A 72,089-nucleotide genomic window follows, 5' to 3' on the forward strand; every position below is an offset into this window, starting at 1 on the left:
AACAAGATGTTATGAACGCTTGGCAGGCACGTTCCGATGACTACTCCCTCGTTCAGTGCGGCATGCTTTACAGCCTAGAGCCGGGGCTCCAAAAGCGTTTTGAGAGACATGGAGCATATGAGATGTTCGAAGAGCTGAAAATGGTTTTCCAAGCTCATGCCCGGGTCGAGAGATATGAAGTCTCCGACAAATTCTTCAGCTGTAAGATGGAGGAAAACAGTTCTGTCAGTGAGCACATACTCACTATGTCTGGGTTGCATAACCGCTTGACTCAGCTGGGAGTTAATCTCCCGGATGATGCGGTCATTGACAGAATCCTCCAGTCGCTTCCACCAAGCTACAAGAGCTTTGTGATGAACTTCAATATGCAGGGGATGGAAAAGACCATTCCTGAAGTATTTGCTATGCTGAAATCAGCAGAGGTAGAAGTCAGGAAGGAACATCAAGTGTTGATGGTCAATAAAACCACTAAGTTCAAGAAAGGCAAGGGTAAAAAGAACTTCAAGAAGGACGGCAAGGAGGTTGCCGCGCCCGGTAAGCAAGCTGCCGGGAAGAAGCCAAAGAATGGACCCAAGCCCGAGACTGAGTGCTTTTATTGCAAGGGAAGCGGTCACTGGAAGCGGAACTGCCCTAAGTACTTAGCGGATAAGAAGGCCGGCAAAACAAAAGGTATATGTGATATACATGTAATTGATGTGTACCTTACTAGTGCCCGTAGTAGCTCCTGGGTATTTGATACCGGTGCAGTTGCTCACATTTGTAACTCAAAGCAGGGGCTGCGGAATAAGCGGAAACTGGCAAAGGACGAGGTGACGATGCGCGTCGGGAATGGTTCCAAGGTCAATGTGATCGCCGTCGGCACGCTACCTCTGCATCTCCCTTCGGGATTAGTTTTAAACCTTAATAATTGTTATTTAGTGCCAGCTTTGAGCATGAACATTGTATCGGGATCTCGTTTAATTCGAGATGGCTACTCTTTTAAATCTGAGAATAATGGTTGTTCCATTTTTATGAGAGATATGTTTTATGGTCATGCTCCTATGGTGAATGGTTTATTCTTAATGAATCTCGAACGTGATGCTACACATGTTCATAATGTGAGTACCAAAAGAAGCAAGGTTGATAATGATAGTCCCACATACCTGTGGCACTGCCGCCTTGGTCACATAGGTGTCAAACGCATGAAGAAGCTCCATGCTGATGGAATTTTAGAGTCTCTTGATTATGAATCATTTGACACATGCGAACCATGCTTTATGGGTAAAATGACCAAGACTCCGTTCTCAGGAACAATGGAGCGAGCAACCGACTTATTGGAAATCATACATACTGATGTGTGCGGTCCAATGAGTGTTGAGGCTCGCGGTGGCTATCGTTATGTTCTCACCCTCACTGATGATTTAAGTAGGTATGGGTATATCTACTTAATGAAACACAAGTCTGAAACCTTTGAAAAGTTCAAGGAATTTCAGAGTGAGGTTGAAAATCAACGTGACAGGAAAATCAAGTTTCTACGATCAGATCGTGGAGGAGAATACTTGAGTCACGAGTTTGGCACACACTTAAGAAAATGTGGAATAGTTTCACAACTCACGCCGCCTGGAACACCTCAGCGTAATGGTGTGTCTAAACGTCGTAATCGCACTCTGTTAGATATGGTGCGATCTATGATGTCTCTTACCGATTTACCGCTTTCTTTTTGGGGCTATGCTTTAGAGACTGCCGCATTCACTTTAAATAGGGCTCCGTCGAAATCCGTTGAGACGACACCGTATGAATTGTGGTTTGGGAAGAAACCTAAGCTGTCATTTCTAAAAGTTTGGGGATGCGATGCTTATGTCAAGAAACTTCAACCTGAAAAGCTCGAACCCAAGTCGGAAAAATGCGTCTTCATAGGGTACCCAAAAGAAACTATTGGGTACACCTTCTACCTCAGATCCGAAGGCAAGATCTTTGTTGCCAAGAATGGGTCCTTTCTGGAGAAAGAGTTTCTCTCGAAAGAAGTAAGTGGGAGGAAAGTAGAGCTTGATGAAGTATTACCTCTTGAACCGGAAAATGGCGCAACTCAAGAAAATGTTCCTGAGGTGCCTGCACCGACTAGAGAGGACGTTAATGATGATGATCAAGATATTTCTGATCAAGCTCCTACTGAAATTCGAATGTCCACAAGGACACGTTCCGCACCAGAGTGGTACGGCAACCCTGTCATGGAAATCATGTTGTTAGACAACGGTGAACCTTCGAACTATGAAGAAGCGATGGCGGGCCCGGATTCCGACAAAATGGCTAGAAGCCATGAAATCCGAGATAGGATCCATGTATGAAAATGAAGTATGGACTTTGACTGACTTGCCCGTTGAGCGGCGAGCCATAGAAAATAAATGGATCTTTAAGAAGAAGACAGACACGGATGGTAATGTGACCATCTATAAAGCTCGCCTTGTCGCTAAGGGTTATCGACAAGTTCAAGGGGTTGACTATGATGAGACTTTCTCACCGGTAGCGAAGCTGAAGTCCGTCCGAATCATGTTAGCAATTGCCGCATTCTATGATTACGAAATATGGCAAATGGACGTCAAAACGGCATTCCTTAATGGTTTCCTTAAGGAAGAATTGTATATGATGCAGCCGGAAGGTTTTGTCGATCCTAAGAATGTTGACAAAGTATGCAAGCTCCAACGCTCGATTTATGGGCTGGTGCAAGCATCTCGGAGTTGGAACATTCGCTTTGATGAGATGATCAAAGCGTTTGGGTTTACACAGACTTATGGAGAAGCCTGCGTTTACAAGAAAGTGAGTGGGAGCTCTGTAGCATTTCTCATATTATATGTAGATGACATACTGTTGATGGGAAATGATATAGAACTCTTGGACAGCATCAAGGCCTACTTGAATAAAAGTTTTTCAATGAAGGACCTTGGAGAAGCTGCTTATATATTAGGCATCAAAATCTATAGAGATAGATCGAGACGCCTCATAGGTCTTTCACAAAGCACATACCTTGATAAGATATTGAAGAAGTTCAATATGGATCAGTCTAAGAAGGGGTTCTTGCCTGTGTTACAAGGTGTGAAATTGAGCTTGGCTCAATGTCCGACCACGACAGAAGATATAGAAGAGATGAGTGTCATCCCCTATGCCTCAGCCATAGGTTCTATTATGTATGCCATGCTGTGTACCAGACCTGATGTAAACCTTGCCGTAAGTTTGGTAGGAAGGTACCAAAGTAATCCCGGCAAGGAACACTGGACAGCGGTCAAGAATATCCTGAAGTACCTGAAAAGGACTAAGGAAATGTTTCTCGTTTATGGAGGTGACGAAGAGCTCGTCGTAAAGGGTTACGTCGACGCTAGCTTCGACACAGATCTGGATGACTCTAAGTCACAAACCGGATACGTGTATATTTTGAATGGTGGGCAGTAAGCTGGTGCAGTTGCAAGCAAAGCGTCGTGGCGGGATCTACATGTGAAGCGGAGTACATGGCAGCCTCAGAGGCAGCACATGAAGCAATATGGGTGAAGGAGTTCATCACCGACCTAGGAGTCATACCCAATGCGTCGGGGCCGATCAAGCTCTTCTGTGACAACACTGGAGCTATTGCACTTGCCAAGGAGCCCAGGTTTCACAAGAAGACAAGGCACATCAAGCGTCGCTTCAACTCCATTCGTGAAAATGTTCAAGATGGAGACATAGAGATTTGTAAAGTACATACGGACCTGAATGTAGCAGATCCGTTGACTAAACCTCTCCCTAGAGCAAAACATGATCAACACCAGAATTCCATGGGTGTTCGATTCATCACAATGTAACTAGATTATTGACTCTAGTGCAAGCGGGAGACTGTTGGAAATATGCCCTAGAGGCAATAATAAAAGCATTATTATTATATTTCCTTGTTCATGATAATTGTCTTTATTCATGCTATAATTGTGTTATCCGGAAATCGTAATACATGTGTGAATAACAGACACCGACATGTCCCTAGTGAGCCTCTAGTTGACTAGCTCGTTGATCAACAGATAGTCATGGTTTCCTGACTATGGACACTGGATGTCATTGATAACGAGATCACATCATTAGGAGAATGATGTGATGGACAAGACCCAATCCTAAACATAGCACAAGATCGTATAGTTCGTTTGCTAGAGTTTTCCAATGTCAAAGTATCTTTTCCTTAGACCATGAGATCGTGTAACTCCCGGATACCGTAGGAGTGCTTTGGGTGTGCCAAACATCACAACGTAACTGGGTGACTATAAAGGTAGACTACGGGTATCTCCGAAAGTGTCTGTTGGGTGACATGGATCAAGACTGGGATTTGTCACTCCGTATGACGGAGAGGTATCACTGGGCCCACTCGGTAATGCATCATCATAATGAGCTCAGAGTGACCAAGTGTCTGGTCACGGGATCATGCATTACGGTACGAGTAAAGTGACTTGCCGGTAACGAGATTGAACGAGGTATTGGGATACCGACGATTGAATCTCGGGCAAGTAACATATCGATAGACAAAGGGAATAGCGTACGGGATTGATTGAATCCTCGACATCGTGGTTCATCCGATGAGATCATCGTGGAGCATGTGGGAGCCAACATGGGTATCCAGATCCCGGTGTTGGTTATTGACCGGAGAGTCGTCTCGGTCATGTCTGCTTGTCTCCCGAACCCGTAGGGTCTACACACTTAAGGTTCGGTGACACTAGGGTTATGAAGATATGTATATGCAGAAACCCGAATGTTGTTCGAAGTCCCGGATGAGATCCCGGACGTCACGAGGAGTTCCGGAATGGTCCGGAGGTAAAGAATTATATATAGGAAGTGCTATTTCGGGCATCGGGACAAGTTTCGGGGTTATCGGTATTGTACCGGGACCACCGGAAGGGTCCCGGCGGTCCACCGGGTGGGGCCACCTGTCCCGGAGGGCCACATGGGCTGTAGGGGGTGCGCCTTGGCCTAGATGGGCCAAGGGCACCAGCCCCTATAGGCCCATGCGCCTAGGGTTTCCACCAAGGAGGAGTCCAAGTGGTGGAAGGCACCCCGAGGTGCCTTGGGGGGGAGGGAAACCCTCCCCTGGCCGCCGCACCTAGGAGATCAGATCTCCTAGGCTGCGCACCAGCCCCCCCTGGCACCCCTATATATAGTGGGGGGAGAGGAGGGATTTTACACCAGCCCCTGGCGCCTCCACCTCCCCCCGTTACGTCTCTCCCTCGTAGTCTCGGCGAAGCCCTGCTGCTGTGACACCCTGCATCCACCACCACGCCGTCGTGCTGCTGGATCTTCATCAACCTCTCATTCCCCCTTGCTGGATCAAGAAGGAGGAGACGTTTCCCGTCCCGTACGTGTGTTGAACACGGAGGTGCCGTCCGTTCGGCGCTGGTCATCGGTGATTTGGATCACGTCGAGTACGACTACATCATCACCGTTCTTTTGAACGCTTCCGCTCGCGATCTACAAAGGTATGTAGATGCATCCAATGACTCGTTGCTAGATGAACTCCTAGATGATCTTGGTGAAACGAGTAGGAAAATTTTTGTTTTCTGCAACGTTCCCCAACAAGAACTAGTTCCTGCCGGAACCCAGACAGCCTTACGGCTCTACGGAACTCTTTTCGTGGGAGGGAGAGAAGAAGCCAGATAATGCATGGCATGTGTATGAGAGCAAGGGGATCAGCTTTGGGCTGCCCACTCCTCCTCTATTTATAGGAAAGCCAAGGGGTAGGGATGGCCCACAAAAACCCAAAATGCCCATGCAAATGTCACACATGAAGGGCATAATGGGGAGGGAAGTGGAGCTCCATGGAGCCCCACACATGTGGCCGACCAACCCCCTTGGGGGGCCCCCATGAGGAGCATGCTTGGCCCCCAAGCCCTTCTAGAAGCCTTTTGGAAATATCCCAAAAGGTGACTCACCATAAAATATCCCAAAAAGCACTTTCACTATTCACGACGACATTTTTCAGCGTCCGTTCGAACTGAAAATATTTATGTGGGCTTAGAACATTTCCAGTACCCACCATAATAATTTTCAACGCGTTCCGAAACAATTCCGGTTTTAGTGATTTTCATCTGCGAAACGCATCTGAAGTGGCTCCGGCAGCTCCGGAACATTTCTGGTTTTTATCTCAGAAAATTCCAAAAAGCTTCCAGAATGATTCTGGCACCCTCCAAGAATTATCAGGCATTTTCCGAAACCAATTTGACTTAATGGTATATCCTGAAACAACTTTTCGGTATCATTGAAACTCATCCGATGACCTCTCTCTGCGGTACGATTCCGCTGTCCGAAACTTTTCCGGTGTCCGAAACTTTTTCGATGATTTTCTCTCAGACTCCCTGTCTAGTATTCAGCAGATAGATGACCCTTAAGCGTGTGACCCTATAGGTTCGGTGAAGTATAGACATGACCTGGAACCTCTTCCGATCAATGATCAACATCGGAGCCGTGGACACCCGTATTGACCCCTATACCCACACGAATGAATATTCGAGTGAACCTCCAATTGCCTTGAGCTATTCCTGTTGCTTCGCGATATGTCACAAACACCCGAGGTGAGATTTATTGCATTCCTGTGGATCAACAATTTGTCCACCATGCAAGTTACCTCATTACCAGTTTTGTTCTCTTTTCTCGTTTCCGTGTTCCAGCATCCCAGTGATCAAATCACAATGTGTCTGGCCAGACGATGATGGATACCGTTACACCGATAGGGCCCGAGTATATCTCTCCATCATCGGAGGAGCAAATCCCAATCTTGAGCTATCTCGTTACTTGCCATACTTTTCCGTGAACCCGTAAGCCGCCGTAATAGCCACCCAGTTACGGATGACGTTTAACATACCCCAAAGTTCGCGAAGCAAGTATGAAGGAACTCGATACTCTCATGGTCTAAGGAATTATGCAAACATTGACTTCTCTGTGTTATTAACCATTAATTTGTGACGAATGTATCTCATAGCATAACATCAAATTGGGTCGATACAACACAAGTGTTCTACTAATAATTGTGCCCTCAAAATTGCCGGCATAGTCATGCCCATGACCAGGAAAACAGGATCATCATGCAATACTTGAGCCAGTCATAGAGGCTTGACTAGGAATACATTTTACCGTTTATTATCCCACACGTGCACATGAGTTTCCCTCCAAGCCTCATTTTATTTGCAGACACGAGAATCATTGCAGTTATAGCATGGAACATAAACCTTCATTACAAACCAGGAGATACAAAATAACTGATATTACTGCCTCTAGGGCATATCTCCTATAGACTCCCACTTGCACTAGAGTCATAATCCAGTTACGTGGCTTCCCTAACACCAATGGCTATCCGGTGTTGCTCATGCTTTGCTCGTGGTAGAGGCTTTGTCATCGGGTCTGACACATTCAGATCCGTGTGAACTTTGCGTACTTTCACTAAACCCTCTTCGACATGATGTCGAATGAGTTTATATTTGCGTTGAATATGTCTTGTCTTATGGTGCGAACTTGGCTCCCTTGCCTGAGCCACGGCGCCACTATTATCACAATAGATCTCCACCGGGTCCTGGGCACTAGGAACCACACCAAGGTCTTCAAGAAATTGCTTGATCCATACCGCCTCCTTGGAGGCTTCTGAAGCAGCAACATATTCCGCCTCCGTCGTAGAATCCGCCATAGTCTTTTGTTTGGAACTTTTCCAATCTACCGCGCCACCGTTCAGAATGAAAACATAGCCTGATTGAGATTTGAAGTCATCTGGGTCAGTCATGAAGCCTGCATCAGTGTAACCACTTACAATGAGCTCTTCATCACCTCCGTACACAAGGAGTAAATCCTTGGTCCTTCTGAGGTACTTAAGAATACCCTTGACTGCGGCCCAGTGTTCCAATCCTGGATCACTTTGGTACCGACTGCTAACACTTAGTGCATAGGAAACATCCGGTCTTGTACATAGCATGGCATACATAATAGAACCAACTGCCGAGGCATATGGAACATCATTCATTTGCACTCGCTCATCGAGAGTCCGAGGACACTGATTCTTGCAAAGCACTGTGCCAGGTGACATGGGGAGAAGGCCCTTCTTGGAGTTCTCCATGTTGAACCTTTTCAACACCTTGTCAATGTACGTGCTTTGGCTAAGCGCTATCAGGCGTTTTGATCTATCTCTATAGATTCTGATGCCCAATACATATGCCGCTTCGCCTAAGTCTTTCATTGAAAACCTCTTTTGCAATGAGTCTTTTATTTCGCTAAGAAAATTCACGTCATTTCCAATCAACAATATGTCATCCACATACAAGATTAGAAATGCTTTTGCGCTCCCACTAAACTTCTTGTAAACACAAGATTCTTCGTCATTCCTGATGAAGCCAAACTCTTTGACCACTTCATCAAAACGAATGTTCCAGCTCCTTGATGCTTGCTTCAGACCATAAATGGCTTTCTGAAGTTTGCATACCTTTCCAGCATCCTCATGAATGACAAAACCTTCTGGCTGTATCATGTATACATCCTCTTTGAGGTTTCCATTTAGGAAAGCCGTTTTGACATCCATCTGCCATATTTCATAGTCGAAATAAGCAGCAATTGCTAGCAATATCCGAACAGACCTAAGCATAGCTACGGGCGAGAAAGTCTCGTCGTAGTCCACTCCTGGAACTTGCGTGAACCCTTTCGCGACAAGTCTAGCTTTGTGGATAGTAAGGTTACCATCCGCGTCCGTCTTTCTTTTGAAAATCCATTTACAACCAATCGGCTTTACGCCTTCTGGAAGTTCCTCCAAGTTCCAAACTTGGTTTTCGTACATGGATTCCATTTCAGATCTCATGGCTTTGTGCCATTCTTTTGAGCTGGGCCCCGCCATCGCTTCCTTGTAGTGCGCAGGTTCATCGTCTTCAAGAATGAAGATATTGTTATGAAACCACTCAGGTGGCTGGATAGCCCTACCTGATCTGCGCGGTTCAGTTACAACATTGTCTGAAGTCTCCGCATCACATGCGACAATTTCCGGATCGGTTGTAGGGATAATTAGCGGAATTTCTTCCGGTTCCTTAGCCATATCAACGGTTGCCGAAGATTCACTAATCTCATTAAGTTGTACTGTCCTCCCACTCACTTCTTTAGTGAGAAACTCTTTCTCAAGAAAGACTCCATGTTTTGCAACAAACACTTTGTTCTCGGAGGCGTGGTAAAAAGAATACCCGACTGTCTCCTTGGGATAACCTACAAAGTAACATTTGTCTGATCTGGGATCAAGTTTGCTTGGCTGTAAACGCTTTACATAAGCTTCACAACCCCAAATTTTGAAAAACGACAGGTCGGGTTTCTTCCCGTGCCACATCTCATGTGGTGTCGTCTCAACAGATTTAGACGGTGCTTTGTTTAGTGTGTGAGCAGCAGTAAGTAGTGCGTGACCCCAAAAAGATATCGGAAGATTTGTAAGAGACATCATCGACCTTACCATGTCCAACAAGGTTCGGTTACGTCGTTCCGATACTCCGTTTCTCTGTGGAGTTCCGGGAGGCGTAAGTTGTGAAACGATTCCACGGTCACTCAGATGTTGGCCAAACTCATGACTAAGATACTCGCCTCCGCGATCAGACCGCAGAAACTTAATCTTTTTGTCACGATGATTTTCTACCTCATTCTGAATTCTTTAAACTTTTCAAAGGTTTCTGACTTATGCTTCATTAAGTAGATATATCCATACCGACTTAAATCATCAGTAAAAGTCACGAAGTAGAAATACCCACCCCGTGCGGCTGTGTTCATTGGACCACATACATCACTATGTATTATTCCCAATAATTCATCCGCCCGTTCAGGATGACCCGTGAACGGCGTCTTGGTCATTTTCCCCATCAAGCAAGCTTTACATGTGTCAAATGATTCAAAATCAAAGGACGGTAAAACTCCATTTTTATGGAGTCTTTGCATGCGTTTCTTTCCGATGTGGCCAAGCCGACAGTGCCACAAGAAAGTGGTGGTGGTATCAGCCTTCTTAAGGCGTTTAGCATTCACGTTAAAGACATCATTTCCACATTCAAGATTTAGTATGAAAAGGCCCCCAACAATGGGTGCAAATCCATAAAACATATCCTTACAATAAAGTGAACAACCATTGTTCTCAGACTTGTACGAATACCCATCGTGTACTAAACATGATCCGGAGATAATGTTTCTACACAACAGTGGAACAAAATAACAGTTACTTAGTTCTAAGATAAATCCTGAAGGGAGACGTAGAGGCATAGTGCCGACGGCTTGAGCGGCGATCCCAGCGCCGTTCCCGACGCGCATCACGACTTCATTCTTTGCCAGCTTGCGCACCTTCTGAAGCCCCTGTATCGAGTTGCAAATGTGAGCAACCGATCCGGTATCAAATACCCAAGACTTAGAATTTTCGCTAGCAAGCAAAACGTCAATGACATTAACTTGTATAACAATTATACCTTTTCCGGTTTTCCCGGTCTTCTTATCTTCCAGATACTTCTTGCAGTTTCTCTTCCAGTGTCCTGTGCCCTTGCAGTAGAAGCACTCAGTTTCATTCTTGGCTCCGCCCTTAGAGTTGCTTTGGGAGCCGGTCTTACCGGCGCCCTTGCCCTTCTTTGGCTTGCCTTTCTTTTTGAAACTGGCGGTTTTATTCACAAGCAACACTTGCTTGCGATTTTTCCGCAGTCCTCCTTCTGTAGTTTTCAGCATGGCGAGCACCTCTTCCGGTGTCTTCTCCATCCCTGTCATGTTGTAGTTCATGACAAAACCGTCGTAAGACGGGGGGAGTGAAGAAAGCAACATGTCCATCATATGGCCAGGTGGAAGTGGAAATTCCAGGGCTTTAAGCCTTTCAGAATAGCCAATCATTTTGACCACGTGTTCGCCAACTGAACTACCCTCAGCCATCTTGCATTCCATCAAAGCCTTCATGATATCAAATCGTTCAGACTTTGCGGTTTCCTTGTACAGAGCATCCAATTCCCGGATCATATCACGGGGTTTATGGAATTCAAAACGTTTTTGAAGCCCTGGACTCATGCAAGCTAGCATGAGGCACTGCACTAAGTTGTGATCATCATCCTTAGTGGCCCAGACATTTTGTTCATCTTCCGGGGCCTCTGCCGCCGGTTTAGCTGGAAGAGCAGTTTCAAGCACGTACAATTTCTTAGCGCTCCTGAGGACAATCCTCAGGTTACGGACCCAGTCCGCATAGTTGTTTCCAGTCGTAGCTAACTTCTCTTTCTCTAACATCGAGCCTAAGTTGAACGCGGTGTTGCGAGCCATTTGATCTACAACGGAAAACACAAGTTTCACTTAGACTTTGTTTATAATGAAATTTGCACTAGTGAATAAACATTTTTATTCTAAAATGCACTCCCACTCAAATCAATATCTCTCAAAATTGATTATGAGTGATTCAAGATCCATGTCTTGATTGTTCGCCATTGGTGTAACACCACTGATGACAAAAATCTTAACCGGTAGGACAACTTGCCAATCACATCACTATATGACTCTTGTTCATCTTTCGATGCGTGTGTTCCGAGCTCATGACGGTCATGCCTGAACGTCAAGACAACCAAGTGATCTTGCTGCAAGGTCTCAACTCACCCGCCTCACACTTCTCTAATCGTTCGTGCCCGTGTGACACGGCGCACCCCAAAAAGGTAGGTGCCGTGACGGTGCTACACTTGGGAGAACACTATCTACTTGATATCTTTAAGTGAGAGATCACCCTAATAAAAGCGACTACCGCACAATTAAGAAGGGTGCATCATAGGGGATAAACATCTCAGGCAATTCATAATTAGCATGATATGGTATAGCCCTTTCTGACGGAGAAGTCTTTCAATTCTTCATCTTCGACATTTGCGTCGGTGTTCACCTTCGCGAAGATTGCCACCACCTTGTCGATGCACCAGATAATATTGCTATCTCTATAGCTAATAAAATAAGTGCATTACTAAAGGTTGACACGCAGGTCATTAAAGTGCAATCATATGGCTCCAGCCATCATGCCGAATCATGACACGCAGGTCATGTTAATTACATCATATAGTCATCTCATACATAATCAAATTGAATATGAGCATTGCTATACCACATCATATGCACATCCTGCAAAACCAAGTTAGACGCCTCTAATCGGTTTATGCAAAATTTTATTTTACGTGGCTTCTAAGGTTTTGACTTAAACCGCAGCTACCAACGTTTTATCATCAAGTATGATTATTCAAGTTGCTATATTAACATCTCGGGGTGTATGAAACACGAGATAATTAAATCTCGAGCCCCATACTAAACTTCGTCATACGCATGACCCCCATGCAGATCATATCTGCAATGCCCTTTCATCTGCGAATTTCATCTTTCTTTTGACTATGGCAGAACCCAAAGAACTGATAGCACTTCCATGATCAATCAGGATCACGGATTGCCAGAACTTTGTCAAATTCTACCATGCTGTCTCGAGATTGAGCAAACGCAAATTCTAGGGAAGCAACAAGAACTCGGGTAACTGATTTCATCTGTCACCTGCATAAATAATTTTCGGCAATAGATCTCATCTATTCCAAAATTATATTATGCAATACCCATACATCTCCATGTATTCTAGATCGTAACCTGCATCTATGCATAGCATGGCTCTGATACCACTGTTGGGGAACGCGACAGAAAACGAATTTTTTTGGTATAGCGAGCACGCTCAGGACCACTATGGAGACTGCATACAAGGTTTGATCTATTCCGTACCGACTCGAAACGCAGCGGAAGAAGAGTCGGTGGAGATCGTTGGTGCAGATCCCCGCAGCTAGGATTTACAACCTCCCAACCGCAAGGATGTACTCCCTCACCGAACAGCCCTTCGGGAGGCGGTCGGACAGTCCCCCGGACGATGTCGCGGACAGCCCTTCGGGAGGACCCTCGAAACTCGAAGGGAGACTCGGACAGCCCTTCGGGAGGACACTCGAACAGCCCCTCGGGCAAAAGACCGAAACTACGACCTCTCTACGGTGTTGCACACATACGGTGCCAGCTATCCGGCAGGGCTTCGCCGTCCAGAACTAGTTCCTCCCAGAACCCAGACAGCCTTACGGCTCTACGAAACTCTTTTCGTGGGAGGGAGAGAAGAAGCCAGATAATGCATGGCATGTGTATGAGAGCAAGGGGATCAGCTTTGGGCTTCCCACTCCTCCTCTATTTATAGGAAAGCCAAGGGGTAGGGATGGCCCATAAAAACCCAAAATGCCCATGCAAATGTCACACATGAAGGGAATAATGGGGAGGGAAGTGGAGCTCCATGGAGCCCCACACATGTGGCCGGCCAACCCCCTTGGGGGGCCCCCATGAGGAGCATGCTTGGCCCCCAAGCCCTTCTAGAAGCCTTTTGGAAATATCCCAAAAGGTGACTCACCATAAAATATCCCAAAAAGCACTTTCACTATTCACGACGACATTTTTCAGCGTCCGTTCGAACTGAAAATATTTATGTGGGCTTAGAACATTTCCAGTACCCACCATCATAATTTTCAACGCGTTCTGAAACAATTCCGATTTTAGTGATTTTCATCTGCGAAACGCATCTGAAGTGGCTCCGGCAGCTCCGGAACATTTCCGGTTTTTATCTCAGAAAATTCCAAAAAGCTTCCAGAATGATTTTGGCACCCTCCAAGAATTATCAGGCATTTGCCGAAACCAATTTGACTTAATGGTATATCCCGAAACAACTTTTCGGTATCATTGAAACTCATCCAATGACCTCTCTCTGCGGTACGATTCCGCTGTCCGAAACTTTTCCGGTGTCCGAAACTTTTTCGGTGATTTTCTCTCAGACTCCCTGTCTAGTATTCAGCAGATAGATGACCCTTAAGCATGTGACCCTATAGGTTCGGTGAAGTATAGACATGACCTGGAACCTCTTCCGATCAATGATCAACATCAGAGCCGTGGACACCCGTATTGACCCCTATACCCACACGAATGAATATTCGAGTGAACCTCAAGTTGCCTTGAGCTATTCCTGTTGCTTCGCGATATGTCACAAACACCCGAGGTGAGATTTATTGCATTCCTGTGGATCAACAATTTGTCCACCATGCGAGTTACCTCGTTACCGGTTTTGTTCTCTTTTCTCATTTCCGTGTTCCGGCATCCCAGTGATCAAATCACAATGTGTCTGGCCAGATGATGATGGATACCGTTACACCAAGAGGGCCCGAGTATATCTCTCCATCATCGGAGGAGCAAATCCCAATCTTGAGCTATCTCGTTACTTGCCATACTTTTCCTTGAACCCGTAAGCTGTCGTAATAGCCACCCAGTTACGGATGATGTTTAACATACCCCAAAGTTCACGAAGCAAGTATGAAGGAACTCGATACTCTCATGGTCTAAGGAATTATGCAAACATTGACTTCTCTGTGTTATTAACCATTAACTTGTGACGAATGTATCTCATAGCATAACATCAAATTGGGTCGATACAACACAAGTGTTCTACTAATAATTGTGCCCTCAAAATTGCCGGCATAGTCATGCCCATGACCAGGAAAACAGGATCATCATGCAATACTTGAGCCAGTCATAGAGGCTTGACTAGGAATACATTTTACCGTTTATTATCCCACACGTGCACATGAGTTTCCCTCCAAGCCTCATTTTATTTGCAGACACGAGAATCATTGCAGTTATAGCATGGAACATAAACCTTCATTACAAACCAGGAGATACAAAATAACTGATATTACTGCCTCTAGGGCATATCTCCTACACCCAGTGGGTGCAATCAGCGTGCCCCCACTAGTCCAAAACTTCAATCAACGCACCCAGTGGGTGTACACATGCAAAGATTTACGGAAAGAATCTTCAGATAGCCGACTAACCTGAACGTTGCTCTGGAGAGCTGAGCTGGCATCATAGGCGGCTTGGCTGGCGTCCCGCACCATCTTCATCTTCTCCATCATAATGCCCGCCTGGCGTATGGCTTCTCTAGCAGCATTCACCTCGTCCTTTGGGACATGATGGGTCGCAAAAATTGAAGGCGGGTCGACAGGGGCCTGAGCAGTCGAAGAAGAAGGCAAGGCACTCGACAGGGGCTCCGCGAAGGTAACAGAACCCTGATTGACGTCACCAGTGTCCTGAACGACTAGTTCCGCCCTTGGCGTCGACTGTAGCGCCTCACTTACAGGAGCTCGCCTACTCTTCCTCGTCAAAGGCCTCTCGGGATCTTCATCATCATCAGGGAGGTCAATAATGTTGGGAGCTGCGCAAAGTTCAAATTGCCAAAATCACGTCACCCAATGATGCACGATGCAGTTGAATCGACCGAAGAAAGATAGTATGGCAGAAATCATACCCGGATTAGAAGTGACTGCATCCTCCATCACCTCATCATCATCCCTGTAAGCTGAGGTCCCGGAAGTGGCAGCGCTGACAATTCCAAAGTTCGTCCAGTTAAAACAAGAAAAACAAACAGCGCGGAGCGTCGACTGAATACAAGGAGAGACACTCACGCGGAGGCGACAGGGATATCGATCTTGATTTTTGGCAGCGCCTTACGAGTCTTCAGCTCTGCAACTTTGGGGTGCTTTGGCGCCTTCTCAGTCGGGGTTGGTGAAGAGATCTGAGGATGCTTCGAAGACTGACCAGCCTGAGCAATCGCGGGCACTTGGCCGTTCTTGGTCAAGCTTGGATCGCCTATCTATGCGAGGAGGCGACTCGACTTCTTCCCCATCACTTGAGTCGTCGCTTCCTCCATCCCCTTCACCATCGGAAGTCCACTCGCCACTTTCGCCACCACTCGCCTCGCCTTCCAGAGCTTGCTCTTGCTCCCCGTTGGGCATCAAATACATTTCAATAATGGCCTGAAAGAAAGCAGGGAGAACAAAGTCAGTCGACGCAATACAGACAACTGCGCAAGTGAATTCAGATTACAAGCAAAAACTCAGAATCAGACCTGCTCTGGTGCACGCGACTAGTCGAATGGGGGAACTCTCCTAGCTCCTCTGGGATTGTCCTTGTTCCCGGTAATGCTCAACAGCCACTTCTCCAGCGTGTCATCATCGACCTCCTCCGGGTGGATCCGAGTGGAATCTTCTAGACCCGAATACATCCACATCGGGTGGTCTCGGGCTTGGAGAGGCTGGATGCGCCGCTGAAGGAAGACCTCCAAGAGATCCATACCAGTGACCCCGTCGCGAATGAGCTGGACCACTCGGTTGACCAACACCTTCACGTGCACCTTCTCCTCCGGGAGCACCTTCAAAGGGGAGGGTTTTTCCACTCGGTCCATGGTAAAGGGAGGGAGACCAGTCGATTGCCCTAGTGTCGACTGGTCTTTGCAGTAGAACCAGGTCGACTGCCATCGGCGAACCGAGTCAGGAAGAATCATGGCCGGAAAGGAGCTTTTTCCCCTCGTCTGGATACCAAGACCCCCACACATCTGGATCACTTGGGTCCTCTCGTCACTCGGATTAGCCTTTTTCACTGTCCGGGAGCGACAAGTGAAAATATGCTTGAAAAGACCCCAGTGAGGTCGACAACCCAAGAAGTTCTCACACAAGGAAATGAACGCGGCAAGATAAACGATTGAGTTGGGGGTAAAATGGTGGAGTTGAGCCCCAAAGAAGTTCAGAAACCCTCGGAAGAAAGGATGAGGAGGCAAGGAAAACCCACGGTCGACGTGGGTGGCAAGAAGAACGCGCTCACCCTCCCGGGGTTGCGGCTCGGATTCCTTCCCCGGAAGCCGCGCCGAGTCGTAGGGGATCAGCCCTTCCTCGGCCAGGTCGTCGAGGTCTTCTTGGGAGATCCTCGAGTGGATCCAGTCGCCCTGGATCCAACCCTTCGGCAGGCCAGTCCGCGAGGAAGATCCGCCCCGGCTCGTCGCCTTCCCCTTTGACCTCGCCGTCGCCTTCTTTGCCCGCTCCAGAGTCGCTGTCTTCTCGTTCACCATTGTCGCCGACGGGGCGCGTGTGGCACGGTGGCGCTGGAGTGAGAGCGAGCGCAGAGGAGAGGCGTGAGGAGGAGAAGAGATAATGGGGCGCACTGTTCGGGAGACTCCAGTCCAACGCCTCCGAGTGGCTGACAGGTAGGCCCAGATGGCTCTGTCAAATCCCGTAACGACCACATGAGTGATACGTGGCGAAAAAGGTGGCGCGGGGATCGAGGCGGCTCCGCTCTACCTCGTCCGATTACTGCGGCCTCCCCCATCCCGCGCACTTCCCAAAATTCGGATCCCACTAAATCCGCGGGCAGCAAATAACTTGTCAGACCAAAGATCTCCTCCGCACTATCACTCGAAGCCTTACAAGTAAAGAAACTCACTCGGTGAAGAATTAAGAATGGATCAAGGCGACTGAAAAGGGAGTTGATGTCATCACTCAGGTCCGTTGATCCGAAACAACATATGCTCACGGCATAGAAAACGAGTCGGAGAAGTCCTCAACTCCTTCCCCACTCAAACCTCAATCCATTCGGGGGCTAATGATGAAGGAATGTACCTAGGGTAGGGTCACGGACCTGTCCTAACTGCCCTACCCAAGGACACCTTTAGAATAAATCACCTTTCAATCGACTTGGAGGTGTTCCACTCGACAGACTCGAAGACATTCGACCAAGAAGCAATTACTCGACCAAGATCCAACCACTCGATGGCCAGGGGACCTAAAGTCACTCCGCACGCTAACGGTCGGTCATTAAGTAGCCTTTATGGTCATCATAGCAGTTTATTACTAGCGTTATCAGTAACGCCCTGCCTTAATGTACATTGAACCCTTCGTAACGTGGGCTGGCCGGGGTCCTGGCGCACTCTATATAAGCCACCCCCCTCCTCCGGGACAAGGGTTCACACCTCTGTAACTCATACACACATAATCCTGTCGACCGCCTCCGGGCTCCGAGACGTAGGGCTTTTACTTCCTCCGAGAAGGGCCTGAACTCGTAAACCTTGCGTCCTTACAACCTCTCCATAGCTAAGACCTCGCCTCTCCATACTTACCCCCCTACATTACTGTCAGACTTAGAACCACGACAGCCGTCACTGCAACAACTTGCCATCGAAGCCTCCCTCACTGCCAAGGGAACACGCCTAAAGCCATCACCTTCAACATCGATTAGGAGCCGCAGCAACCACCGAGCGGTGCAAAGCCAGTTCCACCACGGTGGCCTTCACCCGCACCAGGGGACTGCCACCAAAATGGATCCGACCCGCACCTCCGACCACACTCCAGCACCCACACCGCCGAGGCATCGCCGCACGCCTCACACGGCAGCAACCGAACGCTCGTTGCTAGCCAAGACCCTTCCTGGCAAGGCCTCGCACCGCCGCCACCGCCAATGCCGGTGCACCACCTACACCCTCCATCCTGCTACGCTCCATGCAAGGATCCAGAGATAACCGCCACACTCCCTGCCGTGAGCACCCCAAGGACGCTGGCCAGCGGCGAAGACGCACCAGATCCGGGCCGAGATCCTCGGATCCACGCTCCGGGCGCCGCCAGCTAGCACCACCGACCCGCCGCTAGCCATCCACTAGGAGCGAGTCACCGCGACACCACCAGCCCCTGCTCCGCCAGCTCCTGGAGGATAGCGTCTCGCCGCCGTCCAGCCAGGAGAGCGCCGCCCCGTGCCGCCCATCAACCAGCGAGTGCCGCCAGCCGTGGGGCACCAGATCCGACAGCAGCCCGTTGGCCCATGCCAGGCCACGCATCCCCCGAGCAGCGCCCAGCACCAACACCTCCGAGCGCCGCGATCGTGGGCGCCAGATCCAGTCGGACCACGCCAGGTCGCGCCATCCCAAAGCAGCGCCCCGCTTCATCCAGCACTGCCAGGCCACACCGACACTGTCCTGAAGCGCACCACTGCCGAGTCGCCTGACACCAAGAGGAAGGGCGTCCCGCGCTGCCAGCGTGCCTCGAGGAAAGGGGGACTGTCGGTGTCAAAACTGGTGGATCTCGGGTAGGGGGTCTCGAACTATGCGTCTAGGCGGATGATAACAGGAGACAAGGGACACGATGTTTTTACCCAGGTTCAGGCCCTCTCGATGGAGGTAAAACCCTACTTCTGCTTGATTAATATTGATGATATGGGTAGTACAAGAGTAGATCTACCACGAGATCAAGGAGGCTAAACCCTAGAAGCTAGCCTATGGTATGATTGTTGTTCCTATGGACTAAAACCCTCCGGTTTATATAGACACCTGAGAGGGCTAGGGTTACACAGAGTCGGTTACAATGGTAGGATATCTACATATCCGTATCGCCAAGCTTGCCTTCCACGCCGAGGGAAGTCCCTAACGAACACGGGACGAAGTCTTCAATCTTGTATCTTCATAGTCCAGGAGTCCGGTCGAAGGTATAGTCCGGCTATCCGGACACCCCCTAATCCAGGACTCCCTTAGTAGCCCCTGAACCAGGCTTCAATGACGACGAGTCCGACGCGCAGATTGTCTTCGGCATTGCAAGGCGGGTTCCTCCTCCAAGTACTTCATAGAAGATTTTGAACACAAAGGTAGTGTCCGGCTCTGCAAAATAAGTTTCCACATATTGCCATAGAGAGAATAATATTTACACAAATCTAATCTGCTGACGTATTCCGTAGCGTGACATCACACCACGGCCAAGTCTTTATTCGAATCGTTTTACTGTTCCACCTCAGCGTGTTTAGCGAGGCGGTTTCCTTGGCTTGTCTTTTCAAAGCAGAGATCGTGTCCCCTTATTCCGGGATTCTCATCAATACGGGCGTGGGTAACCCAACCATAGCCGTTGGTATATTTTCTCGATCAAAGGCGAGTCCCAAACGGTCACGGGGAGGGCCCTTGGTATTCAACCTCTTATAAAGAGACCAAGGCCTTACTCCTTTCTTTCAATCTCAAACGAGTTCGCCCTTCGCCTCGAGTTCCAACACCCAAGGCTCCAGATTTCAGGCGCTTCGGACCTTCGACAATGTCCGGTTCCGACCTTCGAGGCCGATGGATGCCCTCCTCCGTCATGGAGGAGGACGTGCTGAAGTTGAGAGAGGCCAGGTTCTTGACCGGCGAAATCTGGCATAGGCTGCCTGCTCAAGGGCAGGTCATTCCCACTCCCAAGCCTGGTGAGAGTGTGGTGTTCATGTCTCACTTCCTTCAGGGGCTAGGCTTCCCGACGGATCCCTTCGTGAGGGGGCTCATGTTTTATTATGGGCTGGAATTTCACGACTTAGCTCCGGAGTCCATCCTCCATATTTCCTCATTCATCGTCGTGTGTGAAGCCTTCCTCCGTATTACTCCTCACTTCGGACTATGGCTCAAGACCTTCAAAGTAGAGCCGAAGATGATCGAGGGACGGCACGCGGAGTGCGGAGGTGCTTTTATAAGCAAGAATGCTGGTGCTCCATGGCCCGAGGGCTCTTTTCAAGAGGAGTCCAGCTTATGGCAACGAGAGTGGTTTTACATCACCGTTCCCAGGGGCACCAAGTGGGTGGCGCCACCTGCCTTTCGCTCGGGTCCCCCACCACAGCTAGTGTCATGGGTCAATAAAGGACTGGACTGGGGGCCATCCAAGGACGTGCCCTTGTTGCAGGGCCGCATTCGAGATCTCTTAGAAAGAGACATTAGCCTGGTCGTGGTGACGCAGGTCATGTTGATCCGCCGAGCCTTGCCCGGCAAACGTCGCCCCCTTCGCCTGTGGGAGTTCAATCCGGAGGGACCACGAGCTCTCCAGCATTTCATGGGCGCAACGCCCGTGGAGAAGTACAAATTGTTCTTCGGATCATAAGCAATGTGTCCGGACTTGACCGAGGACGCAGGCCTGAGCTGCAATCGCCCGGATACTCAAGTAAGTAGCCTTGTGCCCGGACTCGCTATCCGTATATTTATCATAAAATTGCCCCTAAAAGAGTTGTCCTTTAAACAGGAGTGGATAGCGAAAGCAAAGCTAATCAGGTGTCCGGCCCCCCTCCCCGAGACCACGCCGGATCCCGTGCTAGTCATGATGTTGGAGGTTGTGCCTTCGAGGAAAGCGAGGGAGGGGACAAGGAATCTACAGCCTCCTCGAAGAAGGTTGTACGGAAGGGAGGAATTGAAAATTCCTCTCCTCAGGGGACGAAGAGGACCGCCTCTGACGACCCGGAGACCATGGCCTCAAAGCGGGGGAAGAAATCTTCGTCAGAGGATCCTGCGCCGGGGGATACTTCGGCCGAATTATGCCCTCAAGGGGATCAGCCCTCCACCGAGCCGTAAGTAGAGAGGAGTTTTTCTTTTTAAGAAATGAGAGAAATCCTTGCGTTATATCTGAGAAGAGTAATCGAAAATTTACCTTGTAGCTCGGACCTTAGCCCTTCTCAGCAGAGCTCGTCTTCGGGGGATCTTCTTCCGGAGATGATGGAGAGCGGAACGCCTCCCCCTGCCGTACCGCCTTGCGAGGCGGGCGACCCTGAGGTATCGTCGCGGAGGGTTTCTCCGAATCCGGCAGGGCCGGAAGGTAGTCATATGGCCCCCCAAAGCCCTCCGCGTCCGGCCTTCGAAAAGGGCCATCGGACGAGTCCGGCACCGTCTGGTGCGCGGTCGGAGGAGCTGAAGGATCTGCTAGGGCGAGCATCTATCTCAGAGGAGCACCGTGCATTGATGGGTACGGTGATTGAGAGGATTTCATCCGCGGAGAGCGGATTGCACGAGGCCGTCAGGAGTTTACTGACAGGTTTTGAGGTACGCGAAATAATGTACCCTTTTTGGACAGTTGCGCATAAATAAGATGCGCCCTGTGTAGATAGTAGCCCCTGAGACTCTGTGCGTTGTCAAAAGTGACGGCGCGCAGAGGATCATAATCCCAGGTCTAATATGCCGCCTTCATACGTAGGTGGCGAAGTGTCGGGTGGCCAGCCGGACTGATGAATTTGCCGAGCTAAAGCGGCAACTTGACGTGGCAGATGCCGACATCGCGCTTGTCAACAAGCGGCTTGACGAGGCACAAGGTATGTAATTACTCCGGCGGCACCTGGTAAGAGGAGCTTTATGCCAGTATCTTACAATGTGTGCGCTTGATGCAGATGGTGCTGCTGCCATGGAGAATCTTTGGGCGGAACTTGCCCGAGCCAAGGAGCAAGCCAGGAAAAGTGATGCGGCTGCCGGAAAGGCAATTGAAGAGCTGAAAGCCGAACAGGCTGCTCACTGCCGAAGCAAGAAGGAAATGGCCGAGATGGCTGTGAAGCTGAAGAGCGCTGCTGACCGTTGCAAGCTTCTTGAAAAAGAAGATCAGGCGGAACAGACGGACCTGGAGAAGGCCGTTGCCGATGCCAAGGATGCTCGCTCTGCGATGAGAGCTATGAAGGAGGAGCTGCGTCAGGCCGGAGAGATCGCGGCTGGAAAGCCCTTTATGCTGCGGAGGAAGTTCTGTGATCCTAAACATGCTCCGTTAGACCGGATGTGGAGTACGGCGGACACCTATCTGGATTTGGCAGCGAGTGCCGCAGATGCGGCCGAACACTTCCGAGATCAAGAAGATCGCGAAGTGGAAAAGCTCTTTTGGTCGCAGTTCCACAATCCGGAGCGTCCACTGTCATTAGCCGATCGTTTGGCCGAATGGGCCGAGCTAAATAGGTTGTCCGGACTCGCCATGAAGTATGTCATGAGTCATCTGTGGCCAGAGAGGCCAGAGCCGAAAAGTTATTTCAACTTGGTGCAGCAGTTCCTTGGTGCGGCGCCGCATATCAATGCGATGAAGAGGTCAGCGTGCATAGAGGGTGCGCGGATGGCTCTTGCCCGTGTCAAGACATACTGGGCGGAAATGGAGGCCACCGCTGTTGCATCCCCAGACTCGGATGGAAGCCGAGTACCTGCCGAGCACTATTTTCAGGAAGTTCTGCAAGGCGCTCGTTTAATAGAGACGCAGTGCTCGAAGGATACTATATTCGAATAGCATATATTATTGTAAAACAATATTTTGATAAATTGTAGAAGCTTTTTATACTTGTGCCTGCAAGTATTATAATACCTCCTGTGCGGCCGTTTAACATATATGTATATATAATCTGAAAGATGGCAGTCGTCGGCTTCAGCCCCCACGCACATAATGCGGGGGTGTTCGCAGAAGGCGCATTTTCACACTTGATCCAACGTCTTGGTCCTACAAAGGAGGTGATAGCGCAGCGAACTAGGCAATCGGACTATGATGCTTTATCACTTTCACTTAGCCATAGGAGTTTGACAGTGAGGCTACTTATATAGCCCCTGGTGGCGCCTGCGCTCGCCCGAACTCGGGGCGCGTATGTGCCTGGCCGGGAAGCGGCCCTTCGTTAATGCGGAGGAATCCTAAAGATTCCGGTAAGTCATCGAGTGGTTGACCAGTCTCACGCTATATCATGACAGTCAGTTTTCGGCTTTCTCTACTGAGGTGCTCGCCTGGCCGAACCGGGGCACAATCGCAGTAGTTCTCCTGGTGCCGCCTTAGTCGATAGAGCGGAACATAAGGTAGCAAAACACAGGAGCCAGGCAAACCCAACATTTGACCAAAGACATGATTCGGAGCTGATGCATATAAGGCCAAACTCGCGACGCCGAACACTCCCTAAGGTATTCGGTCTTTATGAGGGCGGGCGGATAACGCCCTTAGTAATAAGCCCCTAGTGTCCAGGTACGCGCAAAACTCTGACGTGGCCACATGCCAAAACGCCAGCCTCCTCCTTGGTTATACCAAGAAACCAGGGGATGTGTATCAACAAGAGACAGTAAAAAAGGTTTACGCAGGGTCTTAATCTGAAAAGAATCCTTGGAACGGGTCCCTGCTGCACGTCTGCGCCTGTGTCTCCGTTGTGCCGTATCCTGGACGGGCGTAGCACGGTGTTCATTTGTAAAAGAGAGGAACTTAGTTGAAGAAAGATCATGCCGAACATGAGTTATACTAAATAAACAAAGTATAAATCGAAATGGGTAAAATTGAGCTTTATTGTCTCTTGTTTTATATGCGTGGAGCCCCTAGTACAGGGGTATACGGCTATTAAGCCTTTATCAATTGTATGTTTATGCCGGACTCGTCTAGCCGTGTTCGTGGTCTTGACGACCTGTTTAGGTGCTTTGGCTGGTGAAGCCGCTTTATTGTGGGGCTGTCAAGGCAGCCGCACTGTCTTCCGCGCGGGAGGAACACTCAATGTTTTCCCTTTAATGAGATGATGCCTCGTGGACCGGGCATCTTAAGCGTAAGAGATGCATAATGCGGTATTGCGTTAAAGCGGGCGAAAGCTTCGCGTCCCAGCAGTGCTTGATAGCTACTTGAGAATGGGGCGATGTGGAAAATTAGCTGTTCGTGATGGAAGTTATCGGGGAGCCGAACATAACTTCTAGCCGGAGAGAACCCATGCAACGGGCATCCGGGCCTGGCGTTACCCCTTGAAAGGAGGTTTTGCTATGGCGAATTTTTGTTGGGTCTATCCCCATGTTGCGGATTGTGTCCTGGTATAACAGGTTTAGACCACTGCCGCCGTCCATCAGGACATTTGTAAAGTGGAGTCCGCTGATTATTGGATCTAATACCAAGGCAGTCCGGCCTGCGTTCCGAATACTTCTAGAGTAATCCTGATGGTCAAAGGTGATCGGTTTTAACAACCATTGGCGAGACTCCTTTGGGATAGGCCGTATGGCGCGTATCTCTGTTGGCGCCATTCTGTTCGTCACGTGAAGTAAGTTTACTGTTTTGACTTCTTGTGGGAAATCCTTTTGTTTCCTGGTGCTCTGCTTGTGGGGTTCGTCATCATCCTCACTTGGTGTGTCGAGCCCCTTGTGTTCGGCGTTGAGTTTGCCGGATTGCTTGAAAACCCAACAATCTCTGTGGGTATGGTTCGCAGGCTTCCCGGGAGTACTGTGTATTTGACATATCTTGTCCAAGATTTTGTTTAAGTTGGATAGCTCATCCCTGTTATCCTTGAGGGGCGGCTTTCTCTGATTCTGCCGCGAGCTTTTGAATCCGGCATTGACCGCCGTGCTCTTTGGGCTGTTTTCCTTATTCCGGCGCTGGTCCTTGCTGCGTCGGGGTTTTCCGTTTCCATCACTAACTTCGGATGTACTTGGGTCGCTGGTGCTACATCTTGCCAACCAGCTGTCCTCTCCTGCGCAAAAGCGGGTCATGAGGCTTGTTAATGCGGCCATTGTTCTTGGCTTTTCTTGGCCGAGGTGTCCGGCGAGCCATTCGTCTCGAACGTTATGCTTAAAAGCTGCTAGGGCTTCGGCGTCTGGACAGTCGACTATCTGATTCTTTTTTAGTAAGAAATCTGTTCCAGAATTTCTGGGCTAACTCTCCGGGCTGTTGAGTTATGTGACTGAGATCGTCTGCATCCGGAGGGCGGACATAGGTCCCTTGAAAATTTGCCCGGAAAGCATCCTCAAGCTCTTCCCAACTTCCAATGGTGTTTTCGGGAAGGCTTTTGAGCCAATGCCGGGCTGGCCCCTTAAGCTTGAGGGGCAAGTATTTTATGGCGTGGAGGTCATCTCCTCTGGCCATGTGTATGTGGAGGATATAATCCTCGATCCAGATCCCAGGGTCTGTTGTTCCGTCGTACGCCTCTATGTTTACGGGTTTGAATCCCGCTGGAAATTCATGGTCCAGCACCTCATCGGTGAAACATAGGGGGTGTGCGGCACCCCTCTATTTGGGTGTGCCGTGATGTTCAGATATTTGTTGTGTTGCATTGCTTACTAGAGCTTGCTTTCTTGGCCCGTAGATAGATCTGGCTGGGCCATCTTTTTGATGCGGATCCTTTGGTGGATCGCGTGCCGGCTTGTGTGCGGCGCCGCTTGCCGCTCCATGCTGGCCATGCGGTCGTCTATCCGACCGGGTGGCTTTCCTATTTTTTGACTGCGGGGGCTCTAAGGCCTCCTCATCAAATTCAGGCAGTAGCTTTCGCTTTGGATAGCTTTTTGTGCGGCGACTGCCGCCATATTTGTCTGCGGTGTTGCGTACTTTGCTCCATCTGATTCTGAGTGCATCTTCCGCAGTTTTGAGCTTCCGCTTCTGCTTTTTCAGGCTATGCGCAGTGGCGACGAGCCTTTTGTGGAGGTTCTTCTGCTCCATGAGCCTATCCGGCGTAAGGTCGTCCAGACTGTTGTTTTCGCCGGGGATGGGGTGTTCGGTTCGTTTATTCAAGTTGCCCTATTCAGACGGTTGCTCGAAGGCATGTTCGTCGTCCGCCGGCTCGTCCTGCTCTATGGCTGGGCCTGTATGGCTACTGTCTCTGTCGAGGCGGGGCTTGGAGTGGCGCTTATGTCGCCGCTTTGATTGCTTTTCGAGTGAACGATCCCTATTGCATCCCTGTGTTCCTCGTCGTCGCTTCCTTTGGGTGTGTCCACCATGTATACATCATGAGATGAGGTGGCTGTCCAGTGCCTTATAGGCGTTGGTTCATATTCATCTCCTACATCGTCGTCCATACCGTCGATGTCTTCTGAGTCGAAGTCGAGCACGTCGTTTAAATTATCGACAGTGGCTACGAAGTGGGTGATGGGTGGGCATCGAATTTCTTCGTCATCCACATCCCAATCCTGCCGGTCATAGTCCGGCCAGGACTCTCCTGACAAAGAGAGAGACCTGAGTGAATTCAGAATGTCGCCGAAGGGCGAGTGCTGAAAGATGTCTGCGGCGGTGAACTCCATGATCGGCGCCCAATCGGATTTGATCGGTAGGGGCGCGGAGGGCTCGGAGTCTGGAGAGGAGTCCGGCATCTTGGAGTCACGGGCTTCGCAGAGGACAAGGCTGGTGTTCGGCTTGATCGCCGTAGAGATTGCAGCCCCCGAGGCGGTGTCTAACCACCCATCCTCGATTGGTGTGGTCGGCTCCGAGCCAAGGGTCAGAGCAGACACAGGTGCGGCCTCCAGGGCACTGTTCGGCGGCAGAGCTAGATCATGCCCACCGGGACAGTGCGGCGCGCTCGGCTGCGGCTCAGATCCGTCAAAGATCAAATCTCCGCGGTCGTCCGCTGTGTAGTCTAAACTTCCAAATCTGACCTGACGGCCAGGGGCGTAGCTTTTGATCTGCTCCAGATGACCAAGCGAATTGGCCCGCAGTGCAAAGCCGCCAAATACGAAGATCTGTCCGGGGAGAAAAGTCTCACCCTAGATCGCATCGTCGTTGATGATCGGAGGAGCCATCGGGCCTAAAAGTGACGACACAGAGGAACTCTCAATGAAAGCACCAATGTCGGTGTCAAAACCGGCGGATCTTGGGTAGGGGGTCCCGAACTGTGCGTCTAGGCGGATGGTAATAGGAGACAAGGGACACGATGTTTTTACCCAGGTTCGAGCCTTCTCGATGGAGGTAAAACCCTACTCCTGCTTGATTAATATTGATGATATGTGTAGTATAAGAGTAGATCTACCACGAGATCAAGGAGGCTAAACCCTAGAAGCTAGCCTATGGTATGATTGTTGTTCCTACGGACTAAAACCCTCTGGTTTATATAGACACCGGAGAGGGCTAGAGTTACACAGAGTCGGTTACAATGGTAGGAGATCTACATATCCGTATCGCCAAGCTTGCCTTCCACGCCAAGGAAAGTCCCTTCCAGACACGGGACGAAGTCTTCAATCTTGTGTCTTCATAGTCCAGGAGTCCGGCCGAAGGTATAGTCCGGCTATTCGGACATCCCCTAATCCAGGACTCCCTCAGGGACCCCGCCGCCGCCGACGCGCGCACGGGCTTTGCTCGACGACGGCCGCTGGCGGCGGTGAGGGAGGAGAGGGGGTGGGGGTGGCGACGGCGGTGATTAGGGTTCCGCCCACGGGGGACGGGAGAAGTGGCTCTGCGTTTCCGCAACGTTCCATCGATCAGTCCGTCTTCATAAAGAATTTAACAAAGGTCGTTGCATGCAGCACATTGCCGATTAAGGTTGGTTGGTTGGTCAACAATCTGGACGGCTGACGCTCGATGGGTTTCCGGCGGTTTGTGCATCTAGTGACGAACGATGTCCGCAGCTCAAGATGGCAATGGGGCCCTAAAACTCGCGTCCCCGCGGATTTTTACTTTATTAGGGAACGGGGATAAGCGTCCTTTTAACCCTGCGGGGCTGCTGCTGGGTAAAATATAAAACCCGACACATGATGGGTTTGGGTTCAACCCGTTTGAGAAATACCCGAACTCAAAACCGGTCATCCCATCAAAATACTACACTAAGCGTATTGGCCATTCAGTCTCGACTACACACCGGCCGACCCAGCGTCCCAGCCCCTAGCCCCAAATCCACACCCATTTGAGCAGTATCCTGGAGAAGGCAACTCATGTATGCCTGAAATATGCTCATATTTGTTGCTGAAATATGTTACGTAGCTGCTCTTACTTCTCTTTGTAGCTGTTGTTATTGCTCCTTCTGCTCAAGTTATGTTGTTGAAATATGTCCCTGGTAGCCGTTGAACCATGTACTATTGTATTGTGCTGAAATTTGCTTCTTATACCTGCTGTTATTACTCTTTTTGCTCAAGTTATGCTGCTAAAATATGCTCCTTGTGCCTGCTGAACCATCTACTATTGTATTGTGCTGAAAGTTTTGCAAGTTATGCTGTTGAAATATGCTTTTTTTTTGTTGCTGAAATGCTATTCTGTGCTGCTACTATGTTTTCTTAAATATGTTGATTTCTTCGTAGGTTTAGAAAATCAAATGAATTTAGGAGACGGACAAAAAACTATTCCCGCGCACGATAACAAAGATGGGTTTATGATTTTCTCGTGGCGATGGGTTTGGAATGGGGTTCGTCCCCGTTGCCATCTTGACCCGCAGCACCTACTCCCTGCGCCGCATCGACATGTCGCGCTTCTTCCGCCCACCACCGCACGTCGGCGGCATCGCCGGAGCGGGAGAAGACAGCCCGGCGTTGGAACACGGTTGCCTGCCCGACCCCACGTCGCGCTTTGAAGCCCCGTCGGGTCGGGCTCGGGCCAGCCCCTTAAAGGCGTGATGGACTTCTTCCTCCTCAAGACCAAGACCAACCATGGACACGAAGCGGAGGAAGAAGAGCTTGACCTCAACATGGTGGTCGCCACGGACCACACGGGCCGCGCCCTCATCTACGACCCGGACTCGCTGGCCGTCCGCGCGCTGCCCAGGCTGCCCGAGCGCAAGTACATCCCCGTCTCCCTCACCGCCGGCGGCGCCCTCTACGTGTTCGACCGGATCCCCATGCTCCACAAGAAGCGGTGCTGCGAGGCGCTCACCTTCCGCCGTCCCCGCGGTGAGTGCGGGGACTGGTCATGGCGCGCTGTGCACCGCCGACCTCAACGCCGCCGAGTTGCCAACTTGCCTGACTACTGGGTATTTTAATACTAGCAGATTTGCAATTCCCCACAGCCACCGAGACACGTGCAAATGATAGCCATCGAAGACGCGCTTGGAAGGCTGTCTACGGCATGGCGTGACGCAATGGGAGTATTTATTTCTAAATTTGCTTGCGGAATGATATGTTCCAAAGTGCCATAAGTCTACCAAAGTTTATAAAATCCCCTCCACGTTATTCAGCTTTCTTGTGAATGGACGTCGATCAATGTCATTACATCAGAGACCTGGATGCTGTATCCAGTTCGGTGCTTGCTGTAAGACATGATCTAGACATCTATTCTTCCTCGCGTGCCTATGACCGAACTCTTCTGAACCGTTCCTGCACCTTGCGCCCCATGGTCGCGCATGGCTGCTATTGCTATATATACACATAGACATTATCATATGCACATACAAGACACTCCTCTCGAATCAGGCATGGATATGAGAACTTTCTCCTGTGCCCTGCTGCTGGCGACGCTGATGCCCCTTTCGGCGAAAGCGTCTAGCAAAGTAAGATCATGCTCCTCTTGCACAATACTTCATTTAATTTGCTTCTTTTAGCGATGACACCATCGTGTTGTTATGAGAACATTCTGCCTCAAATTTACAGCTCTACATCGTGTATTTGGGGGAGAAGGAACACGATGACCCGTCTATGATCACCGCGTCGCACCATGACATGCTAACCTCTGTTTTTGGGAGGTACAGTACTAGCTAGCTATAGTTGTTCCTGATTACATCTTTTAGTATACATCATGTGACTTGCTCACCTTTTCGTTGTTAGTGGGTGACTCACATTTCTTTACTCTTACTGGCAAAAGCAAGGATGAAGCCAAGAAGTCGATGGTTTACAGTTACAAGCATGGATTTTCGGGATTCGCAGCGACACTCACTGAGACGCAAGCTGAGACACTTGCAGGTAATATTCGTTTCCAAGATATGGCATTAGCATGTTTTCTTTAAGAACTCTTTCAAGATGTTTTCATTAACCTCTTGTGAAGTAAGAGGGGCTTTCATTTTTAACAGTCCATTGATCAAGAGTAGCTTATGGTAAGTTTAGCTTAAACTGTTGAAAAGGATAGGTTTGGGTGAGGTTTTTTGGCACTCAGGATCACATGATCTTTTTTAGGATCGGAGCGTCTTTGAAACATGCATGATCGACTGAAACTAATCATGTTCCGAGTGTAGAATTCCCTGAAGTTGTCCGCGTGAAGCTTAACACTTATCACAAACCGCACACAACTCAGAGTTGGGACTTTCTCGGCCTTGACTACGATGGACCACAACAACAGGAAGGCCTTCTGCAAAGAGCAAAGTACGGAGAAAACATCATCATCGGGGTGATTGATTCAGGTTTGCAATTACATTTATAAGTTAAATCGCCATCCACACATCCAAAACCGAGAAACCCAAAGTAGAGGATGGAGTACATCATCAATTGATCACATGCTTATGGAACAGGCATATGGCCTGAATCACGAAGCTTTGATGACACCGGATATAGCCCTGTGCCGGCACGATGGAGAGGCGTGTGCCAGATTGGGCATGCGTGGAATGCCACGAGTTGCAACAGGAAGATCATCGGGGCCCGATGGTACAGTGGTGGCATCAGCGCTGACGTGCTTAAGATGGACTACAATTCCCCTAGGGACCTCACTGGCCATGGCACGCATGTAGCCTCAACGATTGCCGGTAGCCAAGTGTGGAATGTGAGCCACAGAGGGAGTGGCCTTGGTGTCGGTATCGCCCGCGGTGGAGCACCACGGTCTAGATTGGCTATATACAAGGTATGTTGGATTGACGGGAGTTGCCCTGAGGCAGCGATCCTTGCGGCCATCGATGATGCCATAAAGGATGGCGTGGACGTCTTGTCGCTTTCACTAGGAGGCAGTCCTGGTGAGGAGATCTTTCAGACATTGCATGCTGTATTGCAAGGGATCTCCGTTGTGTTTGCGGGCGGGAATGGAGGCCCCGTGCCACAAATGGTGCTGAATGCCGTGCCATGGGTCATGACGGTGGCTGCTAGCACAATAGACAGGTCATTCCCAACCCAAGTGACGCTCGGGAACAATGAAAAGTTGGTGGTACGTACAAACAAATCTTAAATCCTCGAGTAATTCTTATGTTATTCGATATGGTATTTTTTATCATTTGATTTTGTCTGAAAAGGAATATTAATCACATTTATAAGCATTTGGTTCAACATCCAAGGAATCCAAGTTTCAAAGTATCACGCCATGTATAACATACAGACAAAAGTTGAACTATTATTTCAGGTTGTGCAGATTTGAATAGTGTAGTAAATCATATTCAAAGTTTACAATTTCAAAAATCTCGAACAACCGAATTGCTAACAAAAATGCAATTACCAAATTGTAGAACAAACCTGCATTAATATGATAGATCAAATTGGTGTTGCCCTCCAGTGTTCACGAACTTACATGCATTGTTTTGCCACATGAACGTGACTCTTTCCTCAACAAAACAACTTGACTCTTCCGAGATGCATGCAAAAAGGAAAATGGAGCTAGGGGGCGGAGCCGGATAATGGAGATAGCCGTCATACCATAGAAGGCATATTCACGTAGCATAGTAAATATCATAGTGTCTAGATAGTCTAAATATGCCAGTTGTTCGAAAATATGAATGAAAACTATTGTCTATTAATTTAGAGTTGGTTCTACGATCACCACTATCAAAGGATGATTTATTTAGACCTTAACCAGGCTTTCTTCTTCATCATCTCTACACAACCACAGGTGAACAATCGAAAAATTTCTAATTAGTTTTTGATGTATACCCTCGACGCCTTCTCGCTTCTAATTACTCTCTACACACAAGTTAATCTAATATTGGGAGAGTTGCCAAGGACTAGCCAAAACATAATCAGAATTCCATATGAGTATGTAGACTATCATTTCTTCCTTACCCTGTGACTGCACCCTTGCTGCTATGGGTCAGCACCCATGCATGATGGAAACTAAGGGGGTGTTCGGATTCCCTCCGCTCCGGACTCAGCTCCGCAGAGCTGGCGGAACTGCGGGCTAAAACAGTGGAGTTGGAAAATAGGCACTCTGCAGATCCTGTAATTCTGCGGAGCCGGTGGAGAGCCGAACAGGCCCTAACAATCCATCCTTGGATCGAACCAACAACAGGTATATTTAGCGCCACCATGAAGCTTTCCATAATTTCTATTCCCTCCATTTTTAAATATAAGACCTTTTAGATATTCTAATGCAAACTACATATGAAGCAAAATGAATGAATCTACACTCTAAAATGCGTCTATATACATCTGTGTGTAGTCCATAGTGAAATCTTTAAAAGGCCTTATATTTAGAAACGGGGAGATAGAATACAGAAGGAATGGTTCCTTATAGAGTTTGACAATTTGACTTGGAGCTGAGTTTGACCTTAATCATGCAAAGATAAGAATTTACTCCCCGTGGCGTGCCTTATACTTCCTCTGTATCTTCTTACTTTGCATATTAGGTTTGTCTTAATTCAAACTTACTCCCTCCGTCCCGACGTTTTTTGACACTTCACTAGTGTCAAAAAGCGTCTTACATTATGGGACAAAGGGAGTAGTAAAGTTTGACCAAATTTATATTTAAAAATGCCAACATCTACAATATCAATTAAAAAGGCAGTACCTCCCCCCCCCCCCCCCCCCCCCTCCCCTAGTTTGTTCCACAGAATTAAATTGAATCATATCTACTCTCTCCGTTCCAAAATATGTGTCGTGATTTTAGTTGACACTTATTTTGGAACGAAGGAAGTACTATAGAACTGCCCTTTTAATATCCTCAATGCGTACGGCTTGGCCCAAATTGTGAATCTGATCATTGTACATGATCGCCTAGGCAGACACATATAAGATTTTTTGTTGTTGGCACATATAAGATGTTGTAGACACAATATGCACGTACTTGATGTGAGGTTGTAGGGCCGAGGTTATGGACTAGAGGGGGTGAATAATCCTATCAAAAATTACTACTCCAAATTTTAGTTTTTTCTAAAATAAGGTTGAAACTTGTGGCATCTACATCATTGTGATGCATACAATCAGCTTTATTAAGCTTGATGCAACACAATGAGGACAAAGTCATCAACAAATGGAGTACAGAACATAGATAGCTACCGCAGAACCATTACAAGATATAAATATAACAACTTTGACTAAGTCGAATTCTTCTGCCGCAACGCCTTCAAGAAGGCTAAACACCCTCACACTGGCGTCACCACGTTTGGCCGGAAACGGCCAAGACAAAAAAAAAATTATCCTTGTTATCACAACCAACCACTACAGGTCATCAGATCAGTAAGGAGACAACGCCTTGAAGAAGATAACACAAGATTGTCGCTACAGCGCCCGATCAATAAAGGCTAGAACATGACTTTTTTACCCTGCACATGAAGCAGTGTTCCAGTTATCATCTTGATGTGGGATCTTAAGAAAGTCACAGTAGCCAAATATGATTGAAAACTATATGATGCTTTCTGATGTTCAGATAGTCGGTGGCCACAGTGGCTTGATACCACCGGGGGCAAAGCCTCACTCTGGGTTGATCCTACACAAAAAAGGCAATTATGGGGCATGCACAAACTCTGGATTGCTTTACACCTTGAAGGTTCTCATGTACTCCTAACAGTTTAGGAGGTTCACACCCTTCAAGGATAACAAGTAATGCAAAGTCGCTTTGAGGAAGTCTCCAAGAGATGTCTCTCTCTCTCTCTCTCTCTCTCTCTCTCTCTCTCTCTCTCTCTCTCTCTCTCTCTCTCTCTCTCGCGCGCGCGCGCAGATAAGCTTGAAGTAAAGAATCTGGCGGTGAAAAAGCTTGAAATCTGGTAGACAGTTTGAACTGCATAAGTTTTTTCGTACAACGAGTTTTAATATGGTAATATGATCTTTTATTTTCCTGTGTACCATTGGCAGTTCTGGGTTTTTTTCTACGTGCACCTACCAATATTTGTTTCGTATACAACTAATTAATCAATAATTGGAAGAGATGGTTTGCATGCACATGCCAAGGTTTGAAAGTTCAGTCAATTTAAAATTCAGTTTAACTAGTTGAGATGCTTACACTCAAACTGATTTTTAATCAAGAATTAATTATACCTTGCAATAGTTTTATTTGTTATATGTGTATACTTTTTGGCAGTTATTTTCCATAATTACCCCAAGACATGAAAACATCCTACAAAGTCCAATAAAACCTTACAACGTAAACACAATTACATTATGGAAACCATGATCTTGTTTTAATTAATCACCTACTCTTAAAAATAACTACTTGGCCAATTCTACGTGTCTAAAGACAAAGGTGAACTTTTTTGTGTTTTTATTTCGAATGCAGGGGCAATCTCTTCACTACAACGCATCTGTGATCAGCAACGACTTTAAGGCCCTCGTTCATGCGAGGAGGTGATATGAAATAAAGAAGCCACTTGGCACATTTGATTTGTAGTTCCACATTTTGTATAATCACAATTCGTTGATTCTGAATGATACCGAATTTGATACATTTATCCAGTTGTGACATGGAGACACTAGCATCAAGCAATGTCACAGGCAAAATCGTATTGTGCTATGCACCAGAGGAGGCATTTCTCACCTCGCCTCGGGTGGCACTTCGCAATGCCATCAACCGTACCTTGGAGGCCGGTGCTAAGGGCCTCATTTTCGCACAGTACGCCGTCAATAATGTCAACAGTGTGGCCACGTGCCACAACATTATGCCTTGTGTTCTCGTGGATTTTGAGGTAGCACATAGAATTGCTTCATATTGGGATATGACAGGGTGAGCATATGTTGTCAGGTTGATAGGCAAGGTGAACACATGTTGATTTTCTTGTGCAATAATTAACTCATGTCGGTCATGTGCCATGTTAGGAGTCCGGTGGTGAAGGTGTCACCTACCATGAGCGCTGTTGGAAATGAGGTGTTGTCACCGAGGGTCGCCTCGTTCTCATCGAGAGGCCCTAGCCTAGCGTTTTCAGCCATACTCAAGGTATGTATTTCTTCTTAGTTAAAGAAAAATAGGTTGCACTTCGCTATGTACCTAGGCTCTCTAGTTGTTTGAATACTTACGACTTGTAGCATGTACATGTTCGAATAGCCTGATATAGCTGCACCGGGAGTCAACATCTTGGCAGCAGTGCGTGGCACCTATGTGTTGTTGTCCGGGACGTCCATGGCATGTCCTCATGTCTCAGCGGTCACTGCGCTGCTCAAGTCGGTTCACCCTAACTGGTCACCTGCCATGATCAAATCTGCCATTATCACCACAGGTACAAACATGGCAATATAGTAAAGTTAATATTCTAAGTACCTCGTCACAATATGCATAAGACAGACTCCATCATTACTTAAACTTCTTGCAGCTTCAGTGACTGATCGTTTCGGTATGCCGATCCAAGCTGAGGGGGTGCCAAGAAAACTAGCTGACCCTTTTGATTTTGGCGGCGGCCAGATAGACCCAGACAGGGCCGACGATCCTGGCTTGGTTTATGACGTGGATGCAAAGGAGTATAACAAATTCTTCAATTGCACCCTCGGATTGTTAGACGGCTGCGAGTCCTACCAACTCAATCTCAACCTCCCATCAATCGCCGTGCCAAACCTAAAGGACAATGTCACAGTTTCGCGCACCGTCACCAATGTCGGGCCGGTGGAAGCGACTTATCGAGTGGTTGTTGAGGCTCCCGCAGGGGTAGCCGTGTTGATGGAGCCATCTATTATTAGTTTCACCCAAGGTGGTAGTACACGCGCAACATTCAGGGTGACACTCACGGCGAAGCAGAGAGTGCAGGGCGGGTATAGTTTTGGGAGCATCACATGGTCCGATGGAAGTGCCCACTCAGTGAGAATTCCAGTTGCGGTACGGACTGTGATACAAGACTTCGTCTCAGATACATCATAAATTTATTTGTAACTGGCGTATGCTCCTGTTCCTTCATTCATGTACTTGTCCTGGGAAAAATGTTGCTGAAATGCTAAAACTCTATTTCATACATCATCATTAAGAAATGTTCTACTTAAATGCAATGTTTATTTCCTTTTAGATTATTCCTTTCATTTATTTTTCTGTGATGCCAAGTGCAGTTCAGTCGAAATCAAGTGACGGAGCACGAACACAGCCTGCCTTCCCGTCCACTTCTCACCTGCCCTGACACTCTATGTTCAGCCATACAAACAGAGAGCTAAAAGGTTAATGACTCTGCCTGTCCTCCAAGGATCAAAATGATATATAGCGTGCGTACCTCACGATTTATACAAACAGCAATTGCGTTACATGGTCCAAGGTTCCAATCAGATGAATTAAATCAATCACCAATCGCTCCAGCCACCGCTGTCACGGCCCTGTACGGGGCCGCCAGCAAGCACCGACATCCCCAACTGAAGATCATGCAGTTTCGATACCTCAAACGTGGCTTGTTATCGGATCAGCCATTGCACTGCAAAAGGATACCCAAGTTTCTTCAGAAAAGAATCAGACATAACCCTTCGTGCCTCAAGAAGGAACTTGGCTACAAATGGATCTGCAGACTGCAGTGTCTACAAACCGAAAGATGACAGGGTTGTGCATAGGGCTAAATTTGTGTTTTCCACGCAGCTGAAACAGATTCCATTACAGGAACTAGGCAAGCTATGAACTTAACAGCAAAAGAACAAACGTGAAATAACATCAGGATATCAGCAAGAGATATAATGCGGATGCCAATAGGTCTTTTACCAGCCGAAGAGGCCCAAAACAACATACAGCCAAGGTACTTCCACACTCATAATCCTAATGGTCAACCCCATAGAGAACTCAAGAGTGCAACATTATGAAGTAGCTTCCCAGACCTTCACCTTCTCACTTCACCGCAAAATTATGAACAGGTAGCTAACACATCCTTGGCACAGTAAAGTAAGCCTGTCGGTGTGAAAACACGGCAGCATAAGTAACCATCATCAACAACCCAAACTAGCGCAGAGTCTCATTGCCTCAGCAAAAGAAGCGATGCGGGCCTTGTCACGCCTCAACACGCAGAAGGGGTCCTCCACTGACAAGTTGATGGCGTGCTGAAAGCTCCAGCAACTGGTGGCGGGGCAAACAGATATACCACTGCCACTGCTTCCACCTGATGGTGCATTGCCCTTCACTAGCACACCATCACTGTCACCACAGACAATGCCCAGGGTCTTTATCCCCTTCTCCAGTATGTAACTGACGAACAACTGCTCACGGTCCAGGCCTCGGAATCCATGGAGGACGAACGTCTTAAGATGAGAGAAGCAGTTGGAAGAGCCCATGGGATTCCAGGCCTCAGCACAATCGCCCCGATCAGCTGACCAGGATGGAATGGACTGGAATTGAGTAAAAGACAGTGTCAGTTTCTAGCATATCAATCCTCAATATGCAGTCAAGTACAATTAGAAGTGCAAGAACAGATACCTATATTATCAATCTGGAATGTATAGCAATGAACAGCAAGTACTCCAATAAGCTGACATCCATATTATTATCTTGAACCACAATAGATGAACAAGTATAGGGATGAACAGGTATGACGCGGATACTACCATGATGTGGAGCGTCTCGAGGCAAGGAAAGCATCTGAGCAGAGTGTGCAGCATCTTGACCTCCTTGTCGTGCGAAAACCGCACCTTGACAGCCAGTATCTTCAAACTTGGCAGCATGGCGCCATCTTTCATAGTCATCCCAGCCTGCCATTGAGGCAAATTAAACATCAGAAAATGATTTGGTTGCACAATCACGTAACGAATTTAGGTGCAGATCACGAAAGTTGCAAGACACAGTTACCCTGATGACGGTGCCACCAATCTCGAGCGCGTGGAGCTGGAAGTCCAAGAACCCGAGCACCTCCAGCCTGGACGCATGGACAATCTTGACGGGCCTCCTCCGCTCGGAAAAGCTTTCGAAGAGCAGGCGCTCCAGGCAGGGGGCATCGTCAACAATGATTTTATCAAAGGTGCATACCCATTCCAATACCACACGGAGGCTGCGGGACTTGATGCGGAGGCACGAAGGGTAGTTGTACGAGAGGGCAAAGGAGAGGATCTTCAGTTCAGGGCAGTGTGCGAGCAAGGCGTTGAATTTCTTGTCTTCGACCATGGAGTGGAAAAGGCCGAGCTCGTGCAGGTTTGGGAAGGCGGGCCGGTGAGCGGTGGGAATGTCCGGAAAGTTCCAGATGCCTATGTAGAGGCGGCTGAGGGAGGCACATCTGAGGATATCATCGGGGAGCGGCATGTTGATCGGCCAGGGGCGGTTGAAGAGGATGAGGTCCTGGATCTTCTTGGCGGCGAGGCCGGCGACCGGGCGCTGGAGCGCGTACTCCTGCTCGTAGAAGGAGGTGCGGGTGATGCGCACAGCTCGGATGGAGCCAGGGTGAGCGGCCACGCAGAGCGAGATGCCGCGCACGGCATCGAAGACGCTGTGCCCTTCGGCGGCCCTGAAGTGGCCGTCGTCGACAAGGAGCGGGCTCGCCGCCCACACGCAGCGCCAGCGGGTGGAGAGGACCATGGTGCGTGCGGCTTCCTTGGTGGGGAGGCGGGACATGATGTTGGAGAGCAGGTTGCGCGGGAGGCGGCTGAAGTGGTCCTGGCCGTCACCATCCTGCGCGGGCCCGTCGGCGTCGGCATCCTCCAAGTCAGAGGAGGTGAGGGAGAAGTGGTCGTCATCGGAGTCGTCGGCCTCGGGCGCGGGGACCAAGGGTGGGGGGAGGCAGGAGATGATCAGGGATACGATGCAGACCATGCCGTCCTGCGCGGACGGACCCTCCAGTGCCATGTTGTTGAACTACTCCTCGATGTCGGCGTAGCTCATAAATTCTCCTCCTCCTCCATGTGCGGCGGCGGCCATGGTGGACGTGGCGGCACCCGGCAGAGACCGGCTAGGGTTTTGTCAGGGTTCTGCGAGGCGAGCAAGACTGAAGAAATGGGACTGGTTATCTAAAGCAATTTGCTAATAAGATAGTACTCCATCAAGACAATTTTGCATAGATTCTGCAGGGCCAAAGAAAATCTCAAGTGCAGAAACTTAGATTCTGCAGGGCACAAGAGATTCAGAATCTGCAAGCCGTTCTGCATGGCTAAGGGAAGGGATGACCTGAACTTCTCTTCCCTGAATGTAGCACATGAACATGCCCAAATCTACATGGCCATCCGGGCCTTTTAAGCTTACCAAAGCGAAAGAAAATATATCCATCTAAGACTTCCATTCGCACAGAACAAAAAGCGCACTCCCAATCCTCAGAAGTTCGACTAAGTAAAACATGACACTAGATTTTACTCTGGTAGCAATCTGAAAACATGAAAGAAGGTAAAGAAACAGCAAAAAAAAAGTGGTTATGTCACAGCAGATACTATGCTAGAGAGAGTCTGAGGTGAGGACGAGTTAACATGGTTCTTTCAGTTTCATGTACCATCTCTTAAGCTGCCACTATTCGACATGCTCAGTGCAGTTTACCGAACAAGATGTTTAATACTACCAATCTGAGAATTAGGACCTTCAAAAAAAATCTGAGAATTAGACATTTAATATAGAAAACTTGGAAGAGATGGTAACACATCCCAAACTCCCCAGCAGAAAAGTTTCTTTCACCAAAATTAAGCTTGGGCATGCATCAATGTAAAATGCTTGCTTCTTTTGAGTACTCCCTCCAATTGTACACACAAAGTAAAAAATACATTTTCCATGCGACTACTATCAAGATTTACAAAATTTTATTTATACCATCCATTATTACAAGTAACAGCCGTGCACATGTTTGTGACCAAGAAAAGATAAGAACAGAGGTACAAAGGAAAGCTGGCCAGGATATAAACTTCACCTCAACAAATGACATGTAGTAGTATATACTTGACCTTGGCATGCACTACTGCTACTAAGATGTATCAAACAGACTAGGCACTTGCTAGGCACTGATGTTTTTTTACAGAGAGAAAAAAATGCTAGTTAACTACTTCCTTGAGAGCACATTAGTACAGGCAAAAGAGGCACAGCAGACCCATCAACCTCTTAACTTCTATACCATAGAAAATGAGAGAGAATGATATATACTCAGTTTAGGCTGCTGTTGCATGCTCTCTGCAACAGAACTAGTAGTAGCAACTAAAACAAAGTCAGTAGTAAAAAAAAAAGCACGTGTTTAGCATGAGCTGAAAGTAGTTAGTGTTAGTTCCATTCTAGGCGTATTAACAACATTAGCTTATTTCATGTTCAAAGTTGTTTGAGCGGGGATATAATTCAATCTGCCTGATATTTGACATAACAGTCAAAAATTGAAAGCTTCTTAAATAAAACAATTGTAGTGTCCACAACAGCAAACAATCTTTCCAAAGAGACACTGGTACGAACGAGTGTACCATACATATTTAGCTTTTGAAGGACACATTTTTTGAACAAAGTATCCGATAATCCAATATCTAGAACTAATTTAATTATGGCCCTTAAAGATGGAACAGTACAGCAACGCTTATTTGCACCACAGGTTAACATTAGAACATGGAGTAGCTTCTATCAATAATAGACAGTTGCTACATATCGATCGCTAGGTTATCTACCATGGACAGTTCAGTGCACAAAAGACTGAGCACAAAGTTCAATGTAGAAACAGACTAAAGTTTTAACGAAGTAATGAGGTTCAACACAAGTCAAATGACTGACCACTAGATTCATGTGAGGGAGCACACAACTTTAAAATCAGCACAACTGCAAAACCTACACATTGACAGCCACCAGTGAATCACATTGTAAATTCAATGAACTTGCAGTTGAAGAAACCATCAAAAAGATAGATTGGCTGCCTAGGAGTACTTTTTCTTGCAGGTCGTTAGTATCAAAAAGAAAGATTGCAGGTCGCTCCGGCAGCCTAGATGTGAGCGTCGAAGGGAGGAGGAGCAGGGGTAGAAGCTGAGGTCGGGAGGATAGAACTTGGGAGGAGCCCAGGAGCTCATCGGTGTCAGTGCAGCGCCGTGCTCGTGGGAGGTAGCCATGGTGGGAGGAGGCAAGAAAACCTAGGGGAAAGGAGGGGAGGGGAGGGGAGAGGAAGAATCACCTGGGGGAGAACGGCAGGCAGCCGTAGGAGGACGCCGGCGTCGAGGAGGCGGCGGGCGGCGGCGGCGCGTTCTTGCTCCGTCTCTTGCTTCCCCGAGCCCTTCCTCGACGGGCCCTCCTCCAGCACGCGATTTTGGACAAGCCCATGTGCGAGCTGGGTGCCCCTATTTTTTTTTTCATTTCTTCTTGTTTTTTCCTGCTTTTGTTTTTCCTTCTTTAAAAAATTATTAGGGATTGCAAAAAAAATTCACAAATTTAGACAAAATTTCATATATTTCAACATAATGTTCCAAATTTCAGAAAATTTCACAAATTAAAAAAAATAGGTTTCAGAAAACGGAATATGTAAGTGGCAACCGTGTGGCAGATTGCACCGTCAGTTTCAGCCGCCCTCCCGATCTCCTTCATTTCCCGCACGTCCTCGCGATATCCTTCCATTCCCACACGTTCTCCCGATCTCCTTCCTTTCCTCATGATCTCCTTCCTTACCTCCCGGTCTCCTTCATTTCCCGCACGTCCTCGCGATCTCCTTCCTTTCCCGCACGTCCTCCCGATCTCCTTCCTTTCCTCGTGATCTCCTTCCTTACCTCCCGATCTCCTTCCTTTCCCGCACGTTCTCCCGATCTCCTTCCTTTCCTCCTGATCTCCTTCCTTTCCCGCCCTCCTGATTTCCTTCCTTTCAATCATCAGTTACGACCCCACGCGCCTTTCCGATTTTTGGGCAAGGGAGCTAACCACCTCGCCTATGACACTCATTGTTGAACAAGCTAAGGAAAATATTGTTTTTGACATGTTTTGCCTTTAATATTTTAGCACTGAAAAACTTTTGTTTCACCTATCAAACCTGGCACATAAACTTTTCCCGTGGTAAATTTTCCATCACCACCAACATGATAACTTTTGTATACTACGTGGTACATTATGTGTAAGTAGCATGGTCATAAGCATTGAAGATGTGATAACTTTGGTGAAAGCATCATGGTAACTTTGATCATTGGGAAGAAATTTGTTGAACCCCGGCCCCCAGTAATTTCTGTAAATAGCACGATAACATTCATGCCATAGACCTGATAATTTAGATACAAGCATCATGGTAACTTTAACCATTGGGAAAGAAAAATGTGAAAAAATACCAGATAATTTATGTGTAAATAGATGGTAATATACGCAGCGCACATCTGATAACTGAGGTAGAAACACCATGGTAACTTTGACCATAGGGAAGATTTTTTTTAAAGATACTCCGGTATCTTCTGTGTAAATAGCACGGTACTATACCTCCCTCCCTGGTATTTTTATGTGTAAATAGAAGGAAAACATATGCACCACGATAACTAAACACCATGACAAGTTTTTGACTCGTGGGGGTGGGATTTTGCTGAAACATACCCCTGATAAATTTTGTGTAAATAGCATGATATTTTAAGCACTGCCGGCTTGATAGGTTACCTAGAATCACCATGATAACCTTTTGTCCCGGGAAAAGTTGTTCAAAACATTTCCGATAATTTTTGTGTGAATAACATGATAATATAAGCACCGCATAACCGATAAGTTACAATATAAACATGATGGTAACTTTTTACCAAAGGAAAACAAGTTGTTAAAAACATACACTCGCCTCGCGGGGCCTCTTAGATGAACACAACACATGATGTGCCACGGAAAAGCCACACAATGTTTAGTGTCATGAGAGGCACACGTGCTCGTGGGTTGGCCCGGAAAAATGGCCCACTTTGCCCCGCTATAGGCGTGATAAGTTACGCAAAAACATCGTGGTAATTTTGACCTATAAAAAAAGTTACCAAAACACACCCAGGTTTCTAGGTATAAGTATCATGATAATTTACGAACTGTAGACCCGGTAACTCATGTGCAATCCCCCATGGTAACTTTGATCAGGGGCGAGGTTGATGTACACATACCCTGATAACTTATGTGTAAGTACCACGGTATTTTACACATCGAAGACCTTAAAACACAATGATAACTTTGAAAGGGGTGTAGTTGTTGAAACATAGTACCTAGTAAGTTCTATGTAAATAGCACGGTAACTTACGCAGTACAGGCCTGATAACTTGCATGCGAATACTATGGTAACTTTGTCCTGAGTGGAAATTGTGGTAATTTTCTATAACTTTTTTGTAGTAACACAATTGTAAAAAAAGGGAGGGTCAAAACGATTAGTTTCTTTAGTTTGAGGAACAAATACCTAAGGGTGGGTTGGTTGTGGTGGCGCACTTTTGTGCCAAGGAGGTGTGGGTTCGAATCCCACATGCGCAATATTTTTTTATTATATGGTAAACATGAAGAAGTGACAGTTTTCTCGGGGGTGAGCGCGCGAGATGTGCGGGAGAAGCAGGTTTCTCGGGCGAGCCTGCGGGGTCGTTCGGAAGAAGGTGGGGTCGAAAGAAGGGGGATCGTGTGGTACTTTAAAGTGAAAGAAGTAGAGGTGTGGCAGTTTTGCTTGTATGGCACACATGTGCCAAATATCACAGTCCTTCCAAAAATGTTCAAGAATTTGAAATATGCGCAACGGCGGCGAACGAAGGCTAGGGTTTTGTCGGGGCTCTGCGAGTGCGAGGCGAGCAAGCCAGGAATGGGGAATTGGGGACAGTTGTTGGCAGCAAGTGGCCAAGTGGGTGGTGTACGCGGCCCAGAAGGCTGGGCGTTCATTTAAATCGAACCGTGCGGTCCGGTTCTTGGGATTTTGAACAAATTCAGTGTTTGAGAAAAGCAAGCACACTTCTTTTATAAAAAACACCTCATATATTAATTAATCAACAAAGTTATTACAATCGTTCATTACAAAATTCACCATGCCGGGCGAAACATCGTTAACTAGGATGCCATCCGATCTATTAACAAATCTAAACTTAGCAATTATATGGGCGACCACAATGGCCGAGCGATTGATCTTGGAAATCTTAAGATTAGATATAAGCTAGGAGATACACATCGCTTCCTTTTTCAAATCCATCAATGATGACCTGTCAAATTTTTTATTTGCAAAGGTCACAACCACAAACGCACAGTCAGTCTTTAAAATTATGAAATTTTGGAGAGTGATACTTATATAAAGACCGGCAGGTCAAGCCCGGAGCTCCGCCTCCTCCATGCTTTCACAAAGCCTAATGAAATCCTAGGAGGAGGTGATGACCCTCCCAGATGAGTCCCTAGCCACCATCCCCGCACTTGTCACATTAATACTCTCCACAAAGCTTGCATCGACGTTGATCTTTATATAATTCGAAAGAGGAGGCTGCTATATCACCTAAGCTTTCGAAGGATTAGGGGCAGTACTTAATCCTGCCACCAGACTTTTACCTTTATTTTTCGAGTCCACCTCTAGATAGGAATGACAAGCAACAAATGATGACCAATAATTATGTACAAAGCTTGCAGAGGCTGAGACAAATTCTCTTCCCTTACCAAAAATCAGGTCTTCAGAAAATGAATATAATTTGGTCACGCATAGTAGAGCTTAATTGATCCAAAAGAATAAGAAACCAATCAGCCTCGGTATACCTAAAAGCCTCCTCCGCAAGCAAACCCCAAATATCCCTCACGGCCATGCGCAACGCATATACCTTTGGGAACATGACTAACACATGAAAGGTACTTTCATCTTTCACTCCACATACAGAACAGGTCGAAGAATGGTTTGGTGGTGTAAAATTCTGTTTACCTGGACAGCCAAGCTATCGGTAGCGACATGCCATGCAAAATTACGAATTTTCTGAGGAACATTGGCCTTTCAAATAATATCTCAAATTTTCCTCTCTCGCAACATTGCACCATTATATTGGCCCTCGCCATATTTGCGGTCCTTTAGACAAGCGCAAGCGTCAAGCTTGTACGCTTGCGCTTTTAACCGAGAACATCACATTCTTCTCAAAATGCCAGGCAACAAAATCACCTTACCCAAGTGACTGAAACCGCAAACTGAAGATCTCCTCCGCATCATGTGGATAAAACATATGCCTAATCAAATTCTCATCCCATCTCCTTGGTCCACTCAAAATCGGGTCAGCTACCCATTTGATCTTGGTCCTATTCTTCTTTGCGGTTACTTTAAGGCCTGAGGCTCTTGGAAGCCAGTTGTCTCTCCGAATATTAATATTAGACCCATCACACACTCTCCAAATAACAACAGATTTAAACAGATCCAATCCATGTAAGATATCCTGCCAAGTGAGTGATGCTGGGAAAAAGTTGTGTCAAGAATATGCCCATGGGGTAATATTTTTCCATCGTCATCTTTGCGCATAAGGAATCTGGGTTAACCACCAATCTCCAAGCCTGCTTAGCCAAAAGAGCTTGGTTAAATAATCTTAGATCACAAAAATCCATACCCCCTCACCTTTGGGCCTAGTCAATTTATCCCAAGCCAACCAGTTAGTTTTCCTCCTATCCTCCTCGTCGCCCCCAAAAAAATCCTCATAATTTGAGATAGATCCTCACAAAGCGATGAAGGGAATTTAAATATACCCATGGCATAGTCCGGAAGAGCCTGGAGAACTGATTTGATCAAAGTTTCCTTCGCCCCACTAGACGCATATTTTTCTACCCAATCCGATAAATTTTTAAGAGCCTTTTGTTTAGTAGATTGGAATTTACCTGCCATCATTCTACCTTGTGACACCGGAAGCCCAAGATATTTATCCTCAAAACCATCAGCAGTAATGCACAATATTACCATGGCATCCACTTGATCTTCCATGCTACACTTCTTCCCGAACATAATAGAGCATTTATCTGCGCTCAGAAGCTGACCAATCCCCTTCTGAACTTAATGGACTGTCAGATAAACAATGTACGCATGCACACAAGAAGTAGATCCCATGAGTAGAAGAATCAGACCTTACTAGCAAGAACCATCACGTGAACTCATTAACAGCTCACAAGCTTATCAAGAATCCTCAATCATAGAAAGAGAAGAATATGCTACCGTGATGCAATGCTTTTCTTTTTTAGTTCAGTTGATGATGCGAGCAAATAGGTGGTAGGAGATCAAAGGGAAGATATATCTATCAACTGCGACCGACCACCGTTGCCCGCTAGGGTGCAGAGAACGAGAGGTGGTGCACTGGCAGCCAGGGTTAGATGTCGGGTGGATAATCAGATTGGAGGTAGAAGCATAGATATGCTAGTAGAATAGACCACTGATGACCCACAAGTATAGGGGATCTATCGCAGTCCTTTCGATAAGTAAGAGTGTCGAACCCAACGAGGAGCAGAAGGAAATGATAAGCGGTTTTCAGCAAGGTATTCTCTGCAAGCACTGAAATTATAGGTAATAGATAGTTTTGTGATATGATAATTTGTAACGAGCAACAAGTAATAAAAGTAAATAAAGTGCAGCAAGGTGGCCCAATCATTTTTGTAGCAAAGGACAAGCCTGGACAAACTCTTATATAGAAGAAAGCGCTCCCGAGGACACATGGGAATTATCGTCAAGCTAGTTTTCATCACGTTCATATGATTCGCGTTCGGTACTTTGATAATTTGATATGTGGGTGGACCGGTGCTTGGGTGCTGTCCTTACTTGGACAAGCATCCCACTTATGATTAACTCCTATTGCAAGCATCCGCAACTACTAAGGTAAACCTAACCATAGCATGAAACATATGGATCCAAATCATCCCCTTACGAAGCAACGCATAAACTAGGCTTTAAGCTTCTGTCACTCTAGCAACCCATCATCTACTTATTACTTCCCAATGCCTTCCTCTAGGCCCAAGTAATGGTGAAGTGTCATGTAGTTGACGTTCACATAACACCACTAGAGGAGAGACAACATACATCTCATCAAAACATCGAACAAATACCAAATTCACATGACTACTAATAGCAAGACTTCTCCCATGTCCCCAGGAACAAACGTAACTACTCACAAAGCATATTAATGTTCATAATCAGAGGAGTACTAATGTGCATATAGGATCTGAACATATGATCTTCCACCAAATAAACCGACTAGCATCAACTACAAGGAGTAATCAACACTACTAGCAACCTACAGGTACCAATCCCAGACTTAGAGACAAGAATTGGATACAAGAGATGAACTAGGGTTTGAGAGGAGATGGTGCTGGTGAAGATGTGATGGAGATTGGCCCCCTCCCGATGAGAGGAGCGTTGGTGATGACGATGGCGATGATTTCCCCCTCCCGGAGGAAAGTGTCCCCGGCAGAACAGCTCCGCCAGAGCCCTAGATTGGTTCCGCCAAGGTTCCGCCTCGTGGCGGCGGAGTCTCGTCCCAAAAGCTTGCTTATGATTTTTCTTTGGACGAAAGACTTCATATAGCAGAAGATGGGCACCGGAGGGCCAACAGGGGGCCCACGAGGCAGGGGGGCGCGCCTAGGGGGGTAGGGCGTGCCCCCCACCCTCGTGGCCAGGGTGTGGGCCCCCTCTGGTATTTTCTTCGCTCGGTATTTTTTATTATTTCCAAATAACTTCCGTGGAGTTTCAGGACTTTTGGAGTTGTGCAGAATAGGTCTCTAATATTTGCTCCTTTTCCAGCCCAGAATTCCAACTGCCGGCATTCTCCCTCCTTATGTAAACCTTATAAAATAAGAGAAAATAGGCATAAGTATTGTGACATAATGTGTAATAACAGCCCATAATGCAATAAATATCGATATAAAAGCATGATACAAAATGGACGTATCAACTCCCCCAAGCTTAGACATCGCTTGTCCACGGAAGCCGATAACGATAAATATGTCCACATGTTTAGAGGTAGAGGTGTCGATAAAATAAAATACAGACATGAGGGCATCATGATCATTCTTAAAATAGCAACATATATGGATAATGTCATATGATCTCTTATGCTCAAGTAATAATCTATTCACAATGCAAAGTATGAATTAGAAACTTTATTGAGAACTAACAAACTATAATCTCAGTCATTGAAGCAATTGCAATTTATCATAACATCGGAAAGAGTCTATGTCAGAGCTTTTCAGCAAGCCCACATACTCAATTATCATGTAGTCTTTCACAATTGCTAACACTCACGCAATACTTGTGGTTACGGAGTTTTAATCGGACACAGAGAAAGATAGGGGCTTATAGTTTCGCCTCCCAACCTTTTACCTCTAGGGTAATGTGAACAATACTAGCTCATGCTAACTTACATCCAATTATATATATATATATATATATATATATATATATATATATATATATATATATATATATATCAGGATCTTTCCAACACACTGAGCTTGCCAAAGGATAAAATGTAAAAAGGAAAGGTGAAGATCACCATGACTTTTGCATAAGGTAGGAGATAAAAGTAAAATATAGGCCGTTCATAGAGGAAAGCAGAGGTTGTCATGCGCTTTCAGGGTTGGATGCACAAAATCTTAATGCGAAAGAACGTCACTTTATATTGCCACTTGTGATATAGACCTTTATTATGCAGTCCGTCGCTTTTATTTCTTCCACATCACAAGATCGTATAAAGCTTATTTCCTCCACACCAATCAATCATACATATTTAGAGAGCAATTTTTATTGCATGCACCGATGACAACTTACTTGAAGGATCTTACTCAATCCATAGGTAGATATGGTGGACTCTCATGGCAAAACTGGGTTTAAGGGTATTTGGAAGCACAAGTAGTATCTCTACTTGGTGCAAAGAATTTGGCTAGCATGAGGGGGGAAAAGCAAGCTCAACATATTGGATGATCCATGACAATATACTTTATTTCAGATATAAGAAAACATAACCCATTACGTTGTCTTCCTTGTCCAACATCAACTCTTTAGCATGTCATATTTTAATGAGTGCTCACAATCATAAAAGATGTCCAAGATAATATATTTATATGTGAAACCTCTCTTTCTTTATTAATTGCAATGATGACCAAAGCTATGTTTGTCAACTCTCAACAACTTTTAATCATCATACTCTTTCTACGTGAAGTCATTACTCTTCATAAGATCAATATGATCTCTTTTTATTTCTTTTTGTTCTTTCTTTTTCTTTTATTCACTCAAGATCATAGCAAGATAATCAAGCCCTTGACTCAACACTAATCTTTATTATATAGTGAAGGAAATATGCCCTAGAGGCAATAATAAAGTTATTATTTATTTCCTTATATCATGATAAATGTTTATTATTCATGCTAGAATTGTATTAGCCGGAAACGTAATACTTGTGTGAATACATAGACAAACAAAGTGTCACTAGTATGCCTCTACTTAACTAGCTCGTTAATCGAAGATGGTTATGTTTCCTAACCATAGACATGAGTTGTCATTTGATTAACGAGATCACATCATTAGGACAATGATGTGATTGACATGACCCATTCCATTAGCTTAGAACCCGATCGTTTAGTATGTTGCTATTGCTTTCTTCATGACTTATACATGTTCCTATGACTATGAGATTATGCAACTCCCGTTTACCGGAGGAACACTTTGTGTTCTACCAAACGTCACAACGTAACTGGGTGATTATAAAGGTGCTCTATAGGTGTCTCCAAAGGTACATGTTGGGTTGGCGTATTTCGAGATTAGGATTTGTCGCTCCGATTGTCGGAGAGGTATCTCTGGGCCCTCTCGGTAATACACATCACTTAAGCCTTGCAAGTAATGCAACTAATAAGTTAGTTGCAAGATGATGTATTACGGAACGAGTAAAGAGACTTGCCGGTAACGAGATTGAACTAGGTATTGAGATACCGACGATCGAATCTCGGGCAAGTAACATACCGATGACAAAGGGAACAACGTATGTTGTTATGCGGTCTGACCGATAAAGATCTTCGTAGAATATGTAGGAGCCAATATGAGCATCCAGGTTCCGCTATTGGTTATTGACCGGAGACGTGTCTCGGTCATGTCTACATTGTTCTCGAACCCGTAGGGTCCGCACGCTTAACGTTACGATGATAGTTTCATTATGAGTTTATATATTTTGATGTACCGAAGGTTGTTCGGAGTCCCGGATGTGATCACGGACTTGACGAGGAGTCTCGAAATGGTCGAGACATAAAGATCGATATATTGGACGACTATATTTGGACACCGGAAAGGTTCCGGGTAAGATTGGGACAATACCGGATCACCGGGAGGTTATCGGAACCCCCCGGGAGGTGTATGGGCCTTATTGGGCCTTAGTGGAAAGGAGGGGAAAGGAGCAAGGGAGGGGGCGCCCCCCCAAGCCCAATCTGAATTGGGAGGGGGGCCGGCCCCCCTTTCCTTCCTCCCTCCTTCCTCTTCCTTCCCTCTCCTACTCCTAATAGGAAAAAGGGGAGTCCTACTCCCACCGGGAGTTGGACTCCCCCCTTGGGCACGCCACCCTCCTTGGCCGGCCCCCTCCTCCACTCCTTTATATACGGGGGCAGGGGCACCCCAGAGACACAACAATTGATCATTGATCTCTTAGCCCTGTGCGGTGCCCCCCTCCACCATAATCCTCGATAATATTGTAGCGGTGCTTAGGCGAAGCCCTGCGACGGTAGAAATCAAGATCATCACCACACCGTTGTGCTGACGGAAATCATCCCCGACACTTTGCTGGATCGGAGTCCGGGGATCGTCATCGAGCTGAACGTGTGCAAAAACTCAAAGGTGCCGTAGTTTCGGTGCTTGATCGGTCGGGCCGTGAAGACGTACGACTACATCAACCGCGTTGTTATAATGCTTCCGCTTCCGGTCTACGAGGGTACGTAGACAACACTCTCCCCTCTCGTTGCTATGCATCACCATGATCTTGCGTGTGCATAGGAATTTTTTTGAAATTACTATGTTCCCCAACAGTGGCATCCGAGCCTAGGTTTTATGTGTTGATGTTATATGCACGAGTAGAACACAAGTGAGTTGTGGGCGATATAAGTCATACTGCTTACCAGCATGTCATACTTTGGTTCGGCGGTATTGTTGGATGAAGCGGCCCGGACCGATATTACGCGTACGCTTACGCGAGACTGGTTCTACCGACGTGCTTTGCACACAGGTGGCTGGCGGGTGTCAGTTTCTCCAACTTTAGTTGAACCGAGTGTGGCTACGCCCGGTCCTTGCGAAGGTTAAAACAGCACCAACTTGACAAACTATCGTTGTGGTTTTTGATGCGTAGGTAAGATTGGTTCTTGCTAAGCCCGTAGCAACCACGTAAAACTTGCAACAAACAAAGTAGAGGACGTCTAACTTGTTTTTGCAGGGCATGTTGTGATGTGATATGGTCAAGGCATGATGCTAAATTTTATTGTATGAGATGATCATGTTTTGTAACCAAGTTATCGGCAACTGGCAGGAGCCATATGGTTGTCGCTTTATTGTATGCAATGCAATCGCCTTGTAATGCTTTACTTTATCACTAAGCGGTAGCGATAGTCATAGAAGCATAAGATTGGCGATATGACAACGATGCTACGATGGAGATCAAGGTGTCGCGCCGGTGACGATGATGATCATGACGATGCTTCGGAGATGGAGATCACAAACACAAGATGATGATGGCCATATCATATCACTTATATTGATTGCATGTGATGTTTATCTTTTATGCATCTTATCTTGCTTTGATTGACGGTAGCATTATAAGATGATCTCTCACTAAATTTCAAGATAAAAGTGTTCTCCCTGAGTATGCACCATTGCCAAAGTTCGTCGTGCCCAGACACCAGGTGATGATCGGGTGTGATAAGCTCTACGTCCATCTACAACGGGTGCAAGCCAGTTTTGCACACGCAGAATACTCAGGTTAAACTTGACGAGCCTAGCATATGCAGATATGGCCTCGGAACACTGAGACCGAAAGGTCGAGCGTGAATCATATAGTAGATATGATCAACATAGTGATGTTCACCATTGAAAACTACTCCATTTCACGTGATGATCGGTTATGGTTTAGTTGATTTGGATCACGTGATCACTTAGAAGATTAGAGGGATGTCTTTCTAAGTGGGAGTTCTTAAGTAATATGATTAATTGAACTTAAATTTATCATGAACTTAGTACCTGATAGTATCTTGCTTGTTTATGTTTGATTGTAGATAGATGGCCCATGTTGTTGTTCCGTTGAATTTTAATGCGTTCCTTGAGAAAGCAAAGTTGAAAGATGATGGTAGCAATTATACGGACTGGGTCCGTAACTTGAGGATTATCCTCATTGCTGCACAGAAGAATTACGTCCTGGAAGCACCGCTGGGTGCCAGGCCTGCTGCTGATGCAACTGACAACGTTAAGAACGTCTGGCAGAGCAAAGCTGATGACTACTCGATAGTTCAATGTGCCATGCTTTACGGCTTAGAACCGGGTCTTCAACGACGTTTTGAACGTCATGGAGCATATGAGATGTTCCAGGAGTTGAAGCTAATATTTCAAGCAAATGCCCGGATTGAGAGATATGAAGTCTCCAATAAGTTCTATAGCTGCAAGATGGAGGAGAACAGTTCTGTCAGTGAGCATATACTCAAAATGTCTGGGTATAATAATCACTTGATTCAACTGGGAGTTAATCTTCCGGATGATTGCGTCATTGACAGAATTCCAATCACTTCCACCTAGCTACAAGAGCTTCGTGATGAACTATAATATGCAAGGGATGGATAAGACAATCCCGAGCTCTTCGCAATGCTAAAAGCTGCGGAGGTAGAAATCAAGAAGGAGCATCAAGTGTTGATGGTCAACAAGACCACTAGTTTCAAGAAAAAGGGCAAGGGGAAGAAGAAGGGGAACTTCAAGAAGAACAGCAAGCAAGTTGCTGCTCAGGAGAAGAAACCCAAGTCTGGACCTAAGCCTGAAACTGAGTGCTTCTACTGCAAGCAGACTGGTCACTGGAAGCGGAACTGCCCCAAGTATTTGGCGGATAAGAAGGATGGCAAGGTGAACAAAGGTATATGTGATATACATGTTATTGATGTGTACCTTACTAGAGCTCGCAGTAGCACCTGGGTATTTGATACTGGTTCTGTTGCTAATATTTGCAACTCGAAACAGGGACTACGGATTAAGCGAACACTGGCGAAGGACGAGGTGACGATGCGCGTGGGAAATGGTTCCAAAGTCGATGTGATCGCGGTCGGCACGCTACCTCTACATCTACCATCGGGATTAGTATTAGACCTAAATAATTGTTATTTGGTGCCAGCGTTGAGCATGAACATTATATCTGGATCTTGTTTGATGCGAGACGGTTATTCATTTAAATCAGAGAATAATGGTTGTTCTATTTATATGAGTAATATCTTTTATGGTCATGCACCCTTGAAGAGTGGTCTATTTTTGATGAATCTCGATAGTAGTGATACACATATTCATAATGTTGAAGCCAAAAGATGCAGAGTTGATAATGATAGTGAAACTTATTTGTGGCACTGCCGTTTAGGTCATATCGGTGTAAAGCGCATGAAGAAACTCCATACTGATGGACTTTTGGAACCACTTGATTATGAATCACTTGGTACTTGCGAACCGTGCCTCATGGGCAAGATGACTAAAACGCCGTTCTCCGGTACTATGGAGAGAGCAACAGATTTGTTGGAAATCATACATACAGATGTATGTGGTCCAATGAATGTTGAAGCTCGTGGCAGATATCGTTATTTTCTCACCTTCACAAATGATTTAAGCAGATATGGGTATATCTACTTAATGAAACATAAGTCTGAAACATTTGAAAAGTTCAAAGAATTTCAGAGTGAAGTTGAAAATCATCGTAACAAGAAAATAAAGTTTCTACGATCTGATCGTGGAGGATAATATTTGAGTTACGAGTTTGGTTTACATTTGAAACAATGCGGAATAGTTTCGCAACTCACGCCACCCAGAACACCACAACATAATGGTGTGTCCGAACGTCGTAATCGTACTTTACTTGATATGGTGCGATCTATGATGTCTCTTATAGATTTACCACTATCGTTTTGGGGTTATGCTTTAGAGACGGCCGCATTCACGTTAAATAGGGCACCATCAAAATCCGTTGAGATGACGCCTTATGAACTATGGTTTGGAAGAAACCAAAGTTGTCGTTTCTGAAAGTTTGGGTCTGCGATGCTTATGTGAAAAAGCTTCAACCTGATAAGCTCGAACCCAAATTAGAGAAATGTGTCTTCATAGGATACCCGGAGGAGACTGTTGGGTACACCTTCTATCACAGATCCGAAGGCAAGACATTTGTTGCTAAGGATGGATCCTTTCTAGAGAAGGAGTTTCTCTCGAAAGAAGTGAGTGGGAGGAAAGTAGAACTTGATGAGGTAACTGTACCTGCTCCCTTATTGGAAAGTAGTACATCACAGAAACCGATTTCTATGACACCTACACCGATTAGTGAGGAAGCTAATGATGATGATCATGAAACTTCAGAACAACTTACTACTGAACCTCGTAGATCAACCAGAGTAAGATCTGCACCAGAGTGGTACGGTAATCCTGTTCTGGAAGTCATGCTACTAGATCATGATGAACCTACGAACTATGAAGAAGCAATGGTGAGCCCAGATTCCACAAAATGGCTTGAAGCCATGAAATCTGAGATGGGATCCATGTATGAGAACAAAGTGTGGACTTTGGTTGAATTGCCCAATGATCGGCAAGCAATTGAAAATAAATGGATCTTCAAGAAGAAGACTGACGCTGACGGTAATGTTACTGTCTACAAAGCTCGACTTGTCGCAAAAGGTTTTCGACAAGTTCAAGGAATTGAATACGATGAGACCTTCTCACCCGTAGCGATGCTTAAGTCTGTCCGAATCATGTTAGCAATTGCCGCATTTTATGATTATGAAATTTGGCAGATGGATGTCAAAACTGCATTCCTGAATGGATTTCTGGAAGAAGAGTTGTATATGATGCAGCCGGAAGGTTTTGTCGATCCAAAAGGAGCTAACAAAGTGTGCAAGCTCCAGCGATCCATTTATGGACTGGTGCAAGCATCTCGGAGTTGGAATAAACACTTCGATAGTGTGATCAAAGCATTTGGTTTTGTACAGACTTTTGGAGAAGCCTGTATTTACAAGAAAGTGAGTGGGAGCTCTGTAGCATTTCTGATATTATATGTGGATGACATATTGCTAATCGGAAATGATATAGAATTTCTGGATAGCATAAAGGGATACTTGAATAAGAGTTTTTCAATGAAAGACCTCGATGAAGCTGCTTACATATTGGGCATTAAGATCTATAGAGATAGATCAAGACGTTTAATTGGACTTTCACAAAGCACATACCTTGACAAAGTTTTGAAGAAGTTCAAAATGGATCAAGCAAAGAAAGGGTTCTTGCCTATGTTACAAGGTGTGACGTTGAGTAAGACTCAATGCCCGACCACTGCAGAAGATAGAGAGAAAATGAAAGATGTTCCCTATGCTTCAGCCATAGGCTCTATCATGTATGCAATGTTGTGTACCATACCTGATGTGTGCCTTGCTATTAGTTTAGCAGGGAGGTACCAAAGTAATCCAGGAGTGGATCACTAGAAAGCGGTCAAGAACATCCTGAAATACCTGAAAAGGACTAAGGATATGTTTCTTGTATATGGAGGTGACAAAGAGCTCATCGTAAATGGTTACATTGATCCGGGCGATTCTAAATCGCAAACCGGATACATATTTACATTAAACGGTGGAGCTGTCAGTTGGTGCAGTTCTAAACAAAGCATCGTGGCGGGATCTACATGTGAAGCGGAGTATATAGCTGCTTCAGAAGCAGAAAACGAAGGAGTCTGGATGAAGGAGTTCATATCCGATCTAGGTGTCATACCTAGTGCATCGGGTCCAATGAAAATCTTTTGTGACAATACTCGTGCAATTGCCTTGGCAAAGGAATCCAGATTTCACCAGAGAACCAAGCACATCAAGAGACGCTTCAATTCCATTCGGGATCTAGTCCAAGTGGGAGAAATAGAGATTTGCAAGATACATATGGATCTGAATGTAGCAGACCCATTGACTAAGCCTCTTCCACGAGCAAAACATGATCAGCACCAAGGCTCCATGGGTGTTAGAATCATTACTGTGTAATCTAGATCATTGACTCTAGTGCAAGTGGGAGACTGAAGGAAATATGCCCTAGAGGCAATAATAAAGTTATTATTTATTTCCTTATATCATGATAAATGTTTATTATTCATGCTAGAATTGTATTAACCGGAAACGTAATACTTGTGTGTATACATAGACAAACAAAGTGTCACTAGTATGCCTCTACTTGACTAGCTCGTTAATCGAAGATGGTTATGTTTCCTAACCATAGACATGAGTTGTCATTTGATTAACAGGATCACATCATTAGGAGAATGATGTGATTGACATGACCCATTCCATTAGCTTAGCACCCGATCATTTAGTATGTTGCTATTGCTTTCTTCATGACTTATACATGTTCCTATGACTATGAGATTATGCAACTCCCGTTTACCGAAGGAACACTTTGTGTGCTACCAAACGTCACAACGTAACTGGGTGATTATAAAGGTGCTCTACAGGTGTCTCCAAAGGTACATGTTGGGTTGGCGTATTTCGAGATTAGGATTTGTCACTCCGATTGTCGGAGAGGTATCTCTGGGCCCTCTCGGTAATACACATCACTTAAGCCTTGCAAGCAATGCAACTAATAAGTTAGTTGCAAGATGATGTATTACGGAACGAGTAAAGAGACTTGCCGGTAACGAGATTGAACTAGGTATTGAGATACCGACGATCGAATCTCGGGCAAGTAACATACCGATGACAAAGGGAACAACGTATGTTGTTATGCGGTCTGACCGATAAAGATCTTCGTAGAATATGTAGGAGCCAATATGAGCATCCAGGTTCCGCTATTGGTTATTGACCGGAGACGTGTCTTGGTCATGTCTACATTGTTCTCGAACCCGTAGGGTCCGCACGCTTAACGTACGATGATAGTTTCATTATGAGTTTATATATTTTGATGTACCGAAGGTTGTTCGGAGTCCCGGATGTGATCACGGACTTGACGAGGAGTCTCAAAATGGTCGAGACATAAAGATCGATATATTGGACGACTATATTTGGACACCGGAAAGGTTCCGGGTAAGATTGGGACAATACCGGATCACCGGGAGGTTATCGGAACCCCCCGGGAGGTATATGGGCCTTATTGGGCCTTAGTGGAAAGGAGGGGAAAGGAGCAAGGGAGGGGGCGCCCCCCCCCCAAGCCCAATCCGAATTGGGAGGGGGCCGGCCCCCCCTTTCCTTCCTTCCTCCTTCCTCTTCCTTCCCTCTCCTACTCCTAATAGGAAAAAGGGGAGTCCTACTCCCGGTGGGAGTTGGACTCCCCCCCTTGGGCGCGCCACCCTCCTTGGCCGGCCCCCTCCTCCACTCCTTTATATACGGGGGCAGGGGGCACCCCAGAGACACAACAATTGATCATTGATCTCTTAGCCGTGTGCGGTGCCCCCCTCCACCATAATCCTCGATAATATTGTAGCGGTGCTTAGGCGAAGCCCTGCGATGGTAGAACATCAAGATCGTCACCACACCGTCGTGCTGATGGAACTCATCCCCGACACTTTGCTGGATCGGACTCCGGGGATCGTCATCGAGCTGAACGTGTGCAAAAACTCGGAGGTGTCGTAGTTTCGGTGCTTGATCGGTCGGGCCATGAAGACGTACGACTACATCAACCGCGTTGTTATAACACTTCCGCTTCCGGTCTACGAGGGTACGTAGACAACACTCTCCCCTCTCGTTGTTGTGCATCACCATGATCTTGCGTGTGCGTAGGATTTTTTTGAAATTACTATGTTCCCCAACATATAGCTCACAGACTCAATTACATAGAGGGATCATAAAGCAAAACTCAAAACTAGATCATACCAAAAACTTTATTCTACTAGATCAAGATATTACTAAAAGGATCGAACTAAGAAAAATGATAAAGATAGAGATGTGATGGTGATACGATACCGGGGCACCTCCCCCAAGCTTGGCAGTTGCCAAGGGGAGTGCCCATACCCATATGATTATATCTCCTTTGTTGGTGAAGAAGATGGTGGTGATGAGGAAGTAGGCTTGTCGTCCATCTTCCAAGCCATAGGCTCACCATCATAGAAGGATGAACGAGTCTCCGGGATCCTCAAATCTGTAGCTAAACTCATCCTCTTGAATCTATATTCATACTCACAGTTTTGGTTTTGCAGGTCATAGATTTGGGCTTGGAGGTGCTCGATCTTCTCGTGAATCTTGAAGATGGTCTCCCCAATGTTCTTGGCATCCAGCTTGTGGTTGTTGGTGAACTCCGCGATCATCATATGGTTGGCGTTGAGTCCGCGTTCCAGCATCCCCTGGCACTTGAAAACTTGTTGAGCCTCGTCTCCATGCTTCCAGTCCTCCTTGGTCCCTCAACATAGCGGATGTGTAGCAACCCATCACGCGTATCAATGGTTTGAGGGTGCTGCAGCACCTCCGCGAGGTAGGGGTTGATGACCTTCTCGAAGAACTTGTCCTTGGGGGCGCTTGGGGATGTCATGATGATCTAGATCTGTCAGGAAAACAGCTCGAAACGAAAACAGAGGATATTTGCGTGATACAGGAGTCAAAACCTTCGGGAGATTATATAATGAATTTTCACCGACCAAAATACGTATCATACAAGAAAACAGAGTCTGGAGAGCACACGAGGTGCCCACGAGGTAGGGGGGCGCGCCTAGGGGGTAGGGCGCGCCCTCCATCCTCGTGGAGCCCTCGTGTCCTTCCCGGACTGCTTCTTATTTTTCTATTTTTCTAAATATTCCAAAACGGAGAAAAATTGCCATTAGAACTGTTTTGGAGTCGGTTTACTTACCGTACCACATACCTCTTCCTTTTCGGAGTCTGAAACATTCTGGAAAGTGTCCCTTATGTATTCCTCCGGGGTTACAGTTTCAATAACATTGGTTTCAACATTTATAGGATTACCTGAGATATAATGTTTGATTCTTTGACCGTTCACCACCTTCGGATTTGTGCCTTCGAAGTTGTTGGTTTTTATGGCGCCGGAACGATAGACCTCCTCGATAACGTAAGGACCTTCCCAATTAGAGAGAAGTTTTCCTGCAAAAAATCTTAAGCGAGAGTTGTATAACAATACATAATGACCTACATTAAACTCATGCTTTTGTATCCTTTTGTCGTGCCATCTTTTAAATTTTTCTTTAAACAACTTGGCATTCTCATAGGCTTGGGTTCTCCATTCATCAAGTGAGCTAATGTCAAATAACCTCTTCTCACCAGCAAGTTTGAAATCATAGTTGAGCTCTTTAATAGCCCAATATGCCTTATGTTCTAGTTCGAGAGGTAAGTGACATGCTTTTCCATAAACCATTTTATACGGAGACATACCCATAGGATTTTTATATGCAGTTCTATAGGCCCATAATGCATCATCAAGTTTCTTGGACCAATTCTTTCTAGATCTATTAACAGTCTTTTGCAAAATTAATTTGAGTTCTCTATTACTCAATTCTACTTGACCACTAGACTGTGGGTGATAAGGAGATGCAATTCTATGATTAACATCATACTTAGCAAGCATTTTACGGAAAGCACCATGAATAAAATGTGAACCACCATCAGTCATTAAATATCTAGGGACTCCAAACCTCGGAAAAATAACTTCTTTAAGCATCTTAATAGAGGTGTTATGATCAGCACTACTAGTTGGAATAGCTTCTACCCACTTAGTAACGTAATCAACAGCAACTAAAATATGTGTATATCCATTAGAGGCAGGAAACGGTCCCATATAATCAAAGCCCCAAACATCAAATGGTTCAATAACAAGTGAATAATCCATAGGCATTTCTTGACGTCTACTAATATTACCAATTCTTTGACATTCATCACAAGATAAGACAAACTTACGGGCATCCTTGAAGAGAGTAGGCCAATAAAAACCGGATTGCAATACCTTATGTGCAGTTCTATCTCCAGCGTGGTGTCCTCCATAAGCTTCGAAATGACACTTGCGTAGGATCTGTTCATGTTCATGCTCAGGTACACAACGCCTAATAACCCCAAAAGTAATGTCTTAAATCATAGAAAAACTTTTTCTTTTGCTGGTATGTGAAACTAGGTGGCATAAATTTAGCAACATTGTAATTAGCATAATCAGCATACCATTGAGCAGTATGAGAAGCATTTATGACATTTGATTGTTCATCAGGAAAGCTCTCATCAATAGGTAGTGGGTCATCAAGAACATTTTCTAACCTAGACAAGTTATCTGCAACGGGGTTCTCAGCTCCCTTTTTATCAATAATATGCAAATCAAATTCTTGTAGCAAGAGAACCCATCTAATAAGTCTAGGTTTAGTATCTTTCTTTTCCATAAGATATTTAATAGCAGCATGATCAGTGTGAATAGTTACTTTAGAATCAACAATATAAGGTCTGAACTTATCACAAGCAAACACTACAAAAAAATACACTTCCGTGATGATACGTGTTTGTCACAGTAGGTCGCGTTTTCTGTCATGCATGTACATCCATGACGATTTTATGACAGAATCAAGATAGTCATACCTGTGTTGTCGTAGAAGTGTTCCATGACATTACCAAAATTATCATCACGGAAGTGTCCACTTCCATGACGATAAATCGCGCATCACAGAAGTGCTTTCGTCAAGGGTGACCAACACGTGGCATCCACCGTAACGGAACGTTGTTAAGCTATCGGGTCGGGTTTTGGATCCGATAACCCGTTAACAGCCCCGACCAATGGGGATTTTCCACGTGTAAAATCATCATTGGCTGGAGGAAACACGTGTCGCCTCATCGCTGGGACAGATGTCATCCACTCATTGGACAGAAGGCGCCTATGATACGTCGACACGTGGCACGGCCCAACAGAGGCCCATTCCTGTGAAAAGGCCGGCCTGTTTGACTTGGTCAAAAGGTGGCGGCCCGGCCCATGGAAAGCCTGTTAACGGCATGTTCTTATATAGCCCATTTACAGCCCGCTAACCCAAGGCCTGTTACGCCCTATTCGAATTAGGCCTAGTAGCGTCATCTGGGCCATCCAATATGATTCCAGCCCGTTTTCACTTCTGAACCATGTATGACCCATGACGTCTTTTGGCCCATATGAGGCCCTATGTAACTCTTGGCCTATTAACGGCCCGTGGTGAAACTGGCCGTAATGAACAGTGTATCACTTTACACCCATTAACGGCCCGTGGTGAAACTGGCCCGTAAAGAATAGTGTATCACTTTACATCCATTAACGGCCCGTTATTCCGTTGGGCCGTTTCCAGCCCATGTTATCTTTCGGCCTTCTCACAGCCCATTTATTCTTGGGCTATTTTCCAGCATTTGTTTACTTACGGCCCATTACTGTCATTTTCTGCTTGTGGGCCAAATTCAGCCCGTGGTTACAGTCGGCCTATTTTGTGGTCCGTTAATATGTTGGGCCATTTTCATAGCGTCATCAAATACGGCCTATTAACGATGGCCCGTTATAGTCGGCCCATGAATGGACGATTCCAACTCTAGCCCATTTACGGCCAGAATGCGGTCTGTTTGGCCCATGTTTGGCCAATCGATCATACGGCCCGTATAAGGCCCATTGATGATACGGCCCGTAGAAGGCCCATTGTTTCTACGACCCGTAGAAGGCCCATTGTTTCTACGGCACGTAGAAGGCCCAGTGTTTCTACGGCCCGTAGAAGGCCCACTGTTTATATGGCCCGTAGAAGGCCCACTGTTTCTACGGCCCGTAGGAGGCCCGATGTCACTACAGTAAATATTAGCCCATGGTTATTGTGGCCTAGTTTTAAAAAATAGGTTATTGCAGCCACTAGCAAACCGCAGAAAAAGAACTGCACCGACTACAAGCAAACAAATAAACAAGACAACAAGGAAATAAATAAGCAAGCAACTTACACTAGGCTATCACGGCTATTACACATATTACATCGACTGGGCATCAAAGTTCGCCACCAGTGCAAATATAGGGAACACAGCAGCATATAAATGCCGCAGCAAAACAAGTCCGGAACTGAAACCACTTCAGAAGAGCTCAAGAAACAATATCCCAGGTACCCATAACATCATGGTCAAAAATAAAACTACCAGCCAGTTAACATCATGCTGATCAACATTCATGCATAGCATATCTTCATATGATGCACAGTCAAAATGCTCACACAATGTCGAGTGTGCGAAACACACAGAAAACGAGGGATGAAGTTTTGGCAAGTGTTGGACGTGATTTTGGGCTGCCCCGTCTAGGCTTTCATTTTTAACATGCGCAGCCCACAACCTCGGATGGGAGGTCCATAGGCCTTAGGGCCGTCATGTATCGACCGGCCTATGGACCTCCCATCCGAGGTTTTATTTTTGGCAGCCCGATTTATGTATTTTTTGAAGAAAACGCACAGGTCTGTTTTATTTTTTCTATATAAGAATAGGAACGCCAGGTCCAACTTATGTTTCCCTTCTAACTATATTATATATATTTAAATTATTTTATATGTTATTATATATTATTTTTATTGTCATCATATATTTAACAGATACTTACATATGTAAGAAAACAATATCCCACATCTTATTAACTTATAAAAATAATTTCTTAACAAATAAAATCCTGTATTGTTTTGGCACGAAAATTCTAGTGATTGTGTGCAAAATCTTGGTAAGATTTAATGACGAATGTAATAATATCACTTATTATTTAAATATATTTATAACAAAATGCTCAATCCCTTTTTATTTTTTGATAACATTGCTGGTCCAACCCAACATTATAATTAGAATCAGCCCAGCAAAATCGTGTATTTCGAGAAAGTGCAAATGGCCTGTAATTTTTTAGGAAATAAAATAAATGGGTCGCATGGACGCTACATTATTTGTTCACCCAGCCCAGCTAATGGCTGTAATTCAAGAAAAGGTCAAATTGACTGTAAATTCTACCGCGCAAAAAAGACTGTAAATTCTGAAAAAATGGGTCGAATACGTGCCACATTTTTGGAGGCTGAAATGTGGGCCAATAGGTCAAAGCCAACGCAAGTCGTTGTCAATTTAGTCAACAAATAATTCTGACATGTTAGTTGTTGGATTTACATCCAACGACCGGCATCCATCTTCAATCTCTCGTCCTCTTCCGCCAGCGCCGCCGGGACCACCTCCCGCCTCTTGCTGCTAGTAGCTCTGCTTAGCACGCTTTGCTATGAAGCGTTACTCCACCGTTGGCCAGGCCATCCCACCACCCCTCCACACCTCCTGTTCTTTTCCACCGACTACCGATCCACACCGCACTAGAACCAGTTAACCCTCGTACACCTCTCCGTCTGCGACTCTACTCCCGTGTTTTCCCATCTCCGGCTCGTTGCTGTCCGGGGCCTCGCCGTCGTCCACCACCTTGGATGCGCTCGGCGCGGCGTGGTCAACGTGGTCAACGAACGACACCATCGGAAGTAGACTGTGCATGGAGAGGCTGACAGCTGGGTCCACAGCCGCGCACAAGGAAATGCCTCCTTATTACGCGTAAAATAATGATTCCTCCACCTGACATCTGGGACCCACTGGAAGGGCCTCTGTATTTTGCGAAAATAACGTGCCCCCCGCTGACATGTCGGACCCACCAGCTATCTTCGCACGCAAGGAAGTGCCTCCTTATTACGCACAAAAAAAATGAATATTCCCCCTGCCAGATGGAACCCAGCATAGTGGGAGGCTGAGTTGTGGGCCTACCAAGCTGACGGGGACGGAGGGCTTTGTCAACTTAGTCAATATGAACGATTCTAGCTCCTGTTACCGTACAATGTTCATCCAATGGCTATAGTGCTTCTTCAACCTCTGGTCTTCTTGCTCCAGCCGCCCAAACCAGCGCCGGTCGTGCCGCGTGCTCCTGCCTCCCGTGGCCGGCTGTGATGCCGCGGAGGCCTCACCGCCCCTACTACTCCCACCGCTAGCCAGGAGATCCCTCTACTCACTCACACCCCCTATTATTTTGCAGCGACAGCAGCCTCACACCGGAGCCGAACCAGTGAACCCTCATACTCCTCTTTGCATGGGCACCACTGCTGCGTCTACCCCGGCTCCGAGTCATCCCCTTCCTAGTCCTCGCTGTCGTCCATCATCGTGGTGCTCTCGACGCGGCATGGTCAACATGGTCAAGGAACGACTTCCATCGGACGTGGACTGTATGTGGAGAGGCTGACAGCTGGGTCCACGGCCGCAGCAAGGAAGTGCCTCCTTATTACACGCAAAATAATGATTCCTCCACCTGACAGCAGGGACCCACCGGACAGGCCACCGTATTTCGTGAAAAAAAAACGTTTCCCCCTGACTGCTGGGACCCACCAGCTACATCTTCGCATGCAAGGAAGTGCGTCCGAAAAAAAACGATTCACCCCCCTGACTGCTGGGACCCACCAGCTACATCTTCGCACGCAAGGAAGTGCATCCGGGCAAAAAAAAACGATTTGCCTCCTGACTGTTGGGACCCACCAGCTACATCTTCGCACACAAGGAAGTGCCTGACAGTCGGGACCCACCTGGTCGAAGCGTACTGTAACACCCTCGATGCGACTATAGCTCCCACGTGTCGAGGCACGACTTAGAGACATAATCGCATTGAAGGAATATGTCGCAAGTTAGGCAATCTTCACAACATCCCATGTAATATAGATAATAAAAGGGGAGATAAGATAGTTGGCTTACACTCGCCACATCAATCAAGGTACATAAATAGCATTACAACATTCAAACACTCATGGCCCGACTACAGCGCCAAAATAAAAGATAACCCAACATGCGACACGGTCCCGATCACCCCAACTGGGCACCACTACTGATCATCAGGGAAAGACACGTAGTATCGTTGAGAGTCCTCGTCGAACTCCCACTTGAGCTCAAGCGCATCATCTGGAGCGGAATCATCAGGCCCTACATCTGGTGTAATAGTAATCTGTGAGCCACAGGGACTCAGCAATCTCGCACTCTCGCGATCAAGACTATTTAAGCTTAATAGGTAAGGCAGGGTAAATATATGTGGAGCTGCAGCAAGCGACTAGCATATATGGTGGCTATCCTGTTCGCAAAAGAGAGCGAGAAGAGAAGGCAAAGCGCGATCGAGAAACTAGAGAACAACCTGCGCAAGCATTACTCCAACACCGTGTTCACTTCCCAGACTCCGCCGAGAAGAGACCATCACGGTAACTCACACCGTTGATTAATTTTAATTAAATTAAGGTTCAAGTTATCTACAACCGGACATTAACAAATTCCCATCTGCCCATAACCGCGGGCACGGCTTTCGAAAGTTCAAATCCCTGCAGGGGAGTCCCAACTTAGCCCATGACAAGCTCTCATGGTCAACGAAGGAATAGACCTCCTCCCGAGACGTTCCGATCAGACTCGGTATCCCGGTTCTTCAAGACAACTCTGACAATGGTAAAACAAGTCCAGCAACACCACCCGCTGTGCCGACAAATCCCGATACGAACTGCACATATCTCGTTCTCAGGGCACACCGGATAAGCTAAACGTACGGGAGCCAACGTAACCCAAGTTGCCAAGGGACGGCCCCGCACGGTGCTCTAGGTTGGACCAACGCTCAGAGGAGCACTGGCCCGGGGGGTTTAAAATAAGATGACCCTTGAGTCTGCGAAACCCAAGGGAAAAGGCTAGGTGGCAAATGGTAAAACCAAGGTTGGGCATTGCTGGAGGAGTTTTATTCAAGGCGGACTGTCAAGGGGTTCCCATTATAACCCAACCGCGTAAGGAACGCAAAATCCGGGAACATAACACCGATATGACGGAAACTAGGGCGGCAAGAGTGGAACAAAACACTAGGCGAGAGGCCGAGCCTTCCACCCTTTACCAAGTATATAGATGCATTAAGATAACAAGGCAATATAATGGTATCCCAACAAGTAAATAATGTTCCAACAAGGAACGGTCTCCAATCTTCACCTGCAACAAGTAAATAATGTGCCTTACTTTGCAAGCTTGTGCTAGTCACCACACACATCACAAAAATACATGGGTTGCACCTCTGGAAAGATGGCAAAACCCTTAACAAAACATATGTAGAGCTCATGGGCATATCATGGACACAATAATCATGGCAAAAATGACAAATAGCTAAATGGAGCAGCAGATCTGACAATTATCTCAAGTAGCCCTCTTCTAACAGCATTTCGGGCAACAAAATGAACTCAAATGAAAATGATGCAATGGAATGAAATGATGTACTCTCTAAGATGAACATTTTGATATGCTATATGCCAAAATGGAGTTACGGATGCAAAGTTATAGCACGATGAACATGGCAATATGAACAAGGGTTTCGGGAGAAAGTCAACCCAAACGGGATCTAGATCTGAGATCCGGCGGCACGCTTCCCGATGTTCGCCGGCCGGGACTGTAGCTGCGGCGGTGGAGCTCGTCGGGGACTTGCCGGAGACGAGGGAGAGGAGGAGGCCGGAGTGGGCGACGGCGACGGACGCGGTTGGAGGCGGGGCGGCGCGCTCGCCGGCGCGGGACGGCGACCCGAGCTCGCCGGCTCGGCCGGGGAAGGAGGCGGGCGGCGGCGGAGGCCGGTGAGGTCGCCGGCGACGGAGAAGAAGGCGGCGGGAGGAGGCGCGGCCGGCTCTGGGCGAGGAAGGCGCGGGCGGCGCTCCCTGGGCCGCGGGGACCCCGAGCGGGCTCGGCGGGCTGCGGGCGGTGGCGGCGAAGTGGGGCTCTCTCGGGGACACGTGGCAGCGGCCCGTTGGTCGGCGGCGGCGGGCGGACGTGTCCGGCCCGATTCCGACACATTCGGCGGCGAGGGAAGCAGATTTTTAGGGTTTTGAAGAGGGGATCTGGAATTTCGAGGAGGGGGTCTATTTATAGGCATAGGAGGAGCTAGGAGAGTCCAAATGAGGTGCGGTTTTCGGCCACGCGATCGTGATCGAATGCTCTAGATGATGGAGAGGGTTTTGGTGGGTTTTGGGCCAAAATAGAGGGGTGTTGGGCTGCAACACACACGAGGCCTTTTCGGTCCCTCGGTTAACCGTTGGAGCATCAAACGAAGTCCAAATGGTACGAAACTTGACAGGCGGTCTACCGGTAGTAAACCAAGGCCGCTTGGCAAGTCTCGGTCCAATCTGGAAATGTTTAATCCCCACACACGAAAGAAAGGTAGAAATGACCATCGAAGGAGAACGAAGCGCCGGAATGCAAAACGGACAGCGGGGAAAATGCTCGAATGCATGAGATGAACATGTATGCAAATGCAATGCACATGATGACATGATATGAGATGCATGACAACGATAACAACACACGGAGACAAAAATGCGAACCCGAGAAAATAAAATAACTTAAAGCCGGAAACGGCAAGAGTTGGATTACATATTGGGTAAATCATATCCGGGGTGTTACAACACTTCACCACTACGAAAGGATCTCGTCCCGAGATCTAGGACTGAAAGAACGCCGGGTACTCAGAACGGAGGTGATCCTCGCGTTCCCAGGTAGCTTCACGGTCGGAATGGTGTGACCACTTGACTTTGAGGAATTTGATTGACTTGTTGCGAGTCTTGCGTTCAGTCTCTTCGAGAATAGCAACGGGGTGCTCATGATAGGATAGATCTTTTTGGAGCTCAATGTCCTCGAAGTTGACGGTGCGGTCAGGAGTCTTGAAGCACTTTTGAAGCTGAGAGACATGGAACACGTCATGAACATTTGCAAAGTTTGAAGGAAGCTCGAGTTGATAGGCGAGATCGCCTCTCTTGCTGACAATCTTGAAAGGTCCCATGTATCTGGGGGCAAGCTTCCCTTTGATACCGAAGCGACGAGTACCTTTCATAGGAGAGACGCGGAGGTAAACATGATCTCCGACCTCGAAAGCCAAATCACGGTGCTTACTATCATAGTAGCTCTTCTGGTGGGATTGGGCTGCTTTGAGGTTATCTCGAATGACTTTGCACATTTCCTCTGCCTCTGTGATTAAGTCATTTCCGAGAAGCTGACGTTCACCGGTTTCGGACCAGTTGAGAGGGGTACGACACTTCCTGCCATACAGAATTTCAAATGGGGCCTTGCCCGAACTTGCTTGAAAACTGTTGTTGTAGGAGAATTCAGCATAAGGAAGACAATCCTCCCACTTCATGCCAAAGGAGATCGCACAAGCCCTGAGCATATCTTCAAGAATCTGGTTGACACGCTTGACTTGACCGCTAGTTTGAGGATGGAAAGCTGTGCTGAAGCGGATGTTGGTGCCCATGGCCTTCTGAAAAGAATCCCAAAACTTGGAGGTAAAGATGCTGCCACGGTTTGAAGAGATCACTTATGGAATACCGTGCAGAGAGACAATTCGAGAGGTATAGAGTTCCGCCAATTGAGCTACAGTGATCGACTCTTTGATAGGCAGAAAGTGAGCCACTTTGGTGAGTTTGTCGATGACAACTAATATAGCATCATTGCCATGCTTGGACTTTGGAAACCCAGTCACGAAGTCCATTTCAATGTGGTCAAACTTCCATTCTAGAATGGCAAGAGGTTGGAGGAGACTAGCTGGCCTTTGGTGTTCTGCCTTCACTCTTCTGCAGACATCACACTCATTCACGAATTGAGCAATCTCGCGCTTCATTCGAGTCCACCAATAAGCCTGCTTGAGGTCCTGATACATCTTCGTGCTCCTAGGGTGGATGGAGAGGAGAGAATTGTGAGCCTCATTCATGATCACTTTACGAAGGTCACCTTTGGGCACAACAATACGATCCTCGAAGAAGAGAGTATCCTTGTCATCAAGGCGGTAGCACTTGTACTTGGGTTGACTCTTGGCAATCCCAATCTTCACCTTTTTCACCATAGCATCAAGAAGCTGGGCTTGGCGAATCTGGTCTTCCAAGGTAGGAGAGACTTGAAGGTTGGCGAGGAAACCTTGAGGAACAACTTGCAGATTAAGTTTGCGGAAAGCTTCACAAAGCTCGGGTTGATAAGGCTTGAGAATCAGACTGTTGCAGTAAGCCTTCCTGCTCAATGCGTCAGCAATCACATTGGCCTTGCCTGGAGTATACTCGATACTCGGATTATACTCTTGAATCATTTCGACCCATCAAGTCTGCCTGAGGTTGAGATTAGGCTGAGTGAAGATGTACTTGAGACTCTTGTGATCAGTGAAAATGTCCACTTTTCTTCCCAATAAGAGATGTCTCCAAGTCAAAAGAGCATGCACAACTGCCGCCAACTCGAGATCATGAGTGGGGTAGTTCTTCTCATTGGGCTTCAATTGGTGAGAGGTATAAGCAACAACTTTCTTCTCTTGCATCAACACTGCGCCAAGACCTTGGAGAGAGGCGTCACAAAAGACTTCGTACGGCTTGGATTCATCAGGCGGAGTCAGAACTGGAGCAGTGATCAATTTCTCTTTCAAAGTGTTGAAAGCAATGTCACACTCCGGAGACCAAACGTACTTGACGTGCTTCTGGAGAAGATTTGAGAGAGGCTTCGCAATCTTGGAAAAGTTTTCAATGAATCTTCGACAGTAGCTTGCGAGACCGAGGAAGCTACGGAGTTGCTTCATGTTCTGAGGAGGTTCCCAATTCACAATTGCAGACACCTTCTCAGGATTCACCGCAATGCCCTTGGCAGAGATAATATGACCAAGATAAAGAACCTCATCGAGCCAAAATTTGCACTTGGAGAACTTGGCGTAGAACTGGTGTTCTCTGAGCTTATCGAGTACCAAATGCAAGTGCTTGGCATGATCTTCCTTGTTCTTCGAGAAAACCAGAATGTTGTCGAGATAGACCAAAACAAAGTCATTGGTGTAGGCATTGAAGATGAAGTTCATCATGCGAGAGAACGTCGGAGGAGCGTTGACGAGGCCAAAAGACATGACAGTGTATTCATATGAACCATAGCTTGTCCTGAAAGCCGTCTTGGGAATATCTTGTTCACGGATTCGAATCTGATGATAACCCATACGGAGATCAAGCTTGGAGAATACTTGGGCACCTTTGAGTTGTTCGAACAGCTCGTTGATGTTGGGAAGTGGGTATTTGTTCTTGATGGTCTTCTTGTTCAATGGACGGTAATCAACACAAAGTCGGTCCATTCCATCCTTCTTCTTCACAAAAAGAACGCCACAACCCCACGGAGAAGAACTAGGCCGGATGAGACCCATTCTCTCTTGAATATCGAGTTGCTTCTTGAGCTCCTTCAACTCTTCAGGTCCGAGCTTGTAAGGACGCTTGCACACTGGTTCCGTGCCAGGCTCAAGATCAATGACGAATTCAACTGGCCGGTGCGGAGGCATTCCTGGAAGCTCTTCTGGAAAGACGTCTTGATATTCGCAAACGACTGGAATTTGCGAGATGGCATCCAGTTCACCCTTCTCATTGAGAGAAAACAGACGGATGGTATCGTCATTCGCGGCAAAGACAATTACATCCTCAGACGAATGAGTCAATTGAATCTGCCTGGCTGCACAATCAAGCTGAGCCTTGTGCTTAGAAAGCCAATCCATCCCGAGAATAAGATCAATATCCGAGTTACCAAGAAACTTGAAATCACCCATCATGATAGTAACATCCAGGGCGATAGCACTTGCATTCATGAATTTACCTGGAGAAACAACAGATAACTGTCTAGGCAAATCTTGTAAAGGCAACTCATGCTTAGAAACAAATGGCCTCGAGATAAAACAATGCGATGCGCCCGTGTCAAAAAGAACTTTTGCAGGAATATCATTAACAGGAAGGTTACCCATAATGACATTTGATGAGTCCTCTGCCTGAGCTGCATTCATCAAGTTGACCTTGGCGGACTTGGGGTTATGCTTGACCATAGCTGTACTTGCCGATCTGACAGGAGGAGGAGGAAGATGCCTCTGGTTGAAACACTTGTTGGCATAGTGACCCTTCTGTTGGCACTTGTTGCACGTGACCTCTAAAAGCGATGGTGATACAGAGCACTCGATCTCGGAGCTTGAGACGAAGTCTTGTTCTGAAAGCCAGGGTTGGGTGGGTGGGAAGATCCACTGCCACCTTTGCTCTTCTGCTGATACGGCTGACGGAACGGAGGAGGAGGAAGCCAATACTTCTGCTGCTTGGCCACTTGAGTAGAGGAGGAAGGAGTAGTGTCTCTGACTCGCTTCTTGGAAGCATCACACCTCAGTTGAGCGGCCTCTTGCTTCAGTGCCATGTTGTAGAACTCATCGTATCTCAAGGGCTCGAAGAGAACAAGAGCTAGCTGAATTTCTTCTCTGAGACCACCCCTGAACTGGTATATCATGCTCTTCTCATCAGGTACGTCCTGCTTGGCAAAGCGGGCGAGCTTCTGAAACAACTTGTTGTAGTCATAGACAGACAAAGAGCCTTGCTTCAGGTTGCGGCATTCCTCACGCTTGCTTTCAACCACGCTCTGAGGGATATGGTGAGCTCTAAAATCTTGACGGAATTCATCCCAGGTAATCGCACGTCCACCTCTGGAATCCTTGTACTGCTGGAACCATTCTGCAGCTTGATCTTTGAGTTGGAAGGAAGCGAACTTGACAAAGTCCTCAGGCCTGACGTTACTGCACTCGAAATGCTTGCACATATCCACGAGCCAATCGTCAGCATCGGTTGCCTCAACACAATTGCTGAAAGTTTTTGGCCCGTTAGCAAGGAACTGGTTGAGTGTAGCAAAGTGATTCTGATTGTTGCCTTGGTTCCCTTGGTTGCCTTGATTGCGCTCTTGAAGAATTTGCATGATCAACTGTGTGTTTGCATTGGTTGCAGCCATCACCGCTTGCCATGCCTCCGGAGGAGGTGGAGGATCTTGATTCTGATTCTGACTGGTGCTCTTAGCGGGAGCCATCCTGAAGAG

The 72,089-nt window shown here is 46.8% G+C and overlaps 2 protein-coding genes across 6 annotated transcripts; one reads left to right on the forward strand and one right to left on the reverse strand.

The window, feature by feature from the left end:
- The first annotated feature begins 29,394 nt into the window (after positions 1 to 29,394).
- Positions 29,395 to 36,258, forward strand: LOC123132198 (subtilisin-like protease SBT3.9). The gene is made up of 10 exons (XM_044551967.1): positions 29,395 to 29,754; positions 29,855 to 29,946; positions 30,066 to 30,163; positions 30,433 to 30,597; positions 30,706 to 31,328; positions 34,602 to 34,669; positions 34,779 to 35,045; positions 35,138 to 35,255; positions 35,364 to 35,535; positions 35,629 to 36,258. Exons 1-10 carry the CDS (start codon positions 29,608 to 29,610, stop codon positions 36,165 to 36,167), a joined length of 2,289 nt encoding a protein of 762 aa, XP_044407902.1. The 5' UTR covers positions 29,395 to 29,607; the 3' UTR covers positions 36,168 to 36,258.
- Positions 36,259 to 36,492: 234 nt separating this feature from the next.
- LOC123132199 (F-box/LRR-repeat protein At5g02910) lies at positions 36,493 to 41,439 on the reverse strand. 5 transcript variants are annotated; one of them, XM_044551971.1, is made up of 5 exons: positions 41,311 to 41,432; positions 40,920 to 40,973; positions 38,055 to 39,163; positions 37,814 to 37,957; positions 36,493 to 37,597 (listed from the first exon to the last, which is right to left on the reverse strand). In XM_044551971.1, exons 3-5 carry the CDS (start codon positions 39,039 to 39,041, stop codon positions 37,202 to 37,204), a joined length of 1,527 nt encoding a protein of 508 aa, XP_044407906.1. In that variant the 5' UTR covers positions 39,042 to 39,163; positions 40,920 to 40,973; positions 41,311 to 41,432; the 3' UTR covers positions 36,493 to 37,201. The 5 variants fall into 5 exon arrangements, with proteins under 5 accessions (XP_044407906.1, XP_044407905.1, XP_044407908.1 ...); XM_044551970.1 differs by having other exon boundaries at positions 38,055 to 39,180; XM_044551973.1 differs by lacking the exon at positions 40,920 to 40,973 and having other exon boundaries at positions 41,311 to 41,439.
- Positions 41,440 to 72,089: the final 30,650 nt, after the last annotated feature.

Source organism: Triticum aestivum, chromosome 6A (assembly GCF_018294505.1).
Source record: "Triticum aestivum cultivar Chinese Spring chromosome 6A, IWGSC CS RefSeq v2.1, whole genome shotgun sequence".
Lineage (NCBI taxonomy): Eukaryota > Viridiplantae > Streptophyta > Magnoliopsida > Poales > Poaceae > Triticum > Triticum aestivum.

Excerpts from the sequence above, each read along its gene's own strand:
- LOC123132198 (XM_044551967.1), top strand. The coding sequence starts at position 29,608 with ATGGCTGCTATTGCTATATATACACATAGACATTATCATATGCACATA. Across the intron at positions 29,755-29,854 it reads CGGCGAAAGCGTCTAGCAAA|CTCTACATCGTGTATTTGGG; the intron begins GTAAGATCATGC and ends TCAAATTTACAG. Across the intron at positions 29,947-30,065 it reads CTAACCTCTGTTTTTGGGAG|CAAGGATGAAGCCAAGAAGT; the intron begins GTACAGTACTAG and ends TACTGGCAAAAG.
- LOC123132199 (XM_044551973.1), bottom strand. The coding sequence starts at position 39,041 with ATGGCACTGGAGGGTCCGTCCGCGCAGGACGGCATGGTCTGCATCGTA. Across the intron at positions 37,958-38,054 it reads TTGGTGGCACCGTCATCAGG|GCTGGGATGACTATGAAAGA; the intron begins GTAACTGTGTCT and ends CCTCAATGGCAG. Across the intron at positions 37,598-37,813 it reads TCGAGACGCTCCACATCATG|TCCATTCCATCCTGGTCAGC; the intron begins GTAGTATCCGCG and ends ACTCAATTCCAG.